At 42.5% G+C, this 60,948-nt stretch overlaps 3 protein-coding genes across 4 annotated transcripts; all 3 read right to left on the bottom strand.

The window, feature by feature from the left end:
* Positions 1 to 288: 288 nt before the first annotated feature.
* LOC142371864 (prostasin-like) lies at positions 289 to 8,035 on the bottom strand (the record flags this gene model as incomplete). The annotated part of the gene is made up of 7 exons (XM_075454607.1): positions 7,984 to 8,035; positions 5,401 to 5,560; positions 4,542 to 4,810; positions 3,161 to 3,306; positions 1,462 to 1,945; positions 1,133 to 1,304; positions 289 to 538 (listed from the first exon to the last, which is right to left on the bottom strand). Coding segments are annotated over exons 1-7 (1,533 nt in total), but the record flags the coding sequence as incomplete, so codon positions are not given.
* Positions 8,036 to 19,143: 11,108 nt separating this feature from the next.
* LOC142372061 (transmembrane protease serine 9-like) lies at positions 19,144 to 29,609 on the bottom strand. Its single transcript, XM_075454838.1, has 10 exons — positions 29,546 to 29,609; positions 27,256 to 27,276; positions 26,993 to 27,152; positions 26,135 to 26,406; positions 24,751 to 24,896; positions 23,485 to 23,968; positions 23,156 to 23,327; positions 22,308 to 22,561; positions 22,124 to 22,221; positions 19,144 to 20,208 (listed from the first exon to the last, which is right to left on the bottom strand). The coding sequence occupies exons 1-10, from the start codon at positions 29,595 to 29,597 to the stop codon at positions 19,879 to 19,881; spliced, it is 1,989 nt and encodes a 662-aa protein (XP_075310953.1). The 5' UTR covers positions 29,598 to 29,609; the 3' UTR covers positions 19,144 to 19,878.
* Positions 29,610 to 40,616: 11,007 nt separating this feature from the next.
* LOC142372056 (polyserase-2-like) lies at positions 40,617 to 49,647 on the bottom strand. 2 transcript variants are annotated; one of them, XM_075454832.1, is made up of 11 exons: positions 49,587 to 49,647; positions 49,086 to 49,106; positions 48,823 to 48,982; positions 47,965 to 48,236; positions 46,569 to 46,714; positions 45,105 to 45,739; positions 44,896 to 44,933; positions 44,567 to 44,738; positions 43,768 to 44,021; positions 43,584 to 43,681; positions 40,617 to 41,668 (listed from the first exon to the last, which is right to left on the bottom strand). In XM_075454832.1, exons 1-11 carry the CDS (start codon positions 49,636 to 49,638, stop codon positions 41,330 to 41,332), a joined length of 2,187 nt encoding a protein of 728 aa, XP_075310947.1. In that variant the 5' UTR covers positions 49,639 to 49,647; the 3' UTR covers positions 40,617 to 41,329. The 2 variants fall into 2 exon arrangements, with proteins under 2 accessions (XP_075310947.1, XP_075310948.1); XM_075454833.1 differs by having other exon boundaries at positions 45,453 to 45,739.
* Positions 49,648 to 60,948: the final 11,301 nt, after the last annotated feature.

The following is a 60,948-nucleotide window of genomic DNA, read 5'->3' as shown; positions in this document are numbered from 1 at the left end:
GGGTTGTCAGATTTGTGCAGGAGTCTGAAGAAACACATTTATGAACAACATATCAAGAAATGGTTGGTGATCACTATCTGTAATAATCCCTTAATGTACCTGCTCCAGTGTAAACTGTCCTGTACAAATGCTGTCGGCTGTTGATGCATTCCCACAGTTTTGTATCGTGGTCTGGAACTCCTGCAGAACTTGCTCTTCTAAAGTTTAAAACAAAAAAAACCCCCATAAGGTTTAATCTGTAACAGTTTAGATTTACTGTGTCTGTATTTGTGCTGTTGACTCACCTCTTCCTCGCCCAGAACTCCAGCCGGCTATCCAGCAAGTCGAGCCCACTGGGAAGCTCCGCCCGGTGTCCAGGCAGATAGGCTGGATGTATACGGTCAGGGTTGGTCGGGCTGACAGCTGCAGCACGGCGACGTTGGACCCCGTCAGGTTGCTCAGAGTGATGTTTGTTACACTTAGTGACACCTCAAAGGGGTTTGATCCGTTCTGCTTCAATCGACCCAACACGACCGTCCACTCAGACGCCACCGGGGAGCTGTGGGTGGGAAGACAAACTAAATTAAGACAAATAATAACCGAAAACGTATCACTGCCTCCTGCCGCCTGCCGACAGCCGCGCCTGTTACAGTGTTTGCTGCTCGGTCTGCACTTCGGTCCGCACAGTCTGCACAGCAGGCAGTGATACGAAGGGAGAGAAAATAGGTCCAAGCGATTATGAGGTCTGACTTTTTCCTGGAGAACGATTTTGTGATGCAAATGTATTACTCTGTTGAACGCATATTGTTTTGAGAAGCAAAACGCTTTATTTTTTAAACCCCAGCCAACTAGCTGGACTACTTTCATCAACGCCAAAACGAGGCTGGAACTCTGCTCACAGGACGCAGCAGGGGGTAAGAAGATGTTCATAAATGATGTTGCTGATATGGGATGTCATACAGCTTCATGTCAAAAGAGGCGAAGTATCCCTTTAAAAAAGAAGTTGGACCTTTTTTTGCTTTTTAGGATGTAGCTTTCCTTAATTTGCATTCATGGTGTGTGGTGATCATGAGGATCAGCTGTAATAACTTTGATGTTCTAACTTGTAATTTCATCATTCAAACTAACTAAATATCTAATGTCATCTACTCACCCTGAGAAGCAGTTTGCATTGCTCATCACCGAGTCCACAGCCACCAGCGTCCCACCGCACACATGTCGTCCGTTCTTCTGCAGGCTCGCCATCCACGGCCACTCGCCGGCCCTCGCCACCGAGCTTCCCCCCAAAATACGGGAATTCAGTGAGGCTTGTCCACAGACCACCGCTGGAGAGAAAACATTTTCGGTTCTATTTTTTGTCTAAGTACTGCACAATTTAAAAAAGCTGTTAAGCTGCGTTTTTAACAGATACAGGTTAATAATAACGGTTTAATAACACTGAAAATGAATTTGTCAGAAAGTCAGAGCATGACAGGTACTTACGCTTGGGTGTGGTGCTTTGAGGGGGACTTGTTGTAGTGGTTGTTGTTGCAGTGGTTGGTGTGGTGGTTGTTGTAGTGGTTGTTGTTGCGGTGGTTGGTGTGGTGGTTGTTGTAGGCATTGTTGTTGCAGTGGTTGGTGTGGTGGTTGTTGTAGGCATTGTTGTTGCAGTGGTTGGTGTGGTGGTTGTTGTAGGCATTGTTGTTGCAGTGGTTGTTGCAGTGGTTGTTGTGGTAGTGGTTGTAGTGGTAATTGCCGGGAGGCCTGTGCACGAGACGCTGAGGTCACTGTCAGTCCCAGTGGATGTGAAGCTGATAAAACCCGGCTGGTTGCTTGTTATCTGGCTGTTGATCCATGTCTCATACCGGGACACTCGAGCATAAACTCCTGGAAAATCAGGCAGAGCACATCCTCTTCCAAAGCTGACAATGCCCGCCTGAATCCACCGACCGCCCTGCTTACTTACCAGCGGACCTCCTGAGTCTCCCTTCAAGACCAGAAACATTTTGGTTAGAGCAAGTGAGGAGAAGGAATCTTTGCAAGAGGTAAAAATTAGGGATGCACTGATCCGCTTTTTTCACCTCTGATACCGATATCTGAGGTTTAGTATCAGCCGATACCGATCCAATACAAAAAAACAGCGCGGAATTATGGTTACAAATGGTAAGATTCATTGTGTGGAAAAGACTGGGATCATTCTTTTGTGCAAGGCAACATCAGACTTGACTTAAAGCGGCACTATGCAACTTTTTCATGGTCATAAAATTGCTTGGCAATCATCAGATTGCTTGGCTGACCCGTTCTGATGAAAACGGTGACATTTCCATCTCCATCTGGTGGCCCTAGCCCGAAACAGCGCTTGCAACTTTGCCTGTGGCGCCGCGTGCTTTGTTTACCTCTGGAAGTCTCGCGACACACGAGAGCCGAGAACTACTGCTTCACGGCAGGTCTAAAGGGCTCTGAGCCGAGCCAGGGAGCCTGATAAGACACACCTCTCTCCATTAGCTGTCGACGGCTAAATTGAATGCGGTTAGCTTCTAGAGAAGTAATATATAATATGGCTAGACTGTCGCCTTATTTTCTACGGAGCTCCCCCTACAGCTTTGGGGTGTGTATTGCATGGTAAACAAACCCCGTATTACTGAAAGTTGCATAGTGCCGCTTTAAACATTTCTTTCCTGTTTTTTTTTTAAAACAAATAGACATATAAATGTACTGAATTACTTATTTATTTAATAATTGTGCACCAGTAAAACAATCTTAATCATAAAAATATAACAAGTGGAACTGGTTCAGTTCAGTTAGGGATTCAAAATCCAATGTAAAACAAAATATTAAATAACAAAGGAGCTGAAATTGAGAAAAAAAAACAATAGCTTCACTAGTTTGGTTGGTAGACTTTCAAAATAAATAGCAATCAGCTCTTTATATAGTTTTGTGTAAATGGAAATTAGACATCCATTACAAAAGCATTTGAACAAAACAATAGCTTCTCTGAGTCCCAATTTAACAACTTTTTTCACCACTAGAGGGGGCAGAAGGCCCTTGCATGAATGCCAATGCTGGACAGGTCAAGGGGAAAAATAAATGGCCGATATGGATCGGCCCATTGTCACTGATACCCGATCTAGAATTTTCTCTGATATCGGCTCCAAATATCAGATCGGTGCATCCCTAATAAAAATCTGATGAAAATGATTACCTGGCAGGAGTCTTTCCCTCCCTCAGATAATCCGGCACACACCATGTTGTCTGTGATTGCGTTCACTCCATAGTTACACTTACACCCTCTGTTTCCCACAATCGGCACCTCCACCTCCATCAGGTTTTGTGGAGAAGGAAGGGGCACTAAGGGGACAGACGCAAATACAGTTAAATAAACAACATGTGACCATGAAGAATCCAAGAAGTTTAGGAAGTTTTGGGTTTTGTACTGACTTGTCAAAGCAATCAGCGCCCCAGAGAGCATTTGGGCACTTGTATATAAGATTTACTTTTATTGTCATTCATTTCATTGATGGAAAAGAAAAGAAAAAGTAAAACTATGCAGATATTACAGGGAATTGTACAAAATATACAGATAGGATAAAATTAAAGATATGAATAGACATTAACAAAAGTAGGTATTCGGTAGCCAGTCATGCCTTTAAGGCCAAATAAACTGCAGTTTTGGGCTCTGTCTGAATAAAATGTGTCTAAGTTTTGGCAGCAACACTCATCTTGAGTCTATGCCATTCGTTAGCTGGGCAGCTGTAGTTCTGGACGAGTCATTATTCAAACTGATGGGTTCTGGTCCAATTGAATTCAATGTGGGCAAGATACCTAAGTCTACATTGTGTTCCTCACTTTAGGTTAAAGCATGTCTGAAATGAATGTGATGTAAATGTCAGTCAAGGCCATTTATGGGCCATAAGAAGACTGAAGATGTGGGACAACTTTCAAACATTCATTGCTTTCTGGGACCTCAGTTTCTTCCATCAATGCCTTCTCTGAGGCCTCTCCAACATTTAGAAACCTTACAATAACAACGCATGTATGTCACTTTTTAAGTCTTCACCCATAAAAACAGACTGAACAAAAAGGTGTTAAAACATCCTATCTTATACATCCCAATACCATGACATGCTCTTTATCAGGCAGCCCCTATTTCTGTATTTATGGGTGCCAGTGCCGAAGCCATTAGACACACCTACTAATCTTGTGCCAAACTCTTATTTTTCTCCCGTTTCCGTCATGAATTTCGGCGCGCTACTAGTACTGCACCAATGGTCCGACCGACATAAAAAGCACACCGCTGTGTACGCAACGATTGGGAATAGTGTGCAATGACTTTTGAGTCTCATTAGTGGAAAGCAATTCCGGCAAAATGGGAAAAAGTGGGAAAATTGTCAATGGGAAAATGCATTGAAAATCAAAAACTGGCCTATTTTGGAGGCCTCATAACTCAGCCATACTGACATGATTCAAAGTTTATATGTGACAGGAAACACTGAACTACAGCCTCTGTCTCTGGGCGGGCAGTAGCTTCGCACCCATCAAAGTTTCTTCAGAAATTTTCTAGTTTATTCCATTCTATGACCCACCTTCACTTCCAATGGTGCCCCATCCGGTGACCCAGGTGTCAATGCCGCTGAAGAATGTGCTATTTGAGGCTGCCAGACACACAGGTGCAATGAAGTTGGTAAAATTCACTGGTGAAGACAGCCTCAAGAGGGCGATGTCGTTGTCGCTAGTGTCTATGACGTAGTCAGGATGACGGATGATCTGTGACACTGTGCGAGACACCTCATTAGGGTTGGATCCCTCCTGACTCTGACGACCCAGAAACACAGTCAGGCCTGATGGGTTGTTACTGAGACCAGAAGAAGTGACATTTTAAAGGTTGATGAAACCGTCCTTTGCACAACATAATCATTTATTTCTTAAATAATTTGACATATTTAAGGTTTTCAAAGTGGGACGGAGGGCTTCTAGTAGTTCTCCAAAGAGTTTCAGGGGAAACTAAAAAATATTAGTTCCTTAATTATTTGTCAGGAGGGCATGACTAGCTTAAATGTTGAGATTTGGTTTAACACAATTCATAGTTCCATAATTTTATGAAGAATGTTCCAGTTTTTCCAAAAGAGACACAAAACAACCAAAAACAGATTCAACAGCCAGTAAAACAAGCAAAATGACAAAGACACTCTCCTGTTTGGGATTTATGAGCTTAAATGATATAATATTATATATAATATGATATAATAATGAGAAACATGGAGGACTTGAGCTTTTTTTCAGAGGGGTGTTTTATTCCTAACTCGCTCCCTGACTTGGATGACTCCTGATTCAGAATAAATCACTTGTGTCTCTGTTGCTACTGGATACCTGAAGAACATCACACCAGATTTATCAGAAACTGATAAACTCTGAAGCTCTATGAGCTCTACCCGTGTTGCTCACCTTGAGAAGCAGTGAGCAGCACTCAGCACCCACTGATTGTTGATGAGGGATCCTCCACAGAAGTGACCGGAGGTATGCAGACTGACCTGCCAGGGCCAGCTGCCTTCAGCAGCAGCCTGTCCTCCAACAATCCTGCTGTTGAGTCGTGGCTGGCCACAATCTGAGGAAACACACACATTAAATCATCCGTCTGCTCTGAGCAGGAAGAATAAAAAGAGTCTAAATCTGTAAATGTTGCTTTATGTACAGAAGCTTTGACTTACCACTCAACTGTGACTGTGACTCTGAAAGATAAAAGCAAACAAGTCAAACAAAAAGGATTGGTTCGCTGTAAAGGTTCAAAGTTGGTGTTAACAGAGTGGGGATTCTCCACTGTTATCCCTCTGTTCAGTGTCAAAGGTTTCCTGATACATGAGGACATCCTCTGCTGCGCTTTCAGAGTGGAGATTAAACTTTCACCAAATGGAGACATTTTTAAATCCAGGTTAAAAACATTTCTTTTCTCATGTGTCTATGCATGAAATCTGCACGATATCTTAGAACTTATCTGGACTGCTGCTCGTTTTTAAATTCATTGAAATTATTTTATTTGTTTCTCTTTATATTCTTTTATGTATTTTTAATGCTTCTTCCACTCCCTGCTGCAATGCTTTTATTTTGTGTAAAGCACTTTGAACTGTTTTGGACATGAAATGTGCTACAAATAAATTTAATTTGATTTAATGAATGCAGTTTCCTTTTATCATCTTCATAAAGAGCTCTACTTAGTGCTAAGAACTTCTTTGTGTTTACTTGCAATGAGAATAAAGGAATCTCTATTTTCTCTGAAAACTACTTTCTGCTGAGGAAGACCTGTGATAATAACACGCTGAGTGAAATAAAGTTTGCTGAATGCGTTGGATAAAAGTTTAAAATATCAAAATGTTCCTGTTATTACACAGAATCTTCTGCAAACTCAATTCAAACGTTAAAAGTTGGCCATAAGATCTAAAAATTAAATTAAATTAATTAATTTTCAGTGTTTTTTTAACGTAATATTCCTTGAAATAATCCATCAGCGCCCCCTGCTGTGCAGACAGATTCCTGCATGTCTTTATTACATATTAACTATAAAATTGTACAAATAGAAGAAATGAGTTTAAAAGTCTTGGTATTGATTTGTGACCAATGGAAATGTCTTCCAATCACATTTTAAGGGGGAAATGAACTAACCCATATGGCATGGGCGGCCGTGGCTCAGTGGCTAGAGTCCAATAACCGGAAGGTTGGCGGTTCGATTCCCACTCTCGCCACTCAAAAAAAAAAGATTGGTGGAACTGATAGCTGGAGGGGTGTCAGTCCACCTCCTTGTCACGGCTGAGGTACCCTTGAGCAAGGCACCGTATCCCCCATGCTCCCAGGGCGCTTCATGGCTGCCCACGGCTCCAGGTTGGCATCTGTCTCTGAGTGTGTGACCCTGTGCATGTGCATGTGCATGTGCATGTGCATGTGCATGTGCATGTGCATGTGCATGTGCATGTGCATGTGCATGTGCATGTGCATGTGCATGTGCATGTGCATGTGCATGTCACCAGGTGCCAACCTGGATGGGTTAAAAGCGGAGGACAAATTTCGTGTGTATGCATGTATACATGACAATAAAGTGGATCTTAATCATTAAAATACTAAAAATATTAATTATTATTCATTTTCTCTGAGAGGTTTTTAAACATTGAACATCTTTATAAAATCAGGAAGAAACGGCTGAGACTGAAACAAGTTAATGTGCCTTTTAAAACAAATAAAAAGGATTTTCAGTCTGATTCATGAAGGAAAGCAGCTAATGTGATCGAGAGAACGCAGGCATACACGGGGAGGACGTGACCTCAGGAGCTCAGCGTACATTATTAATTCAGTAAACAGATCATTATTAATACACCACAGTCATAGATATCCATCTATAGATAGATATCTATATTTATAAATGTGGAAACATCACAAATAAATGCTCAGATGTCATGAACAGGTCCTTCAGATCAGGAATTTATATTTGTGTTAAAAATGAAGTGTTTTTAGAAGTTAAACACTTTATTTCAGGAAGTTTTTAACATATTTAAGGTATGCACAAGTTTCTAGTGTTTACCTTAAATGTGTTCAAACCTGAAATAAAGTGTTTAACTTCTGAGACAGATGAAGTTGTCCTGAACCCCCCCACAGAGGCTGTGATTCCTGACTGAACAGCAGGTTTCTCCTGAAAGGATGACTGAGATCTCTGAGAAGTTTCCCACTTCCCACCTGAGTGTGGGTGTTCTCCTCTGCTCTCAACTCAAACTAACACTCACACCTTTCAGCCCTCAGGATGAGTCTGAGCAGAATCCAACCTCAGAGCAGGAACCAGTCTTTCCTCTTTGTCCCATCACATCAGAGGAAAACAAACTTTTAAACCCACAACATGAACACCGGTCGGACGCTCCAGCAGCAGCTCAGTGTGACGCTTTATTTTACATTCTTTCCTGATCGTTATTCTGTGTTGTGACACCTTTTCCTTCATTAACATGAACTCTGGCTGAAAGCGATCCAGGTGTGCACTGAGCAGATTCTTACCTTGATTCAGGAGAGCCAGCACCGTCACCACGTAGATCAGCTGTAATGCCATAACTGTCAGATAACTTCTTCAGATCAGCTCCAGCTCAAGCATTTATACCTTTTATGTGATGCAGTCACACCTCCGTCAGCTCCGACAGTCACCTGTCCATGACACGCCCAACACCTCCCGGTTCCTCCCTAAAACAAACATCTTTCACCTTTCAAGCTGCTCATTTTCTGCAGCATTTCTGTTCCCTATGAACATTTGTGTCTTTTTAAAACGCATTTTCTCTGCTTTATTCAGCCGGGATCTGTTCTCTCTAACCTAAAGAACTTGGAGCACAGAATAAATCAAACTAGCAACGGTTATAAAAACAGCTGAGGACCCAGATGCAGAAAGACATTATGGACTAAAGCTAAACCGAACAGAGGAAGGACAAATGATGTTGCTAATATGGGATGTCATACAGCTTCATGTCAAAAGAGGCGAACTGTCCCTTTAAATGCACTGTTCTTGTGGCATCTTTTATCTTTTATACACTTTATTATACTCTCTGATATTTATACTCTTACTTCGTTTAGGATTGTTCAAATCAAGTTTGGTTGCACTGTACTCTGCAAATCAAATTTCCCCTGGAGGGGCAATAATTATTATAATTAATATAATTATTAATTATTATATCAGGGACTGAACTGAACTGAACTGAACTAAACTGATTAGCTGAGTCTCTTTGCAGAGTTTAACGCAGATATTCTTCAAGGCCACGAAAACCATCTCAAACCCAGGCTCCAGGTAAAGGTTCAGAGGATTTTTTTATAGGCGTCTCTATTGTTTCATGTTGAGCCAAACTGGCTCTGCAGGTTGAACTTCAACAAGGAAGCGTAATAAGTGAGTGATAATTAAAGATTAGTGATGGAAATGCAGGTAAACAGGAGTGCAAAGGAATTCTGGCTTTGATCCACGACAAGAAGAAAAACACTCTGAACCCGACGAGAGAAGACCAGAGATAAGATGTCAGCTGGTTTTCCACTGAAATGTAGGTTTTAAAAGGTGTGGTTTGTTCATCCACCGTGAAGCTGCCGCGAGATAGAACAACATGACAACAGAAAGCAAGAAAATAACAACCGAATGCAGAGAGATGAATAAAACTAACTCAGTGTGCTGCTCTGCTCTGCTCTGCTCTGCTCTGCTCTGCTCTGCTCTGCTCTGCTCTGCTGTGCCCGGTTCTGCTCTGCTCTGCTCTGCTGTGCTCTTCTCTGCTCTGCTCTGCTCTGCTCTGCTCTGCTCTGCTCTGCTCTGCTCTGCTCTTCTCTGCTCTGCTCTGCTGTGTCCGGTTCTGCTCTGCTCTGCTCTGCTCTGCCCTGCTCTGCTGTGCCCTGCCCTGCTCTGCTCTGCTGTGTCCGGTTCTGCTCTGCGTGCCGTGCTCTGCTCTGCTCTGCCCTAATCTGCTTTAGACAGGGCTTTAATCTTTATTGCTGGTAGCTGCTCGAATGTTGTGACTCTTCTGCCTTTTGCACAAGGCCACACTGATCTGCGGGCAATTTGCAGAGTATTGTGCCGTATGATAGATTTTGTTATTAGTTGTTTTTACACCGACACCACCGTATTCTCAATCAGCCGCTCCCAAGGCAGTGTGACAGCAGTCATCTCTCATTGTGTCTGGGCGCACCTCACACAGCTACTTTTGTCCCGGATCAATGAAATATTGTTGCTTTTAAAAGATTGTTAGCCACTCTGAGCTGCTTAATATTTGAATAAGTAAATGGGTGCTTCTGTGTAGCAGCTGATCTGCTGGCTCTACTTTTGTCTTTCAGCTACTCGTGTTTTGCATTCATGTCAGTGGTTGCAGGGTTACTAACCTTTGCTTTGAATTTTTCCCCTTTTGTAAAGGACGGAAGAAAAAAAAAAAAAAAGGACCTGTTAATAATATACGTACATTTAATAGTTTTATTTAGGCTCTCCTGCATAGCTTTGACCAGCGCCGTTTCAAGCTCCCTTATATTCGATCCCTCCTAGCTGGCATTAACTTCCATGCAAACCTCTATCATCTGGGCCCATGCCCGAGTCTGTTCTCTAACCATGCCATTCTAAGGGCAAAGGCCCTGCCGTCATCTCCTAGCCGTCTTGGCGGCCCGTTTTGTCCCTTCCTAGCCATGATTAAATTCGCTTACAAACGCCATAAGCTCCGCCCCTCCAAGCTAAACCGAACAGAGGAAGGACAAATGATGTTGCTAATATGGGATGTCATACAGCTTCATGTCAAAAGAGGCAAACTATCCCTTTAAATGCACTGTTCTTGTGGCATCTTTTATCTTTTATACACTTTATTATACCCTCTGATATTTATACTCTTACTTCGTTTAGGATTGTTCAAATCAAGTTTGGTTGCACTGTACTCTGCAAATCAAATTTCCCCTGGAGGGGCAATAAAGCTCTGAAATTAACTAAACTAAACTGGACTGGACTGATTAGCTGAGTCTCTTTGCAGAGTTTAACGCAGATATTCTTCAAGGCCACGAAAACCATCTCAAACCCAGACTGCAGGTAAAGGTCCAGGGTATTTTTTTAGAGGCGTCTTTATTGTTTCATGTGGAGCCAAACTGGATCTGCAGGTTGAACTTCAACAAGGATGCGTAATAAGTGAGTGATAATTAAAGATTAGTGATGGAAATGCAGGTAAACAGGAGTGCAAAGGAATTCTGGCTTTGATCCATGACAAGAAGAAAAACACTCTCAACCCGACGAGAAAAGACCAGTAACTGTGTTTCACCAATCAGACGTAGCCGTGCAGTCTGGTCACGTGACCATACTCAATCTCGCGGGACGGGTTAGCTTTAGCATTAGCAGTCGTAGCAAACAAACAAAGAAACAGATGAAAAATGTCAGAACCAACGGTGGGAAATGAAGACGCAGACGAGGCCTCATACTGAAAGCATGTTTACCTTACAAAGAGTGAGAAACAGCAGCTACATTATGTGTCTTCTGTGTCAACCAAAACAAACGCACATTTCAGCAGAAACTCAACATCTAACTTGAGGAAACATGTAGCGGTAAGTTTCCTAAACTCGTTTTTCCCCCATGGATAGGTGAATGTTTGTTTTTTAGGTTACATATGGGTTACATATGTTTTAAACATTTCCTAAGTCTCTTTAATTTTTTATTGAAGTACCTGAATTTACCTGGATTATTTTAATTTAAGCTATTTTGTAATTGATTATTTCATTTTAATTTATTTTATCAGTTGGATGAACTCTAATTTGCCTAAAGATGATTATTTAGTCTTTTTGTCTGTCTGATTGAATGCTTGTGTTAACAAATAAATCAGACGTTACTCAACAGTTACTCAGTACTTGAGTAGTTTTTTCACCGAGCACTTTTTTACTCTTACTCAAGTAATTATTTGGATGAATACTTTTTACTTTTACTTGAGTACAGTTTTTGGCTGCTGTACCCACCTCTGCCATGGTAACGATGAGGCTGCAACATGCTCTGAAACAGGTTAGGTTTGTGAGTATTTACTCAGTGGCTCCCCTCCCACGCAACTTATTAGCTGCCATGGAGTTTGGGATAGAAGCCAAGGCGGGTGCACGCTACAACTCGTGATCTGGCTGGTAATTGCTGCGTGTACTGGCATAGTTTTCAAACTTTGTGCCATTTGAGATGTGTTGAATGTGGGTGTGATAGACATATATATATAACCCTAAGTCCACCCTAACCCTAAGGTGGACTTAGGGTTAGGGCTCTGGTTCTGTGATCTTAGGCTTTGGGTAAGTGGAAGGGGAAGGTGTAAAATTGAAAAGTATGGTGGTCTAATTTAGGGTAAACAAGTTTCCATCCATCCATCCACCATTATCTTCCGCTGGTCCGGGAATCGGGTCGTGGGGGCAGCAGCTTGAGCAGAGAAACCCAGACGTCCCTGTCCCCGGCCACTTCCTCCAGCTCTTCTGGGGGGACCCCGAGGCGTTCCCAGGCCAGCCGAGAAACATAGTCTCTCCAACGTGTCCTGGGTCTTCCTCGGGGCCTCCTCCCAGTGGGACGGGCCCGGAAAACCTCACCGGGGAGGCGTCCAGGAGGCATCCTAACCAGATGCCCGAGCCACCTCATCTGACTCCTCTCGATGCGGAGGAGCAGCGGTTCTACTCTGAGCCCCTCCCGGATGACCGAGCTTCTCACCCTATCTCTAAGGGAGAGCCCAGACACCCTGCGGAGGAAACTCATTTCGGCCGCTTGTATTCGCGATCTCGTTCTTTCGGTCACTACCCACAGCTCGTGACCATAGGTGAGGGTAGGAACATAGATTGACCGGTAAATCGAGAGCTTCGCCTTCTGGCTCAGCTCCTTCTTCACCACGACGGGCCGGTGCAGAGCCCGCATCACTGCAGACGCCGCACCGATCCGTCTGTCAATCTCCTGCTCCATTCGTCCCTCACTCGTGAACAAGACCCCGAGATACTTGAACTCCTCCTCTTAGGGAAGGATCTCATTCCCGACCCGAAGAGAGCATTCCACCCTTTTCCGGCCGAAGACCATGGTCTCAGATTTGGAGGTGCTGATTCTCATCCCAGCCGCTTCACACTCGGCTGCGAACCGCTCCAGTGAGAGCTGAAGGTCACGGCCCGACGACGCTAACAGAACCACATCATCCGCAAAAAGCAGAGACCCGATTCTGAGGTCGCCAAAACGGACCCCTCAACGCCCTGGCTGCGCCTAGAAATTCTGTCCATAAAAATTATGAACAGAATCAGTGACAAAGGGCAGCCCTGAGTCCAACCCTCACAGGAAACATGTCCGACTTACTGCCGGCAATGCGGACCAAACTCTGACACCGGTCATACAGAGACCGAACAGCCCACATCAAGGAGTCCGGCACTCCATACTCCCGGAGCACCCCCCACAGGAGTCCCATAGGGAGACAGTCGAACGCCTTCTCCAAGTCCACAAAACACATGTAGACCGGTTGGGCGAACTCCCATGCTCCCTCCAGGATCCTGCCGAGGGTATAGAGCTGGTCCACTGTTCCACGGCCAGGACGAAAACCACACTGCACCTCCTGAATCCGAGATTCGATTATCCGGCGGATCCTCCTCTCCAGTACCCCCGAATAGACCTTACCAGGGAGGCTGAGGAGTGTGATCCCCCTATAGTTGGAACACACCCTCCGGTCCCGGTTTTTGGGAGAAAATTATTCAAATTAATTTTTCAAATTGTGGCATAGAAGGGGGGGGGCTTAGGGTTAGGGCTATGGTCCTGTGACCTTAGGTTGAGAGTAAATGGGATGTGAAGGTATATATAAAAAGGAAATGATGTTCCTGTTTGGGATTAAATTACAAAATTTTACGAAAATGATTGAAAATATTTTTTCATCATTAAGGCTTATCCAATTGTTAAATTAGAGCCTCTTATCTAAATGAGTTGGGTCCTGAGTCCGTGTAAAGATCTGTATAGCTTCTTAATAATCTCTGGTGTAATGACTCAGTTGATCCACCAGTGTAAAAAGTAATAATAACTTTGTAAAAGTTAATTATCTAAACTAAAATTACACTGAACGGTAATCAAGTAGTGCAAGAGATAAACACATGAACCAATCGAGTCTAAACACAGCATCCTCAGTGGAAATTTGCATGTGCACCCAGTTGTTTCTGTCAATATCAGGTCAAGATGGAGGAGATAAAAAAGCACGACCATCTTAATAGACTAAATAGTGAAAGTCCTGCCGTATTTTCAGTGTTTGGTTCTGTTGCGGTACTGTGGTGCCACATAATGGAGGACAATCGAGTCGTTTATTTAAAAAACACATTTAAAACGGCTGCAACTGATCAACTTTCTGTAGGATGAAAAGTAAATAAGGTAGCTCAAATTGCTAAATGAAATGCAAGAGCTTTAATGTAATAAAAGCAATAAAATAAACAGAAACCAACAAAAAAAAAAGAAATTCAAAGCAAAGTAATAAAATTGAGTTTTAAGACTAAATTTAAAGGTTCTATGTTCTGCTTTTGCATGTTTTCTTTTTCATTTGCAGATAAAATGATGTATAATAAACACAGCACAAGGAACTCGTTTCATCCTGTTAAACTCTCACTTTAAATACATTTTTCTACAACTTTTCACTCACTGGGTGAAATTCTCCAGGCAGAGTCCCAATGTTACTGACCAGGTTTTCAGAACTTTGTTTTTGTTTTTGATCGACAAATTACAAACTATTTGGAGTTATGAAGGTTTTTTACTAGGGCTGGGCAACGATTAAAATGTTTAATCTAATTAATCACATGATTTCCCTGATTAATCACGATTAATCGCATTTGTACGCAGAATCCAAAAATGAATCCAAAAGTAGCGTATAGCTTTTAGCATTTAGTTTTATTTTAAATGTGCTGCCATATGAATGAAAGTGCCATAACATTTGTTGTGCAAACACACTTTTAACATCAGCATCTTTCTGTAGTTTTTATGTAGAAGCCTCGCTCCACTGTCTGTTTCCTTGAATGACTTGCTGCTATCAGTTGTGTGTTTTGCCTTTAAGTGATATTTTAGACTGGAACTACTACGCTGAGAAGACAATTCAACTTGGCAGTGTTTACAGATGACTTTGGTTCTGTCGACTCCGCCGTCTGGAAGAACTTTAAAATGAAAATGGCCGAGTAAAAGTTCCGTACCCTTCTCAATGTTTGGTGGATCCGCCGATTACTTTCTTTTCCACAGCAACAGACTTTTACAATAATAAAATAAATAATAAAACAGGGGTGGTCCGTGGCGTAGTGGGCTGAGCAGGCGCCCCATGTACAGAGGCTACAGTCCTCGCTGCAACTGGTTCGAGTCCCGCATCGGACGGCCCTGTGCTGCATGTCGTTCCCCCTCTCTTTGCCCCCTGCTTCCTGTCTCTCTGAACTTTCCTATCCATTAAAGGCACAAAAAAAACTGTGTTAATGCGTGATAAAATATTAATCGGCGTTAAATAATTGACTAGTTAACGTGATAATAACTCGCCCAGCCCTATTTTTTAATTTATTCAGAATCACAGTTTGTTCTTGTTTGTGATTGGTTCTCTGGTATCAAGTCTGCCCATTTTACTGAACATCCAAACCTAGATTGATATCAGTGTTGAGAGACTGGTGACGATGAGCTCATGTAGACATTCTTCAAGATCTAGAGAGCAACAATGAAGGTTTTTCAGACTTTAACACATGTCCAGACTATAATGTCATGCATGACATAATGGTTAAGGGCATTTTTAGAGGCATCTCTATTGTTCTAAGTTAAACATTGTTCCATGCGAAGGTAAAATGGATCTGCAGGTTGAAGAGTGATAATTAAAGATTAGTGATGGAAATGCAGGTAGTGCAAAGGAATTTTGGCCGTGCTCCAAAAACAAGAAGGAAAACATTAAAGTCTGGTGAAACCAGATGACACAAACATAATTGATGAATTAACATTAATGGATAATCCATGACGAGCACAGAAGTCCAAAAACAAAACACCCCTTTGGTTCTCATCAGGTCACATTGTTTGCTAGCATCTGCTGCTAGCTTACAGCTACATGCTAACCTGTTTCCCTCTGGGAACAACAGAGGAACTATCTGTATCTATATATAAAGCTGGAGGGTTGTTGGTCTGACTGCAGGAACAGCTTCATTATGTCTGTGTTACTGCATTAAATCACACAGCAGATGTCCAGCTGTTGACGACAGCTAAGGTCCGTAAACACACCGTAACTCGTCCTCGCCAACGAACAAACAGACATAAGTAACCCTGGTGAGGAGCTGCTGATTTTGGTGGAATGTTTTTCCATACTTGAGCATTTAATCATCAGCAGTACTTACATCATTTTATCCATCATGTTGCTGATTTATATCAAATTCTGCAACAGTTTAGTGGTTAATCTCTTGTGATGTTGCCAGTTGAAGTCGAGTCTTTTGGTTGATGATTCCAGTGATAACTTATGCTGATGTGCCCACCTGGTTTTATTACTATGTAGAGAAACTGTTTTAGCATTGTTAGCTGTGAGGTTGTTCGATGCATTTGGAGGTTCACGTTCCTGTAACCAGCGCCAGTTTTACCTCCGGGGAGATAAAAGGAGGAGGAAGTTTACTCCAGCTGTGTGTGTGTGTGATACATGTGATCAGGATGATGGTTAATTACACTCCCCCCCCCCCCCTCAGATTATCTGTATCTTGCTTTCAGACTCCACTTTGCATCTTTTTTAGCTTCTTTTCTATCTGAAACATGGTAACCGCAACAGAAACTGGTGCTGCCTCGTACGTAAGAGCCAGGGCCGTATTAAGTCAATGTGTAAACCTCAAGTGTACCCCCCCCACACCTTGCGCGCGCCTTCAGTAACCTACTGCACTCACAAACTTTGACCTTTGCTGAAATAGTAGCATGTACATAAGCAAGAGTACACATAAAAAGTGTCTTTCTTCCTCATTGAAATTTTACTAAGTAGGCTACACCAGCCCATCAAATGCACTGAAAACAACCAAGGATAGGCATATTGAAATGAATTGAAAATTCGAAATATAAATTCAAATAACATCCAGTACAGCATATTCAGATGTACAATTATTTACATATGTGCATAAATTCAAAAGGTATCTGTCCTGTATGAACATAGACATATCAATTATCACCAGTAGATGGCAGACCGCCACTGGGGCATACTTTGTAACCACGAGTTCTACAGCAGAATAAAAGGACTGAACCAGCAACATGTCCTCCCTGTTGTGTCTCGGGCAAAATAGTTTACTTACACTATAAGGAAGCAACATAACAGTAATCATCTAGGCTACATTTTCAAACGTATTCATTCAAAATCAGTAACAATTAAAGCAGCATCCATCTATATACAGTATGTAGGATTATTCAAATATCTCCATTTAAAACCAATCAATTCAATTTACTATCAATCCAAACAGCATCCATATATTAAAATGTAAAGATTCAAAATGTGTATCAATTTGAAGAGCATTTGTCTATATTGAAATATATTATCAATTCAAAGAGCATCCACCTATGCAGCACTAACAACACTCCTATTATCCAGGGGACGTCATTGCCACAGCCGTCCCAGAGCACCATAAGTTATGGCCTAGGCCCTGTTGCTGTTATGGAGTCTTTCATTTTTTTTTATTTTTCTCTTCGCACAACCACTCAATTGATGTCTATCCATTTTTTTTTATTTTTACCGCGTTTTTTAAAAAATAGATACATTTCACCATAGGTGGACTGGCTCAACTGACAGGTTGAGGGAGGGGGGTTAATGTTCACATTAGGCCACTATTGCTCAGAATTATGATATATATCGTTGCTGTTCTTATCACATTAGTTTTAATAATGAATTTTGTATGAATATTTATGTCAAGTGTAACCATTTTAAGTGTACAAACATTCATGAAAAAAATATTTTTAAAGTTTGTCGTGTGGTGCCCCCCACTGGCTGTAAATGGTTGGTGCCCCTGGGCATTGTGCCGCAGGCCCATAGAGTTAATCCAGCCTTGGTAAGAGCAGTATAAATGTTGCTTTCATCACTTCCCTTTGTTGGTTTAATTCTCCCATATGTGGACGAGCTCGAATGAATACACAAAAAAAACAAGCTCTGGATGCCGGCTGCTTTCAGTTACAATGTGAAAGCGTAATACTTATCATCAGGTAGAATCTGGGCTATGTTCCAACAGGAGCGGCAGCCAATTAAACAAGTCAGTGAGAGGGTAAACGCTCTAAACTACTGTTAAGAGAGTCTCTGGACTTGTGTCATGATCAACATGACTCCTTTAAATTCATGTCAACATAAATATCTTAAATACATCTGCAGATATGAGGCGTCCTTTCCTTTACACTTCATCCCAATCAGATGGCTTTGTTCATCACAGGTGGTGTGGCAACTCACACTAAAAACAACTAATTTAAAGGGGTTTTATTCCTTATTAAATGACTCAGTGGGGTCACATGGCACTGAAAGGATCGGATTATTGGCTAAATTCCAATCAGACTGAGTTATTAAGTGCATGTAGACACCTTAATCGGACTAAGAATTGGATCGGATCGGATTCAGACCCCGAGATAACCGGGTTGAAAGTCACTCTAAACCTGCTTGTAGACGCTGAAGCTCGTGGTGAATCAGACTTTGCGTTCTGCGCATGCTCCAGATGTTTTCCCGGGGTCGTGACCCGGAAGTCAAAGGAGACGATATTCCTGTTGTTGTCGCCGTCAGAAAGAAACAAACAACGCGATGGAGAATGCTCCGTTGGGCATCGAGTTTGTGCAACAAGCAGCTCATCACAGACCAAATGTAGAGGGACGTAGCTTCATCTGGCTCTGCGTTCTCCATCTTTCTCCAATGACTGAGTTTGTTGTTGTTGTTGGTGGTGAAGAGGTCAACAGGAAGTGGCTCTATTAGCAACAGCTGGAATGGGTACAGCGCCACCTATCATACCGGGGTATGACACGCTTTGTGCCTCTGATCCCATTCATTCACCGCCATATATCCAAGGAGAATTACCCTTATAACTCAGTCTTATTGTCATTTAGCCAATAATCTGATCCTTTCAATGCCATGTGACCCCACAAGCTTCGTTCAATCCTTTTCCTATCACCATGAATAGAATGTTTACCCTCGGTGCTCTGTGGGCTAAAACAAAGACAGACTACATTTGTTACATTTACCATTATCGCTATAGGAGGCAGTGCAGTAACTAAACAGCTGACACACGAAACAGTGAAAACAGGATATGGATAGAGAGAGAGAGAGAGAGAGCTGGTGGCCATGTGAAGCTAGTGAACTCTGGACAAAAAGTGAAAACCTGTCGAACACCAGAGATCTCTAGAAATGTGTCCGAGAACAGAACAAGAAGTCTGTGATGGAGTTTACAATGTGAAATGTGTCATTATAAGAATGAAAATAGTGAGATTTAGGAATCCAAGAAGAGTCCAACAGAAAACAAATGTGGTAACAGGAAGTGATGTCAGAATACGTCTTACTGCGGAAACGTCAGCACGTCAGGAAGAAGAAGTGACTCTCAAAGCCCTGCGCAACAGCACAAGTGGAAGTTATTCATTTAACATTGGACACAGTTATATTTCATAGGTATTAATGTAAACAACATCTAATCATCGCTGCACCATTACAGCACAACAGAAAATGTTGGTCAGGAAGGTCAATACAGCAAGAAGACAACTACACAATATCAATGTTCCCCTTGGAAGACTCTTTGGTTTAATAAAAGATTAGATACTTTTATTACTGCTGATTATGGTGCAGATTGATCATTATCATTTTCAGTGCAAATACCGACGATGAACATTAAGTGCTATGAATTTCAGATAGAAAATATACTTCAAAATATACTTCAAACATTCACACCACATTCCTGAAACATCTAAAATACGATGCTCCAAATCCACTGACTGTAAAGTAACGCTTTGTTTATCAAATCGTTCTTCTTAAAATGGATGTTAAATAGTCTTCATTTGACAAAAATGACATATTTTAAACATATTTCAGCCCAGTACAGATTTGGTAAACATACTATAAAATGTTGGAATGCCAAAGTGATGCGTTCAAGTGCAGCTTTAAGAATTCTTCATTTTCACACCCCTAAAATAAAGTGCTGACCACATTACAGATACAGTGATGAAGCTGGCTGGAGGATACGGTCAGAATAGAAAAATAAAACACTAAAATAAGCAGAGAAATCAAAGGATCTTGTGGATGACCCCATCATCATTTATATGCATCGATAACCAGGCTTCAATAGAGGCCCAGAAGATTATTGGCACATATACAGCTGGAGCCCTGAGTGGCTGATTCCTCGTGCTCTGTGAGTCAGTTGGGTTTATGCCGATAAAGTGGCAAATTTAAGTATATTTTTACATTCATTTGTGCCTGACACATCATGTAAATTAGATTAAACTGGACTCCTCTATGAGAAGAGTTGGAGACACAAGGATAAGACGAGGAGATGGAGGCTGAGGAGGATGGAGGAGTGAACAGGGCTGCTCCCGCTGGTCGTCGTCACGGTGGTCAAGGTGGTGGAGGCCGTGGTGGCCGTGGTAACGGTGGTGCTGGTGTTGGAGGTCGGAGACAGGAATGTTCCCAGTGACCGAGTCAGGAAGGTCTGGAAGCGGGTCAGTTTTTCGAAGACCATCACTGTGTCTCGTTTCCTCCTGTTAGACGAGCCTGCAAACGATAACACGGCCGGCTGGAACCAAGAACCATCGCTCGTACACATGAGCGGACCTCCAGAGTCACCCTGAAAAAACAGAAGGGAAATCAGTTTGTCGAATCGCTTGCAACATATGATGCATAAAGACTATTTTCTTGTGTAGTTTCATGTGAAGTTTTATGCCAAGCTCTGAGATTTTTCCCTTGACCACAGGTAAGGGTTGGAATGAAGACGGATCAGTATTTTGAAAACTTTGCCTTCCAGCTCAGCTCCGTCTTCATAACAACAGATCAGAGTAGCGCCAATTGAGGCAGGGACCCATCACTGATCCGGAGGGCACACTTCACCTTTTCCTGGCTGTGCGCTGAAGGTCATGGCTTGAAGAAGCCAACAGAAATGCATCATCTGCAAAAAGGCAGAGATGTAACTCTGAGGTTCCCAAACCAGACGTCCTCCCCTCCCAGAGTACGCCTCGAAATCCTTTCCGTGAAAGTCACAAACAGGATTGGAGACAAGAGGTAACCCTGTTGGTGTCCCAACATACAATGTAAACAAACTCGATTTGTACCAGAATGTGACCAAAGCACCTTTAGGATGGCAGCTGGGCTCAGTTTTAGAGATAGGGCGAGGAGTTTGAAGGAGCTCAGAGTATAGCCACTGCTCATCCACATCAAAAGTAGTCAGCTGAAGTGATTCATCTGCCGTTTTCGGACATGTTCAACTGAAAGGAGATCCCGGGGCAGAACCAGAACACCTCAGGATCTCTCAGGAAGAGCTGGAGAGTATCACTGGGGAGAGGGATGTCTGGGTTTCCCAAAGGACTCCATGACCCGACCCCGGATAAGCAGAAGATAACGGATTGATGGATGGATGGGTTTAGTTTCTTGGTCTATGTCTTGATCTTGGGTCTCTGACCTCGAGTCCATAATAAAGCTTAATTGATTGACTGAATAAATCCACCTTTGCTGGGCTGAAACTATTGCCTCACACTTTGAGTTCTTCATTTTCATCTCAGCCTCTTCACACTTTGCAATAAACCACCCCAATGGGTGTTGAAGGTCACGGCTGAATGAACCCAAATAATAGATATACCAACCTGAGCCCACTGACCTGGACAGTTTCTGCTCTTTGGCTCCCACCATTAAACCTAAGCATTTCTCTCTGGTGCATATGAACAAAATGGCCAACATGGCCAGCATGCCATATTCCCAAATTCCCAAATTAGCTCCAAAAGGATACCCCAAATACCATATTCATATTCTTTTTCCAACCCCAAAAGGAACATGGGCGACTCTTGTGCACCTTCCAGAATCCTTGAGAAGGTATGGAGATGGTCCAGAACCCCATACCCTGTATCAAAACCACAATGGTCACAGCGGTGAACTATCAGCCAAACTGCTCTCCAGTGCATAGGCACTGACTTTACCAACCAAGCTGAGTAGAGTGATCTCATTGTAGTTAAAAAGCACCTTCTGGTCCCCCTTTCTTAAGAAAGGGAACAACCCTCTATATCTTGTCAGTGTTTTTCAGTCTTTCGCACAAACTCCGGCTCTTTCCCGAAGTGATATTTTATGTCCCTCAAGGCAGTATAGAGTCACAGGGATCAGACCTGCCTTAAGAATTAAATCTGATCCACAATCGGGTGGTTAGGTGGTCGCTCAATCCTCTTCTAGGTTAAGCCCAGATGGGCTTGATTGATAAAGGTCCAACCTTTTGTTGTCTTGTTGTCCAACCTATGTCTGGCTCCAGGGTAGGCAGCGGTATCCCTTTCTCAAGCTATTTGTATTTCTTCCTTGTTTGTTATTGGGTTTGCACATCTGGTCTCTCATCCAGGATTGATTTGCCATGTGAGACCCTACTGAAAGCAAATCGCCCCCAACAACATAAATCATGGGATTTTTCTGGGTTGTCAGATTTGTGCAGGAGTCTGAAGAAACACATTTATGAACAACATATCAAGAAATGGTTGGTGATCACTATCTGTAATAATCCCTTAATGTACCTGCTCCAGTGTAAACTGTCCTGTACAAATGCTGTCGGCTGTTGATGCATTCCCACAGTTTTGTATCGTGGTCTGGAACTCCTGCAGAACTTGCTCTTCTAAAGTTTAAAACAAAAAAAACCCCATAAGATTTAATCTGTAACAGTTTAGATTTACTGTGTCTGTATTTGTGCTGTTGACTCACCTCTTCCTCGCCCAGAACTCCAGCCGGCTATCCAGCAAGTCGAGCCCACAGGGAAGCTCCGCCCGGTGTCCAGGCAGATAGGCTGGATGTATACGGTCAGGGTTGGTCGGGCTGACAGCTGCAGCACGGCGACGTTGGACCCCGTCAGGTTGCTCAGAGTGATGTTTGTTACACTTAGTGACACCTCGAAGGGGTTTGATCCGTTCTGCTTCAATCGACCCAACACGACCGTCCACTCAGACGCCACCGGGGAGCTGTGGGTGGGAAGACAAACTAAATTAAGACAAATAATAACCGAAAACGTATCACTGCCTCCTGCCGCCTGCCGACAGCCGCGCCTGTTACGGTGTTTGCTGCTCGGTCTGCACTTCGGTCCGCACAGTCTGCACAGCAGGCAGTGATACGAAGGGAGAGAAAATAGGTCCAAGCGATTATGAGGTCTGACTTTTTCCTGGAGAACGATTTTGTGATGCAAATGTATTACTCTGTTGAACGCATATTGTTTTGAGAAGCAAAACGCTTTATTTTTTAAACCCCAGCCAACTAGCTGGACTACTTTCATCAACGCCAAAACGAGGCTGGAACTCTGCTCACAGGACGCAGCAGGGGGTAAGAAGATGTTCATAAATGATGTTGCTGATATGGGATGTCATACAGCTTCATGTCAAAAGAGGCGAAGTATCCCTTTAAAAAAGAAGTTGGACCTTTTTTTGCTTTTTAGGATGTAGCTTTCCTTAATTTGCATTCATGGTGTGTGGTGATCATGAGGATCAGCTGTAATAACTTTGATGTTCTAACTTGTAATTTCATCATTCAAACTAACTAAATATCTAATGTCATCTACTCACCCTGAGAAGCAGTTTGCATTGCTCATCACCGAGTCCACAGCCACCAGCGTCCCACCGCACACATGTCGTCCGTTCTTCTGCAGGCTCGCCATCCACGGCCACTCGCCGGCCCTCGCCACCGAGCTTCCCCCCAAAATACGGGAATTCAGTGGAGCTTGTCCACAGACCACCGCTGGAGAGAAAACATTTTCGGTTCTATTTTTTGTCTAAGTACTGCACAATTTAAAAAAGCTGTTAAGCTGCGTTTTTAACAGATACAGGTTAATAATAACGGTTTAATAACACTGAAAATGAATTTGTCAGAAAGTCAGAGCATGACAGCTACTTACGCTTGGGTGTGGTGCTTTGAGGGGGACTTGTTGTAGTGGTTGTTGTTGCAGTGGTTGGTGTGGTGGTTGTTGTAGTGGTTGTTGTTGCAGTGGTTGGTGTGGTGGTTGTTGTAGGCATTGTTGTTGCAGTGGTTGGTGTGGTGGTTGTTGTAGGCATTGTTGTTGCAGTGGTTGGTGTGGTGGTTGTTGTAGGCATTGTTGTTGCAGTGGTTGTTGTAGTGGTTGTTGTGGTAGTGGTTGTAGTGGTAATTGCCGGGAGGCCTGTGCACGAGACGCTGAGGTCACTGTCAGTCCCAGTGGATGTGAAGCTGATAAAACCCGGCTGGTTGCTTGTTATCTGGCTGTTGATCCATGTCTCATACCGGGACACTCGAGCATAAACTCCTGGAAAATCAGGCAGAGCACATCCTCTTCCAAAGCTGACAATGCCCGCCTGAATCCACCGACCGCCCTGCTTACTTACCAGCGGACCTCCTGAGTCTCCCTTCAAGACCAGAAACATTTTGGTTAGAGCAAGTGAGGAGAAGGAATCTATAAGGTAAAACTTAGGGATGCACTGATCCGCTTTTTTCACCTCTGATACCGATATCTGAGGTTTAGTATCAGCCGATACCGATCCAATACAAAAAAACAGCGCGGAATTATGGTAACAAACCACAAATGGTAAGATTCGTTGCGTGGAAAAGACTGGGATCATTCTTTTGTGCAAGGCAACATCAGACTTGACTTAAACATTTCTTTCCTGTTTTTTTTAAAAAACAAATAGACATATAAATGTACTGAATTACTTATTTATTTAATAATTGTGCACCAGTAAAACAATCTTAATCATAAAAATATAACAAGTGGAACTGGTTCAGTTCAGTTAGGGATTCAAAATCCAATGTAAAACAAAATATTAAATAACAAAGGAGCTGAAATTGAGAAAAAAAAACAATAGCTTCACTAGTTTGGTTGGTAGACTTTCAAAATAAATAGCAATCAGCTCTTTATATAGTTTTGTGTAAATGGAAATTAGACATCCATTACAAAAGCATTTGAACAAAACAATAGCTTCTCTGAGTCCCAATTTAACAACTTTTTTCACCACTAGAGGGGGCAAAAGGCCCTTGCATGAATGCCAATGCTGGACAGGTCAAGGGGAAAAATAAATGGCCGATATGGATCGGCCCATTGTCACTGATACCCGATCTAGAATTTTCTCTGATATCGGCTCCAAATATCAGATCGGTGCATCCCTAATAAAAATCTGATGAAAATGATTACCTGGCAGGAGTCTTTCCCTCCCTCAGATAATCCGGCACACACCATGTTGTCTGTGATTGCGTTCACTCCATAGTTACACTTACACCCTCTGTTTCCCACAATCGGCACCTCCACCTCCATCAGATTTTGTGGAGAAGGAAGGGGCACTAAGGGGACAGACGCAAATACAGTTAAATAAACAACATGTGACCATGAAGAATCCAAGAAGTTTAGGAAGTTTTGGGTTTTGTACTGACTTGTCAAAGCAATCAGCGCCCCAGAGAGCATTTGGGCACTTGTATATAAGATTTACTTTTATTGTCATTCATTTCATTGATGGAAAAGAAAAGAAAAAGTAAAACTATGCAGATATTACAGGGAATTGTACAAAATATACAGATAGGATCAAATTAAAGATATGAATAGACATTAACAAAAGTAGGTATTCGGTAGCCATTCATGTCTGAAGGCCAAATATAAAAGGCAGTTTTGGGCTCTGTCTGAATAAAATGTGTCTAAGTTTTGGCAGCAACACTCATCTTGAGTCTATGCCATTCGTTAGCTGGGCAGCTGTAGTTCTGGACGAGTCATTATTCAAACTGATGGGTTCTGGTCCATTTGAATTCAATGTGGGCAAGATACCTAAGTCTACATTGTGTTCCTCACTTTAGGTTAAAGCATGTCTGAAATGAATGTGATGTAAATGTCAGTCAAGGCCATTTATGGGCCATAAGAAGACTGAAGATGTGGGACAACTTTCAAACATTCATTGCTTTCTGGGACCTCAGTTTCTTCCATCAATGCCTTCTCTGAGGCCTCTCCAACATTTAGAAACCTTACAATAACAACGCATGTATGTCACTTTTTAAGTCTTCACCCATAAAAACAGACTGTGTGCAAAAAGGTGTTAAAACATCCTATCTTATACATCCCAATACCATGACATGCTCTTTATCAGGCAGCCCCTATATCTGTATTTATGGGTGCCAGTGCCGAAGCCATTAGACACACATACTAATCTTGTGCCAAACTCTTATTTTTCTCCCGTTTCCGTCATGAATTTCGGCGCGCTACTAGTACTGCACCAATGGTCCGAGCGACATAAAAAGCACACCAGTGCGTGCGCAACGATGGGGAATAGTGTGCAATGACTTTTGAGTCTCATTAGTGGAAAGCAATTCCGGCAAAATGGGAAAAAGTGGGAAAATTGTCAATGGGAAAATGCATTGAAAATCAAAAACTGGCCTATTTTGGAGGCCTCATAACTCAGCCATACTGACATGATTCAAAGTTTATATGTGACAGGAAACACTGAACTACAGCCTCTGTCTCTGGGCGGGCAGTAGCTTCGCACCCATCAGAATTTCTTCAGAAATTTTCTAGTTTATTCCATTCTATGACCCACCTTCACTTCCATTGGTGCCCCAGCCGGTGACCCAGGTGTCAACGCCGCTGAAGAAGGTGCTATTTGAGGCTGCCAGGCACACAGGTGCAATGAAGTTGGTAAAAGTCACTGGTGAAGACAGCCTCAAGAGGGCAATGTCGTTGTTGAAGTTAGTTCCTGAGTTGTAGTCAGGATGACGGATGATCTGTGACACTGTGCGAGACACCTCATTAGGGTTGGATCCCTCCTGACTCTGACGACCCAGAAACACAGTCAGGCCTGATGGGTTGTTACTGAGACCAGAAGAAGTGACATTTTAAAGGTTGATGAAACCGTCCTTTGCACAACATAATCATTTATTTCTTAAATAATTTGAAATATTTAAGGTTTTCAAAGTGGGACGGGGGGCTTCTAGTAGTTCTCCAAAGAGTTTCAGGGGAAACTAAAAGATATTAGTTCCTTAATTATTTGTCAGGAGGGCATGACTAGCTTAAATGTTGAGATTTGGTTTAACACAATTCATAGTTCCATAATTTTATGAGGAATGTTCCAGTTTTTCCAAAAGAGACACAAAACAACCAAAAACAGATTCAACAGCCAGTAAAACAAGCAAAATGACAACAAAGACACTCTCCTGTTTGGGGTTTATGAGCTTAAATGATATAATATTATATATAATATGATATAATAATGAGAAACATGGAGGACTTGAGCTTTTTTTCAGAGGGGTGTTTTATTCCTAACTCGCTCCCTGACTTGGATGATTCAGAATAAATCACTTGTGTCTCTGTTGCTACTGGATACCTGAAGAACATCACACCAGATTTATCAGAAACTGATAAACTCTGAAACTCTATGAGCTCTACCCGTGTCGCTCACCTTTCGAAGCAGTGAGCAGCACTCAGCACCCACTGATTGTTGATGAGGGATCCTCCACAGAAGTGACGGGAGGTATGCAGACTGACCTGCCAGGGCCAGCTGCCTTCAGCAGCAGCCTGTCCTCCAACAATCCTGCTGTTGAGTCGTGGCTGACCACAATCTGAGGAAACACACACATTAAATCATCCGTCTGCTCTGAGCAAGAAGAATAAAAAGAGTCTAAATCTGTAAATGTTGCTTTATGTACAGAAGCTTTGACTTACCACTCAACTGTGACTGTGACTCTGAAAGATAAAAGCAAACAAGTCAAACAAAAAGGATTGGTTCGCTGTAAAGGTTCAAAACTGGTGTTAACAGAGGGGGGCTTCTCCACTGTTATCCCTCTGTTCAGTGTCAAAGGTTTCCTGATACATGAGGACATCCTCTTCTGCGCTTTCAGAGTGGAGATGAAACTTTCACCAAATGGAGACATTTTTAAATCCAGGTTAAAAACATTTCTTTTCTCATGTGTCCATGCATGAAATCTGCACGATATCTTAGAACTTATCTGGACTGTTGCTCGTTTTTAAATTCATTGAAATTATTTTATTTGTTTCTCTTTATATTCTTTTATGTATTTTTAATGCTTCTTCCACTCCCTGCTGCAATGCTTTTATTTTGTGTAAAGCACTTTGAACTGTTTTGGACATGAAATGTGCTACAAATAAATTTAATTTGATTTAATGAATGCAGTTTCCTTTTATCATCTTCATAAAGAGCTCTACTTAGTGCTAAGTACTTCTTTGTGTTTACTTGCAATGAGAATAAAGGAATCTCTATTTTCTCTGAAAACTACTTTCTGCTGAGGAAAACCTGTGATAATAACACGCTGAGTGAAATAAAGTTTGCTGAATGCGTTGGATAAAAGTTTAAAATATCAAAATGTTCCTGTTATTACACAGAATCTTCTGCAACCTCAATTCAAACGTTAAAAGTTGGCCATAAGATCTAAAAATTAAATTAAATTAATTAATTTTCAGTGTTTTTTTAACGTAATATTCCTTGAAATAATCCATCAGCGCCCCCTGCTGTGCAGACAGATTCCTGCATGTCTTTATTACATATTAACTATAAAATTGTACAAATAGAAGAAATGAGTTTAAAAGTCTTGGTATTGATTTGTGACCAATGGAAATGTCTTCCAATCACATTTTAAGGGGGAAATGAACTAACCCATATGGCATGGGCGGCCGTGGCTCAGTGGCTAGAGTCCAATAACCGGAAGGTTGGCGGTTCGATTCCCACTCTCGCCACTCAAAAAAAAAAGATTGGTGGAACTGATAGCTGGAGGGGTGTCAGTCCACCTCCTTGTCACGGCTGAGGTACCCTTGAGCAAGGCACCGTATCCCCCATGCTCCCAGGGCGCTTCATGGCTGCCCACCGCTCCAGGTTGGCATCTGTCTCTGAGTGTGTGACCCTGTGCATGTGCATGTGCATGTGCATGTGCATGTGCATGTGCATGTGCATGTGCATGTGCATGTGCATGTGCATGTGCATGTCACCAGGTGCCAACCTGGATGGGTTAAAAGCGGAGGACAAATTTCGTGTGTATGCATGTATACATGACAATAAAGTGGATCTTAATCATTAAAATACTAAAAATATTAATTATTATTCATTTTCTCTGAGAGGTTTTTAAACATTGAACATCTTTATAAAATCAGGAAGAAACGGCTGAGACTGAAACAAGTTAATGAGCCTTTTAAAACAAATAAAAAGGATTTTCAGTCTGATTCATGAAGGAAAGCAGCTAATGTGATCGAGAGAACGCAGGCATACACGGGGAGGACGTGACCTCAGGAGCTCAGCGTACATTATTAATTCAGTAAACAGATCATTATTAATACACCACAGTCATAGATATCCATCTATAGATAGATATCTATATTTATAAATGTGGAAACATCACAAATAAATGCTCAGATGTCATGAACAGGTCCTTCAGATCAGGAATTTATATTTGTGTTAAAAATGAAGTGTTTTTAGAAGTTAAACACTTTATTTCAGGAAGTTTTTAACATATTTAAGGTATGCACAAGTTTCTAGTGTTTACCTTAAATGTGTTCAAACCTGAAATAAAGTGTTTAACTTCTGAGACAGATGAAGTTGTCCTGAACCCCCCCACAGAGGCTGTGATTCCTGACTGAACAGCAGGTTTCTCCTGAAAGGATGACTGAGATCTCTGAGAAGTTTCCCACTTCCCACCTGAGTGTGGGTGTTCTCCTCTGCTCTCAACTCAAACTAACACTCACACCTTTCAGCCCTCAGGATGAGTCTGAGCAGAATCCAACCTCAGAGCAGGAACCAGTCTTTCCTCTTTGTCCCATCACATCAGAGGAAAACAAACTTTTAAACCCACAACATGAACACCGGTCGGACGCTCCAGCAGCAGCTCAGTGTGACGCTTTATTTTACATTCTTTCCTGATCGTTATTCTGTGTTGTGACACCTTTTCCTTCATTAACATGAACTCTGGCTGAAAGCGATCCAGGTGTGCACTGAGCAGATTCTTACCTTGATTCAGGAGAGCCAGCACCGTCACCACGTAGATCAGCTGTAATGCCATAACTGTCAGATAACTTCTTCAGATCAGCTCCAGCTCAAGCATTTATACCTTTTATGTGATGCAGTCACACCTCCATCAGCTCCGACAGTCACCTGTCCATGACACGCCCAACACCTCCCGGTTCCTCCCTAAAACAAACATCTTTCACCTTTCAAGCTGCTCATTTTCTGCAGCATTTCTGTTCCCTATGAACATTTGTGTCTTTTTAAAACGCATTTTCTCTGCTTTATTCAGCCGGGATCTGTTCTCTCTAACCTAAAGAACTTGGAGCACAGAATAAATCAAACTAGCAACGGTTATAAAAACAGCTGAGGACCCAGATGCAGAAAGACATTATGGACTAAAGCTAAACCGAACAGAGGAAGGACAAATGATGTTGCTAATATGGGATGTCATACAGCTTCATGTCAAAAGAGGCGAACTGTCCCTTTAAATGCACTGTTCTTGTGGCATCTTTTATCTTTTATACACTTTATTATACTCTCTGATATTTATACTCTTACTTCGTTTAGGATTGTTCAAATCAAGTTTGGTTGCACTGTACTCTGCAAATCAAATTTCCCCTGGAGGGGCAATAATTATTATAATTAATATAATTATTAATTATTATATCAGGGACTGAACTGAACTGAACTGAACTAAACTGATTAGCTGAGTCTCTTTGCAGAGTTTAACGCAGATATTCTTCAAGGCCACGAAAACCATCTCAAACCCAGGCTCCAGGTAAAGGTTCAGAGGATTTTTTTATAGGCGTCTCTATTGTTTCATGTTGAGCCAAACTGGCTCTGCAGGTTGAACTTCAACAAGGAAGCGTAATAAGTGAGTGATAATTAAAGATTAGTGATGGAAATGCAGGTAAACAGGAGTGCAAAGGAATTCTGGCTTTGATCCACGACAAGAAGAAAAACACTCTGAACCCGACGAGAGAAGACCAGAGATAAGATGTCAGCTGGTTTTCCACTGAAATGTAGGTTTTAAAAGGTGTGGTTTGTTCATCCACCGTGAAGCTGCCGCGAGATAGAACAACATGACAACAGAAAGCAAGAAAATAACAACCGAATGCAGAGAGATGAATAAAACTAACTCAGTGTGCTGCTCTGCTCTGCTCTGCTCTGCTCTGCTCTGCTCTGCTCTGCTCTGCTCTGCTCTGCTCTGCTGTGCCCGGTTCTGCTCTGCATGCCCGGCTCTGCTCTGCTCTGCTCTGCTGTGCTCTTCTCTGCTCTGCTCTGCTCTGCTCTGCTCTGCTCTGCTCTGCTCTGCCCTGCTCTGCTCTGCTGTGCTCTTCTCTGCTCTGCTCTGCTCTGCCCTGCCCTGCTCTGCTGTGCCCTGCCCTGCTCTGCTCTGCTGTGTCCGGTTCTGCTCTGCTCTGCTCTGCCCTAATCTGCTTTAGACAGGGCTTTAATCTTTATTGCTGGTAGCTGCTCGAATGTTGTGACTCTTCTGCCTTTTGCACAAGGCCACACTGATCTGCGGGCAATTTGCAGAGTATTGTGCCGCATGATAGATTTTGTTATTAGTTGTTTTTACACCGACACCACCGTATTCTCAATCAGCCGCTCCCAAGGCAGTGTGACAGCAGTCATCTCTCATTGTGTCTGGGCGCACCTCACACAGCTACTTTTGTCCCGGATCAATGAAATATTGTTGCTTTTAAAAGATTGTTAGCCACTCTGAGCTGCTTAATATTTGAATAAGTAAATGGGTGCTTCCGTGTAGCAGCTGATCTGCTGGCTCTACTTTTGTCTTTCAGCTACTCGTGTTTTGCATTCATGTCAGTGGTTGCAGGGTTACTAACCTTTGCTTTGAATTTTTCCCCTTTTGTAAAGGACGGAAGAAAAAAAAAAAAAAAGGACCTGTTAATAATATACGTACATTTAATAGTTTTATTTAGGCTCTCCTGCATAGCTTTGACCAGCGCCATTTCAAGCTCCCTTATATTCGATCCCTCCTAGCTGGCATTAACTTCCATGCAAACCTCTATCATCTGGGCCCATGCCCGAGTCTGTTCTCTAACCATGCCATTCTAAGGGCAAAGGCCCTGCCGTCATCTCCTAGCCGTCTTGGCGGCCCGTTTTGTCCCTTCCTAGCCATGATTAAATTCGCTTACAAACGCCATAAGCTCCGCCCCTCCAAGCTAAACCGAACAGAGGAAGGACAAATGATGTTGCTAATATGGGATGTCATACAGCTTCATGTCAAAAGAGGCAAACTATCCCTTTAAATGCACTGTTCTTGTGGCATCTTTTATCTTTTATACACTTTATTATACCCTCTGATATTTATACTCTTACTTCGTTTAGGATTGTTCAAATCAAGTTTGGTTGCACTGTACTCTGCAAATCAAATTTCCCCTGGAGGGGCAATAAAGCTCTGAAATTAACTAAACTAAACTGGACTGGACTGATTAGCTGAGTCTCTTTGCAGAGTTTAACGCAGATATTCTTCAAGGCCACGAAAACCATCTCAAACCCAGACTGCAGGTAAAGGTCCAGGGTATTTTTTTAGAGGCGTCTTTATTGTTTCATGTGGAGCCAAACTGGATCTGCAGGTTGAACTTCAACAAGGATGCGTAATAAGTGAGTGATAATTAAAGATTAGTGATGGAAATGCAGGTAAACAGGAGTGCAAAGGAATTCTGGCTTTGATCCATGACAAGAAGAAAAACACTCTCAACCCGACGAGAAAAGACCAGTAACTGTGTTTCACCAATCAGACGTAGCCGTGCAGTCTGGTCACGTGACCATACTCAATCTCGCGGGACGGGTTAGCTTTAGCATTAGCAGTCGTAGCAAACAAACAAAGAAACAGATGAAAAATGTCAGAACCAACGGTGGGAAATGAAGACGCAGACGAGGCCTCATACTGAAAGCATGTTTACCTTACAAAGAGTGAGAAACAGCAGCTACATTATGTGTCTTCTGTGTCAACCAAAACAAACGCACATTTCAGCAGAAACTCAACATCTAACTTGAGGAAACATGTAGCGCTAAGTTTCCTAAACTCGTTTTTTCCCCCATGGATAGGTGAATGTTATGGGTTACATATGTTTTAAACATTTCCTAAGTCTCTTTAATTTTTTATTGAAGTACCTGAATTTACCTGGATTATTTTAATTTAAGCTATTTTGTAATTGATTATTTCATTTTAATTTATTTTATCAGTTGGATGAACTCTAATTTGCCTAAAGATGATTATTTAGTCTTTTTGTCTGTCTGATTGAATGCTTGTGTTAACAAATAAATCAGACGTTACTCAACAGTTACTCAGTACTTGAGTAGTTTTTTCACCGAGCACTTTTTTTTACTCTTACTCAAGTAATTATTTGGATGACTACTTTTTACTTTTACTTGAGTACAGTTTTTGGCTGCCACCTCTGCCATGGTAACGATGAGGCTGCAACATGCTCTGAAACAGGTTAGGTTTGTGAGTATTTACTCAGTGGCTCCCCTCCCATGCAACTTATTAGCTGCCATGGAGTTTGGGATAGAAGCCAAGGCGGGTGCACGCTACAACTCGTGATCTGGCTGGTAATTGCTGCGTGTACTGGCATAGTTTTCAAACTTTGTGCCATTTGAGATGTGTTGAATGTGGGTGTGATAGACATATATATATAACCCTAAGTCCACCCTAACCCTAAGGTGGACTTAGGGTTAGGGCTCTGGTTCTGTGATCTTAGGCTTTGGGTAAGTGGAAGGGGAAGGTGTAAAATTGAAAAGTATGGTGGTCTAATTTAGGGTAAACAAGTTTCCATCCATCCATCCACCATTATCTTCCGCTGGTCCGGGAATCGGGTCGCGGGGGCAGCAGCTTGAGCAGAGAGACCCAGACGTCCCTGTCCCCGGCCACTTCCTCCAGCTCTTCTGGGGGGACCCCGAGGCGTTCCCAGGCCAGCCGAGAAACATAGTCTCTCCAACGTGTCCTGGGTCTTCCTCGGGGCCTCCTCCCAGTGGGACGGGCCCGGAAAACCTCACCGGGGAGGCGTCCAGGAGGCATCCTAACCAGATGCCCGAGCCACCTCATCTGACTCCTCTCGATGCGGAGGAGCAGCGGTTCTACTCTGAGCCCCTCCCGGATGACCGAGCTTCTCACCCTATCTCTAAGGGAGAGCCCAGACACCCTGCGGAGGAAACTCATTTTGGCCACTTGTATTCGCGATCTCGTTCTTTCGGTCACTACCCACAGCTCGTGACCATAGGTGAGGGTAGGAACATAGATTGACCGGTAAATCGAGAGCTTCGCCTTCTGGCTCAGCTCCTTCTTCACCACGACGGGCCGGTGCAGAGCCCGCATCACTGCAGACGCCGCACCGATCCGTCTGTCAATCTCCTGCTCCATTCGTCCCTCACTCGTGAACAAGACCCCGAGATACTTGAACTCCTCCTCTTAGGGAAGGATCTCATTCCCCACCCGGAGAGGGCATTCCACCCTTTTCCGGCCGAAGACCATGGTCTCAGATTTGGAGGTGCTGATTCTCATCCCAGCCGCTTCACACTCGGCTGCGAACCGCTCCAGTGAGAGCTGAAGGTCACGGCCCGACGACGCTAACAGAACCACATCATCCGCAAAAAGCAGAGACCCGATTCTGAGGTCGCCAAAACGGACCCCTCAACGCCCTGGCTGCGCCTAGAAATTCTGTCCATAAAAATTATGAACAGAATCAGTGACAAAGGGCAGCCCTGAGTCCAACCCTCACAGGAAACATGTCCGACTTACTGCCGGCAATGCGGACCAAACTCTGACACCGGTCATACAGAGACCGAACAGCCCATATCAAGGAGTCCGGCACTCCATACTCCCGGAGCACCCCCCACAAGAGTCCCCGAGGGACACGGTCGAACGCCTTCTCCAAGTCCACAAAACACATGTAGACCGGTTGGGCGAACTCCCATGCTCCCTCCAGGATCCTGCCGAGGGTGAAGAGCTGGTCCACTGTTCCACGGCCAGGACGAAAACCACACTGCACCTCCTGAATCCGAGATTCGATTATCCGGCGGATCCTCCTCTCCAGTACCCCCGAATAGACCTTACCAGGGAGGCTGAGGAGTGTGATCCCCCTATAGTTGGAACACACCCTCCGGTCCCGGTTTTTGGGAGAAAATTATTCAAATTAATTTTTCAAATTGTGGCATAGAAGGGGGGGGGCTTAGGGTTAGGGCTATGGTCCTGTGACCTTAGGTTGAGAGTAAATGGGATGTGAAGGTATATATAAAAAGGAAATGATGTTCCTGTTTGGGATTAAATTACAAAATTTTACGAAAATGATTGAAAATATTTTTTCATCATTAAGGCTTATCCAATTGTTAAATTAGAGCCTCTTATCTAAATGAGTTGGGTCCTGAGTCCGTGTAAAGATCTGTATAGCTTCTTAATAATCTCTGGTGTAATGACTCAGTTGATCCACCAGTGTAAAAAGTAATAATAACTTTGTAAAAGTTAATTATCTAAACTAAAATTACACTGAACGGTAATCAAGTAGTGCAAGAGATAAACACATGAACCAATCGAGTCTAAACACAGCATCCTCAGTGGAAATTTGCATGTGCACCCAGTTGTTTCTGTCAATATCAGGTCAAGATGGAGGAGATAAAAAAGCACGACCATCTTAATAGACTAAATAGTGAAAGTCCTGCCGTATTTTCAGTGTTTGGTTCTGCTGCGGTACTGTGGTGCCACATAATGGAGGACAATCGAGTCGTTTATTTAAAAAACACATTTAAAACGGCTGCAACTGATCAACTTTCTGTAGGATCAAAAGTAAATAAGGTAGCTCAAATTGCTAAATGAAATGCAAGAGCTTTAATGTAATAAAAGCAATAAAATAAACAGAAACCAACAAAAAAAAAAGAAATTCAAAGCAAAGTAATAAAATTGAGTTTTAAGACTAAATTTAAAGGTTCTATGTTCTGCTTTTGCATGTTTTCTTTTTCATCTGCAGATAAAATGATGTATAATAAACACAGCACAAGGAACTCGTTTCATCCTGTTAAACTCTCACTTTAAATACATTTTTCTACAACTTTTCACTCACTGGGTGAAATTCTCCAGGCAGAGTCCCAATGTTACTGACCAGGTTTTCAGAACTTTGTTTTTGTTTTTGATCGACAAATTACAAACTATTTGGAGTTATGAAGGTTTTTTACTAGGGCTGGGCAACGATTAAAATGTTTAATCTAATTAATCACATGATTTCCCTGATTAATCACGATTAATCGCATTTGTACGCAGAATCCAAAAATGAATCCAAAAGTAGCGTATAGCTTTTAGCATTTAGTTTTATTTTAAATGTGCTGCCATATGAATGAAAGTGCCATAACATTTGTTGTGCAAACACACTTTTAACATCAGCATCTTTCTGTAGTTTTTATGTAGAAGCCTCGCTCCACTGTCTGTTTCCTTGAATGACTTGCTGCTATCAGTTGTGTGTTTTGCCTTTAAGTGATATTTTAGACTGGAACTACTACGCTGAGAAGACAATTCAACTTGGCAGTGTTTACAGATGACTTTGGTTCTGTTGACTCCGCCGTCTGGAAGAACTTTAAAATGAAAATGGCAGAGTAAAAGTTCCGTACCCTTCTCCATGTTTGGTGGATCCGCCGATTACTTTCTTTTCCACAGCAACAGACTTTTACAAAATAAAATGAATAATAAAACAGGGGTGGTCCGTGGCGTAGTGGGCTGAGCAGGCGCCCCATGTACAGAGGCTACAGTCCTCGCTGCAACTGGTTCGAGTCCCGCATCGGACGGCCCTGTGCTGCATGTCGTTCCCCCTCTCTTTGCCCCCTGCTTCCTGTCTCTCTGAACTTTCCTATCCATTAAAGGCACAAAAAAAACTGTGTTAATGCGTGATAAAATATTAATCGGCGTTAAATAATTGACTAGTTAACGTGATAATAACTCGCCCAGCCCTATTTTTTAATTTATTCAGAATCACAGTTTGTTCTTGTTTGTGATTGGTTCTCTGGTATCAAGTCTGCCCATTTTACTGAACATCCAAACCTAGATTGATATCAGTGTTGAGAGACTGGTGACGATGAGCTCATGTAGACATTCTTCAAGATCTAGAGAGCAACAATGAAGGTTTTTCAGACTTTAACACATGTCCAGACTATAATGTCATGCATGACATAATGGTTAAGGGCATTTTTAGAGGCATCTCTATTGTTCCAAGTTAAACATTGTTCCATGCGAAGGTAAACTGGATCTGCAGGTTGAAGAGTGATGATTAAAGATTAGTGATGGAAATGCAGGTAAACAGGAGTGCAAAGGAATTTTGGCCGTGCTCCAAAAACAAGAAGGAAAACATTAAAGTCTGGTGAAACCAGATGACACAAACATAATTGATGAATTAACATTAATGGATAATCTATGACGAGCACAGAAGTCCAAAAACAAAACACCCCTTTGGTTCACATCAGCTCACATTGTTTGCTAGCATCTGCTGCTAGCTTACAGCTACATGCTAACCTGTTTCCCTCTGGGAACAACAGAGGAACTATCTGTATCTATATATAAAGCTGGAGGGTTGTTGGTCTGACTGCAGGAACAGCTTCATTATGTCTGTGTTACTGCATTAAATCACACAGCAGATGTCCAGCTGTTGACGACAGCTAACGTCCGTAAACACACCGTAACTCGTCCTCGCCAACGAACAAACAGACATAAATAACCCTGGTGAGGAGCTGCTGATTTTGGTGGAATGTTTTTCCATACTTGAGCATTTAATCATCAGCAGTACTTACATCATTTTATCCATCATGTTGCTGATTTATATCAAATTCTGCAACAGTTTAGTGGTTAATCTCTTGTGATGTTGCCAGTTGAAGTCGAGTCTTTTGGTTGATGATTCCAGTGATAACTTATGCTGATGTGCCCACCTGGTTTTATTACTATATAGAGAAACTGTTTTAGCATTGTTAGCTGTGAGGTTGTTCGATGCATTTGGAGGTTCACGTTCCTGTAACCAGCGCCAGTTTTACCTCCGGGGAGATAAAAGGAGGAGGAAGTTTACTCCAGCTGTGTGTGTGACTGTGTGTGTGATACATGTGATCAGGATGATGGTTAATTACACCCCCCCCCCCCCCCAGATTATCTGTATCTTGCTTTCAGACTCCACTTTGCATCTTTTTTAGCTTCTTTTCTATCTGAAACATGGTAACCGCAACAGAAACTGGTGCTGCCTCGTACGTAAGAGCCAGGGCCGTATTAAGTCAATGTGTAAACCTCAAGTGTACCCCCCCCACACCTTGCGCGCGCCTTCAGTAACCTACTGCACTCACAAACTTGCTGAAATAGTAGCATGTACATAAGCAAGAGTACACATAAAAAGTGTCTTTCTTCCTCATTGAAATTTTTCTAAGTAGGCTACACCAGCCCATCAAATGCACTGAAAACAACCAAAGATAGGCATATTGAAATGAATTGAAAATTTGAAATATAAATTCAAATAACATCCAGTACAGCATATTCAGATGTACAATTATTTACATATGTGCATAAATTCAAAAAGTATCTGTCCTGTATGAACCTAGACATATCAATTATCACCAGTAGATGGCAGACCGCCACTGGGGCATACTTTGTAACCACGAGTTCTACAGCAGAATAAAAGGACTGAACCAGCAACATGTCCTCCCTGTTGTGTCTCGGGCAAAATAGTTTACTTACACTATAAGGAAGCAACATAACAGTAATCATCTAGGCTACATTTTCAAACGTATTCATTCAAAATCAGTAACAATTAAAGCAGCATCCATCTATATACAGTATGTAGGATTATTCAAATATCTCCATTTAAAACCAATCAATTCAATTCACTATCAATCCAAACAGCATCCATATATTAAAATGTACAGATTCAAAATGTGTATCAATTTGAAGAGCATTTGTCTATATTGAAATATATTATCAATTCAAAGAGCATCCACCTATGCAGCACTAACAACACTCCTATTATCCAGGGGGACGTCATTGCCACAGCCGTCCCAGAGCACCATAAGTTATGGCCTAGGCCCTGTTGCTGTTATGGAGTCTTTCACTTTTTTTATTTTTCTCTTCGCACAACCACTCAATTGATGTCTATCCATTTTTTTTTTTTTTTACCGCGTTTTTTAAAAAATAGATACATTTCACCATAGGTGGACTGGCTCAACTGACAGGTTGAGGGAGGGGGGTTAATGTTCACTTTAGGCCACTATTGCTCAGAATTATGATATATCGTTGCTGTTCTTATCACAGTAGTTTTAATAATGAATTTTATATGAATATTTATGTCAAGTGTAACCATTTTAAGTGTACAAACATTCATGAAAAAAATATTTTTAAAGTTTGTCGTGTGGTGCCCCCCACTGGCTGTAAATGGTTGGTGCCCCTGGGCATTGTGCCGCAGGCCCATAGAGTTAATCCGGCCTTGGTAAGAGCAGTATAAATGTTGCTTTCATCACTTCCCTTTGTTGGTTTAATTCTCCCATATGTGGACGAGCTCGAATGAATGCACAAAAAAAACAAGCTCTGGATGCCAGCTGCTTTCAGTTACAATGTGAAAGCGTAATACTTATCATCAGGTAGAATCTGGGCTATGTTCCAACAGGAGCGGCAGTCAATTAAACAAGTCAGTGAGAGGGTAAACGCTCTAAACTACTGTTAAGAGAGTCTCTGGACTTGTGTCATGATCAACATGACTCCTTTAAATTCATGTCAACATAAATATCTTAAATACATCTGCAGATATGAGGCGTCCTTTCCTTTACACTTCATCCCAATCAGATGGCTTTGTTCATCACAGGTGGTGTGGCAACTCACACTAAAAACAACTCATTTAAAGGGGTTTTATTCCTTATTAAATGACTCAGTGGGGTCACATGGCCCTGAAAGGATCGGATTATTGGCTAAATTCCAATCAGACTGAGTTATTAAGTGCATGTAGACACCTTAATCTGACTAAGAATTGGATCGGATCGGATTCAGACCCCGAGATAACTGGGTTGAAAGTCACTCTAAACCTGCTTGTAGACGCTGAAGCACATGGTGAATCAGACTTTACGTTCTGCGCATGCTCCAGATGTTTTCCCGGGGTCGTGACCCGGAAGTCAAAGGAGACGATATTCCTGTTGTTGTCGCCGTCAGAAAGAAACAAACAACGCGATGGAGAACGCTCCGTTGGGCATCGAGTTTGTGCAACAAGCAGCTCATCACAGACCAAATGTAGAGGGACGTAGCTTCATCTGGCTCTGCGTTCTCCATCTTTCTCCAATGCCTGAGTTTGTTGTTGTTGTTGGTGGTGAAAAGGTCAGAATTACCCTTATAACTCAGTCTTATTGACATTTAGCCAATAATCTGATCCTTTCAGAGCCATGTGACCCCACAAGCTTCGTTCAATCCTTTTCCTATACCAATGAATAGAATGTTTACCCGCGGTGCTCTGTGGGCTAAAACAAAGACAGACTACATTTGTTACATTTACCATTATCGCTATAGGAGGCAGTGCAGTAACTAAACAGCTGACCCACGAAACAGTGAAAACAGGATATGGAGAGAGAGAGAGAGAGAGAGAGAGAGAGAGAGAGAGCTGGTGGCCATGTGAAGCTAGTGAACTCTAGACAAAAAGTGAAAACCTGTCGAACACCAGAGATCTCTAGAAATGTGTCCGAGAACAGAACAAGAAGTCTGTGATGGAGTTTACAATGTGAAATGTGTCATTATAAGAATGAAAATAGTGAGATTTAGGAATCCAAGAAGAGTCCAACAGAAAACAAATGTGGTAACAGGAAGTGATGTCAGAATACGTCTTACTGCGGAAACGTCAGCGCGCCAGGAAGAAGAAGTGACTCTCAAAGCCCTGCGCAACAGCACAAGTGGAAGTTATTCATTTAACATTGGACACAGTTATATTTCATAGGTATTAATGTAAACAACATCTAATCATCGCTGCACCATTACAGCACAACAGAAAATGTTGGTCAGGAAGGATTTCCTTCATTCATAAAGCAGGTCAATACAGCAAGAAGACAACTACACAATATCAATGTTCCCCTTGGAAGACTCTTTGGTTTAATAAAAGATTAGATACTGCTGATCATGGTGCAGATTGATCATTATCATTTTCAGTGCAAATACCGACGATGAACATTAAGTGCTATGAATTTCAGATAGAAAATATACTTCAAAATATACTTCAAACATTCACACCACATTCCTGAAACATCTAAAATACGATGCTCCAAATCCACTGACTGCAAAGTAACGCTTTGTTTATCAAATCGTTCTTCTTAAAATGGATGTTAAATAGTCTTCATTTGACAAAAATGACATATTTTAAACATATTTCAGCCCAGTACAGATTTAGTAAACATATTATAAAATGTTGGAATGCGTTCAAGTGCAGCTTTAAGAATTCTTCATTTTCACACCCCTAAAATAAAGTGCTGACCACATTACAGATACAGTGATGAAGCTGGCTGGAGGATACGGTCAGAATAGAAAAATAAAACACTAAAATAAGCAGAGAAATCAAAGGATCTTGTGGATGACCCCATCATCATTTATATACATCGATAACCAGGCTTCAACAGAGGCCCAGAAGATTATTGGCACATATACAGCTGGAGCCCTGAGTGGCTGATTCCTCGTGCTCTGTGAGTCAGTTGGGTTTATGCCGATAAAGTGGCAAATTTAAGTATATTTTTACATTCATTTGTGCCTGACACATCATGTAAATTAGATTAAACTGGACTCCTCTATGAGAAGAGTTGGAGACACAATGATAAGACGAGGAGATGGAGGCTGAGGAGGATGGAGGAGTGAACAGGGCTGCTCCCACTGGTCGTCGTCACGGTGGTCAAGGTGGTGGAGGCCGTGGTGGCCGTGGTGGCCGTGGTAACGGTGGTGCTGGTGTTGGAGGTCGGAGACAGGAATGTTCCCAATGACCGAGTCAGGAAGGTCTGGAAGCGGGTCAGTTTTTCGAAGACCATCACTGTGTCTCGTTTCCTCCTGTTAGACGAGCCTGCAAACGATAACACGGCCGGCTGGAACCAAGAACCATCGCTCTTACACATGAGCGGACCTCCAGAGTCACCCTGAACAAACAGAAGGGAAATCAGTTTGTCGAATCGCTTGCAACATATGATGCATAAAGACTATTTTCTTGTGTAGTTTCATGTGAAGTTTTATGCCAAGCTCTGAGATTTTTCCCTTGACCACAGGTAAGGGTTGGAATGAAGACGGATCAGTATTTTGAAAACTTTGCCTTCCAGCTCAGCTCCGTCTTCATAACAACAGATCAGAGTAGCGCCAATTGAGGCAGGGACCCATCACTGATCCGGAGGGCACACTTCACCTTTTCCTGGCTGTGCGCTGAAGGTCATGGCTTGAAGAAGCCAACAGAAATGCATCATCTGCAAAAAGGCAGAGATGTAACTCTGAGGTTCCCAAACCAGACGTCCTCCCCTCCCAGAGTACGCCTCGAAATCCTTTCCGTGAAAGTCACAAACAGGATTGGAGACAAGAGGTAACCCTGTTGGTGTCCCAACATACAATGTAAACAAACTCGATTTGTACCAGAATGTGACCAAAGCACCTTTAGGATGGCAGCTGGGCTCAGTTTTAGAGATAGGGCGAGGAGTTTGAAGGAGCTCAGAGTATAGCCACTGCTCATCCACATCAAAAGTAGTCAGCTGAAGTGATTCATCTGCCGTTTTCGGACATGTTCAACTGAAAGGAGATCCCGGGGCAGAACCAGAACACCTCAGGATCTCTCAGGAAGAGCTGGAGAGTATCACTGGGGAGAGGGATGTCTGGGTTTCCCAAAGGACTCCATGACCCGACCCCGGATAAGCAGAAGATAACGGATTGATGGATGGATGGGTTTAGTTTCTTGGTCTATGTCTTGATCTTGGGTCTCTGACCTCGAGTCCATAATAAAGCTTAATTGATTGACTGAATAAATCCACCTTTGCTGGGCTGAAACTATTGCCTCACACTTTGAGTTCTTCATTTTCATCTCAGCCTCTTCACACTTTGCAATAAACCACCCCAATGGGTGTTGAAGGTCACGGCTGAATGAACCCAAATAATAGATATACCAACCTGAGCCCACTGACCTGGACAGTTTCTGCTCTTTGGCTCCCACCATTAAACCTAAGCATTTCTCTCTGGTGCATATGAACAAAATGGCCAACATGGCCAGCATGCCATATTCCCAAATTCCCAAATTAGCTCCAAAAGGATACCCCAAATACCATATTCATATTCTTTTTCCAACCCCAAAAGGAACATGGGTGACTCTTGTGCACCTTCCAGAATCCTTGAGAAGGTATGGAGATGGTCCAGAACCCCATACCCTGTATCAAAACCACAATGGTCACAGCGGTGAACTATCAGCCAAACTGCTCTCCAGTGCATAGGCACTGACTTTACCAACCAAGCTGAGTAGAGTGATCTCATTGTAGTTAAAAAGCACCTTCTGGTCCCCCTTTCTTAAGAAAGGGAACAACCCTCTATATCTTGTCAGTGTTTTTCAGTCTTTCGCACAAACTCCGGCTCTTTCCCGAAGTGATATTTTATGTCCCTCAAGGCAGTATAGAGTCACAGGGATCAGACCTGCCTTAAGAATTAAATCTGATCCACAATCGGGTGGTTAGGTGGTCGCTCAATCCTCTTCTAGGTTAAGCCCAGATGAGCTTGATTGATAAAGGTCCAACCTTTTGTTGTCTTGTTGTCCAACCTATGTCTGGCTCCAGGGTAGGCAGCGGTATCCCTTTCTCAAGCTATTTGTATTTCTTCCTTGTTTGTTATTGGGTTTGCACATCTGGTCTCTCATCCAGGATTGATTTGCCATGTGAGACCCTACTGAAAGCAAATCGCCCCCAACAACATAAATCATGGGATTTTTCTGGGTTGTCAGATTTGTGCAGGAGTCTGAAGAAACACATTTATGAACAACATATCAAGAAATGGTTGGTGATCACTATCTGTAATAATCCCATAATTTACCTGCTCCAGTGTAAACTGTCCTGTACAAATGCTGTCGGCTGTTGATGCATTCCCACAGTTTTGTATCGTGGTCTGGAACTCCTGCAGAACTTGCTCTTCTAAAGTTTAAAACAAAAAAAACCCCATAAGGTTTAATCTGTAACAGTTTAGATTTACTGTGTCAGTATTTGTGCTGTTGACTCACCTCTTCCTCGCCCAGAACTCCAGCCGGCTATCCAGCAAGTCGAGCCCACTGGGAAGCTCCGCCCGGTGTCCAGGCAGATAGGCTGGATGTATACGGTCAGGGTTGGTCGGGCTGACAGCTGCAGCACGGCGACATTGGACCCCGTCAGGTTGCTCAGAGTGATGTTTGTTACACTTAGTGACACCTCAAAGGGGTTTGATCCGTTCTGCTTCAATCGACCCAACACGACCGTCCACTCAGATGCCACCGGGGAGCTGTGGGTGGGAAGACAAACTAAATTAAGACAAATAATAACCGAAAACGTATCACTGCCTCCTGCCGCCTGCCGACAGCCGCGCCTGTTACGGTGTTTGCTGCTCGGTCTGCACTTAGGTCCAAGCGATTATGAGGTCTGACTTTTTCCTGGAGAACGATTTTGTGATGCAAATGTATTACTCTGTTGAACGCATATTGTTTTGAGAAGCAAAACGCTTTATTTTTTAAACCCCAGCCAACTAGCTGGACTACCTTCATCAACGCCAAAACGAGGCTGGAACTCTGCTCACAGGACGCAGCAGGGGGTAAGAAGATGTTCATAAATGATGTTGCTGATATGGGATGTCATACAGCTTCATGTCAGAAGAGGCAAACTGTCCCTTTAAAAAAGAAGTTGGACCTTTTTTTGCTTTTTAGGATGTAGCTTTCTTTCATTTGCGTTCATGGTGTGTGGTGATCATGAGGATCAGCTGTAATAACTTTGATGTTCTAACTTTTAATTTCATCATTCAAATTAGCCAAATATCTAATGTCATCTACTCACCCTGAGAAGCAGTTTGCATTGCTCATCACCGAGTCCACAGCCACCAGCGTCCCACCGCACACATGTCGTCCGTTCTTCTGCAGGCTCGCCATCCACGGCCACTCGCCGGCCCTCGCCACCGAGCTTCCCCCCAAAATACGGGAATTCAGTGAGGCTTGTCCACAGACCACCGCTGGAGAGAAAACATTTTCGGTTCTATTTTTTGTCTAAGTACTGCACAATTTAAAAAAGCTGTTAAGCTGCGTTTTTAACAGATACAGGTTAATAATAACGGTTTAATAACACTGAAAATGAATTTGTCGGAAAGTCAAAACATGACAGGTACTTACGCTTGGGTGTGGTGCTTTGAGGGGGACTTGTTGTAGTGGTTGTTGTTGCAGTGGTTGGTGTGGTGGTTGTTGTAGTGGTTGTTGTTGCGGTGGTTGGTGTGGTGGTTGTTGTAGGCATTGTTGTTGCAGTGGTTGGTGTGGTGGTTGTTGTAGTGGTTGTTGTTGCAGTGGTTGGTGTGGTGGTTGTTGTAGGCATTGTTGTTGCAGTGTTTGGTGTGGTGGTTGTTGTAGTGGTTGTTGTTGCAGTGGTTGGTGTGGTGGTTGTTGTAGGCATTGTTGTTGCAGTGTTTGGTGTGGTGGTTGTTGTAGGCATTGTTGTTGCAGTGTTTGGTGTGGTGGTTGTTGTAGGCATTGTTGTTGCAGTCTTTGGTGTGGTGGTTGTTGTAGGCACTGTAGTGGTAGTGGTTGTTGGTGGCGAAGAGGTGATTTCCTCAACAATGCCTATAACCACCACACCAGTGTTTGGTGTGGTGGTTGTTGTAGGCACTGTAGTGGTAGTGGTTGTTGGTGGCGAAGAGGTGATTTCCTCAACAATGCCTATAACCACCACACCAGTGTTTGGTGTGGTGGTTGTTGTAGTGGTAGTGGCTGTAGTGGTAGTGTTTGTAATTGCTGGGACTCCTGAGCACGAGACGCTGAGGTCACTGTCAGTCCCAGTGGATGTGAAGCTGATAAAACCCGGCTGGTTGCTTGTTATCTGGCTGTTGATCCATGTCTCATACCGGGACACTCGAGCATAAACTCCTGGTAGATTAGGCTCAGCACATCCTTCTCCAAAGCTGACAATGCCCGCCTGAATCCACCGACCGCCCTGCTTACTTACTAGCGGACCTCCTGAGTCTCCCTTCAAGACCAGAAACATTTTGGTTAGAGCAAGTGAGGAGAAGGAATCTATAAGGTAAAACTTAGGGATGCACTGATCCGCTTTTTTCACCTCTGATACCGATATCTGAGGTTTAGTATCAGCCGATACCGATCCAATACAAAAAAACAGCGCGGAATTATGGTAACAAACGGTAAGATTCATTGTGTGGAAAAGACTGGGATCATTCTTTTGTGCAAGGCAACATCAGACTTGACTTAAACATTTCTTTCCTGTTTTTTTAAAAACAAATAAACATATATAAATGTACTGAATTACTTATTTATTTAATAATTGTGCACCAGTAAAACAGTCTTAACCATAAAAATATAACAAGTGGAACTGGTTCAGTTCAGTTAGGGATTCAAAATCCAATGTAAAACAAAATATTAAATAACAAAGGAGCTGAAATTGAGAAAAAAAAACAATAGCTTCACTAGTTTGGTTGGTAGACTTTCAAAATAAATAGCAATCAGCTCTTTATATAGTTTAGTGTAAATGGAAATTAGACATCCATTACAAAAGCATTTGAACAAAACAATAGCTTCTCTAGCTTGGTAAAAACAACAACAACAAAAAAAAAAAATCAGAGGTTGTACCAACTTAACAACTTTTTTCACCACTAGAGGGGGCAGAAGGCCCTTGCATGAATGCCAATGCTGGACGGGACAAGGGGAAAAATAAATGGCCGATATGGATCGGCCCATTGTCACCGCTACCCGATCTAGAATTTTCTCCGATATCGGTACCAATATCGAATCCAAATATCAGATCGGTGCATCCCTAGTAAAAATCTGATGAAAATGATTACCTGGCAGGAGTCTTTCCCTCCCTCAGATAATCCGGCACACACCATGTTGTCTGTGATTGCGTTCACTCCATAATTACACTTACACCCTCTGTTTCCGACAATCGGCACCTCCACCTCCATCAGGTTTTGTGGAGAAGGAAGGGGCACTAAGGGGACAGACGCAAATACAGTTAAATAAACAGCTGTTTGAAGTTTTTTAAGAAGTTTTCGATTTTGTACTGAGTTGTCAAAGCAATCAGCTCCCCAGAGAGCATTTGGGTTTATTCTAGGATGATTTTAGCACTTGTATATAAGATTTTCTTTTATTGTCATTCATTTCATTGATGGAAAAGACGCCTCAATGCAAAATATATAACTAACAAAAAACAATGAATTGTACAAAATACAGATAGGATCAAATTAAAGATATGAATAGACATTAACAAAAGTAGGTATTCGGTAGCCAGTCATGCCTTTAAGGCCAAATAAACTGCAGTTTTGGGCTCTGTCTGAATGAAATGTGCCTAAGTTTTGGCAGCAACACTCATCTTGAGTCTATGCCATTCGTTAGCTGGGCAGCTGTAGTTCTGGAGGAAGACGAGTCATTATTCAAACTGATGGGTTCTGGTCCAATTGAATTCAATGTGGGCAAGATACCTAAGTCTACATTGTGTTCCTCACTTTAGGTCAAAGCATGTCTGAAATGAATGTGATGTAAATGTCAGTCAAGGCCATTTATGGGCCATAAGAAGACTGAAGATGTGGGACAACTTTCAAACATTCATTGCTTTCTGGGACCTCAGTTTCTTCCATCAATGCCTTCTCTGAGGCCTCTCCAACATTTAGAAACCTTACAATAACAACGCATGTATGTCACTTTTTAAGTCTTCACCCATAAAAACAGACTGAACAAAAAGGTGTTAAAACATCCTATCTTATACATCCCAATACCATGACATGCTCTTTATCAGGCAGCCCCTATATCTGTATTTATGGGTGCCAGTGCCGAAGCCATTAGACACACATACTAATCTTGTGCCAAACTCTTATTTTTCTCCCGTTTCCGTCATGAATTTCGGCGCGCTACTAGTATTGCACCGATGGTCCGACCGACATAAAAAGCACACCGCTGTGTACGCAACGATCGGGAATAGTGTGCTATGACTTTTGAGTCTCATTAGTGGAAAGGAATTCTGGCAAAATGGGAAAAAGTGGGAAAATTGTCAATGGGAAAATGCATTGAAAATCAAAAACTGCCCTTTTTTGAGGCCTCATAACTCAGCCATACTGACATGATTCAAAGTTTATATGTGACAGGAAACACTGAACTACAGCCTCTGTCTCTGGGCGGGCAGTAGCTTCGCACCCATCAGAATTTCTTCAGAAATTTTCTAATTTATTCCATTCTTTGACCCACCTCCACTTCCAATGGTGCCCCATCCGGTGACCCAGGTGTCAACGCCGCTGAAGAAGGTGCTATTTGAGGCTGCCAGACACACAGGTGCAATGAAGTTGGTAAAATTCACTGATGAAGACAGCCTCAAGAGGGCAATGTCGTTGTTGAAGTTAGTTCCTGAGTTGTAGTCAGGATGAAGGATGATCTGTGACACTGTGCGAGACACCTCATTAGGGTTGGATCCCTCCTGACTCTGACGACCCAGAAACACAGTCAGGCCTGATGGGTTGTTACTGAGACCAGAAGAAGTGACATTTTAAAGGTTGATGAAACCGTCCTTTGCACAACATAATCATTTATTTCTTAAATAATTTGACATATTTAAGGTTTTCAAAGTGGGACGGAGGGCTTCTAGTAGTTCTCCAAAGAGTTTCAGGGGAAACTAAAAAATATTAGTTACTTAATTATTTGTCAGGAGGGCATGACTAGCTTAAATGTTGAGATTTGGTTTAACACAACTCATAGCTCCATAATTTTATGAAGAATGTTCCAGATTTTCCAAAAGAGACACAAAACAACCAAAAACAGATTTAACAGCCAGTAAAACAAGCAAAATGACAACAAAGATCCTCTCCTGTTTGGGGTTTATGAGATAAAGTGATATAATATTATATATAATATGATATAATAATGAGAAACATGGAGGACTTGAGCTTTTTTTCAGAGGGGTGTTTTATTCCTAACTCGCTCCCTGACTTGGATGATTCAGAATAAATCACTTGTGTCTCTGTTGCTACTGGATACCTGAAGAACATCACACCAGATTTATCAGAAACTGATAAACTCTGAAGCTCTATGAGCTCTACCCGTGTTGCTCACCTTGAGAAGCAGTGAGCAGCACTCAGCACCCACTGATTGTTGATGAGGGATCCTCCACAGAAGTGACCGGAGGTATGCAGACTGACCTGCCAGGGCCAGCTGCCTTCAGGAGCAGCCTGTCCTCCAACAATCCTGCTGTTGAGTCGTGGCTGGCCACAATCTGAGGAAACACACACATTAAATCATCCGTCTGCTCTGAGCAAGAAGAATAAAAAGAGTCTAAATCTGTAAATGTTGCTTTATGTACAGAAGCTTTGACTTACCACTCAACTGTGACTGTGACTCTGAAAGATAAAAGCAAACAAGTCAAACAAAAAGGATTGGTTCGCTGTAAAGGTTCAAAGCTGGTGTTAACAGAGTGGGGCTTCTCCACTGTTATCCCTCTGTTCAGTGTCAAAGGTTTCCTGATACATGAGGACATCCTCTGCTGCGCTTTCAGAGTGGAGATGAAACTTTCACCAAATGGAGACATTTTTAAATCCAGGTTAAAAACAACACTCACACCTTTCAGCCCTCAGGATGAGTCTGAGCAGAATCCAACCTCAGAGCAGGAACCAGTCTTTCCTCTTTGTCCCATCACATCAGAGGAAAACAAACTTTTAAACCCACGACATGAACACCGGTCGGACGCTCCAGCAGCAGCTCAGTGTGACGCTTTATTTTACATTCTTTCCTGATCGTTATTCTGTGTTGTGACACCTTTTCCTTCATTAACATGAACTCTGGCTGAAAGCGATCCAGGTGTGCACTGAGCAGATTCTTACCTTGATTCAGGAGAGCCAGCACCGTCACCACGTAGATCAGCTGTAATGCCATAACTGTCAGATAACTTCTTCAAATCAGCTCCAGCTCAAGCATTTATACCTTTTCTGTGATGCAGTCACACCTCCGTCAGCTCCGACAGTCACCTGTCCACGACACGCCCAACACCTCCCGGTTCCTCCCTAAAACAAACATCTTTCACCTTTCAAGCTGCTCACGTCATTTCCTGCAGTGTTTCTGTTCCCTGTGAACATTTGTGTCTTTTTAAAATGCATTTTCTCTGCTTTATTCAGCCGGGATCTGTTCTCTCTAACCTAAAGAACTTGGAGCACAGAATAAATCAAACTAGCAACGGTTATAAAAACAGCTGAGGACCCAGATGCAGAAAGACATTATGGACTAAAGCTAAACCGAACAGAGGAAGGACAAAGTGAATGGTGATAAAACAACAGGAAAATCCCCAGAGGGATGAGTGAGAGCATGCAGGGATCTGGTAAAGCACCAAGGCATGCTGGGAAGATGCATCCTGAGGGAATAATTAACAAATGAAAACAGAACAACTGTCACGCCATGGGACTCTTGTTTTTAGTTTTATGTTTAGGTTATGTTTTTTGTGTTCAGTTCATGTCCAGGTTTTGAGTTTTAGGTTTTGCCATTAGTTCATTCCCCACCAGCTACACCCACTCACTTAATCATTCACTCCCTATTTAGTTTCCAGTCTCCCCTCTCAGTTGGTTCTTTGTTTGTTACTCATGCCCTGGTTGTTTAATTGCCATCGATCTCACCTGTTTTTCCCATGTTCCTCGTTCCTCACCAAGTTAAGTATTTATTTATTTATTTATTTATTTATTTATTTCAGGGCGGTCGGTGGCGTAGTGGGTTAAGCAGCCGCCCCATGTACAGAGGCTATAGTCCTTGATGCAGCTGGCCCCGGTTCGACTCCCGCACCGGGTGGCCCTTTGCTGCATGTCTTCCCCCTCTCTCTGCTTCCTGTCTCTCTCACACTGTCCTATCATTAAAGGCATAAAAATACTTTAAAAAAAACTGTTTATTTATTTTTAAACCATGCCAAGTTCTTTGTTTATTTTGTTATTTGTTGTTTTTTGGATCCGGCTCAGCCGCGCGCCTTCTGTTTGATTTTTTTGTTTTGTTTAATAAACCCAGTTCTCCTTTATAAGTCCGCATCCGTGTCCTACCTTCACCTTCCCTACACCATCCTGACAACAACACAGTAACACAGGGAGCATATATCACAAAATACTCCAAATAAAACAGGAAGGAAGAAAAAAACAACAAGAAAAGCAAACACAGAACCTCAGAGCCAGGCAGGAACATCTGGCTCCTGTCCACAAGGTCTTCAACTCGCACCTCTGGGAGAGTTTTTCTGCGTCCCGGAGAAGTTTGGGGACATGGAATCTGAACCTGCTTCCAGGAGCTGTGCCTGAAGGTGTGATGGTTACGGCTGCAACCGGAGGACTCCAGCAGTGAGGGAAGCTGCCAAGCTAAAACATGAAGCTGTATGACATCCCATATCAGCAACATCATTTCTGAACATCTTCTTACCCCCTGCTGCGTCCTGTGAGCAGAGTTCCAGCCTCGTTTTGGTGCTGATGAAGGTAGTCCGGCTAGTTGGCTGGGGCTTAAAAAATAAAGCGTTTTGCTTCTCAAAACAACATGCGTTCAATAGAGTAATACATTTGCATCACAGAATCATTCATCCAGGAAAAAGTCAGACCTCACAATCTCTTGGCCCTATTTTCTGTCCCTTCGTATCACTGCCTGCTGTGCAGACCGAGCAGCAAACACCGTAACAGGCGCGGCTGTCAGCAGCAGGCAGTGATACGAAGGGAGAGAAAATAGGGCCAAGAGATTGTGAGGTCTGACTTTTCCTATAATGTAATTATCTTATTATTATCTTATTATGTAATTATCTTATACCCTATTGGAAATATAGGGTATCCATATACCTTATATTTCTTATTGGTTCAGTCTGCTCAGTTAAACTTTTTTTTTTTACCTTTATTGTTAAATGTACAAATCTGTTTTCATTTTATTTATTTTATTTTATTTAGTTTACTGATGTTCATAATTATTATTAGTATTATTATTATTATTATTATTTACCCTACTACTCTTCATACTGTAGATTTGTATATAGCTAATGTTTATTCTCTATTTTATTCTATTTCTATTCTAATTCTATTCTATTTATTCTATTTGCTTGTTAAATGTACGCTGCTGCTGCAACACAATAATTTCCCATATTGGGATGAATAAAGTACTTATCTATCTGTCTATCTAAAGGGCCGCAGCGTGGGTGCATGGGAGCTCAGCTCAGAAAGGGAAAGCAGGGGCTGGGTGCAGGTCTGCGGACCCAAACTGAGACATCGCTTAGAAGGAACTCTGTGAGGATCTTAATGTGACCAGATGTCCTCCGCAGAGGACGGAGTCTGAGGCAGGTAAAAGGCCTCCTGCCGGTCAGGAGGTTTGCACATCTGTCCTGTTTACTCTCTGTGCTGTTTTACATCGTGGCATCACTATTATAAACTGTGACTGTAAAGAATAAAGGTTATCTGTGACAGATTGCTAATCATTTGAACTATTTTAATCTTTATTTAACCAGGAAATCGTCCCACTGAGATCAAAGATCTCTCGGCCAAAACCTTCATGTCTGTACATCGAGTTCTACGTCTGAGTTTTCTGAGAATGAGCAGGAGGAAGCGGCTGCCGGTAAGTGGTACATAAGGTTACATAATACCTAACGTTCTGTATGTGAGCTCCGTGTTCATGGCTGACAGAATGTAAAGCCTTCTGACAGCAGGTTTAACAGCAGTCAGCCTGCCAGACTGAAGCCTTCACTTTAAAGCCTGTTGGAATGTGGCTCTGGAAGCTTTTTACTGGCCTTTCTTTTAAAGCCGGTGATCTGCGGTAATAATGTGTGAGCTGAGCTCCTTTATGCACGTGTGGCTGGAAGAGAACTTCAAGCTCAATTGGCTTGAAGTCTCTCCTAAAAAACAATAACAATGACAATTTGCACAACTGCAATGAACAGCAACCAGCGGCTGACTGGAAGGAAAGAAACAACTCAGTGATCTCACAGCAACACGGAACAAGAACACGAGTTTACATTTCTTTCTATTTTAAGCTCTGATGAGACTCAGAAGAAAGAAGAAAATCCACTTTTCAGGCTGAATCACAGCGAAGAGTCAACAGATGCTGGGCACAAAGCAGATTTAATCTGATCAACAGGTGGAAAAATAGCTGAATTACACTGTTCTTTGCTTATTAAAATAAGTTTTTATTCATCCAAACAGACGTCTCAGTGTTTCTAAATCAAGTTTCTTCTTCATCAAAGACATAAAAGTAGGTTTATATTATATTACATTATATTATATTATATCATATTATATTATATTATATGAGCAGTAATTTAATTAATGTCAGTTCTTGGAAACAGCTTCACAGCTTCACATGGTGAATATTTAACTTTAGAAAGTTCCTAATACTGTCAAAGCTGGTATGAACTGACTCAGGGTCAGACTTTGGGAGCGTTTTCATATTTTTAAACCTGCTGGAAATCAATTTTAAAGAGATGGAGGCATCTTTGGACGTCTTTGTCCTCTGACAATTATTTAGAAATGTGTGAAACCCCCTGAGCTGCAGCTTCAGAATGTTTCCTGTAAAACTCTGGACCTGTTTGTCATGATTACGCCTGGCTGCTTGCTGTCTGAGCGGAACAGGTGGGTGTTTCCATGCTTTTCTTCTCACATCACGTGAGTAAACTTTGTTTTGTTCAGGAATCCAACGCGGGCTCGCAGACATGCGGAAATAACAACCAAAGAACAATGCAGAGGGATGAATAAAACTAGCTGGAAACAATGAGGATGTGGGAGAGAGCAAAGAACTATGGAGTATTGTTCGAATATAAATATATGGATATTTACTGAACAGAGTTAACACCAAATGAATCAGAGAAGACTCGGGCTGGGCGAGTTAACTCGTTATTATCACGTTAAATATAAATATAAATATTTTATTGCAGGTTCTTTTTTTTTTTTTTTTTTTTTAGATTTTTTGGGGGGGGTTTGTGCCTTTAATGGATAGGAAAGATCAGAGAGACAGGAAGCAGGGGGCAGAGAGAGGGGGAACAACACGCAGCACAGAGCCGTCTATAGGACTATAGCCTCTGTACATGGGGCGCCTGCTCAAACCACTACGCCACGGACCTGTTTTATTATTTATTTATTATTGTTAAAGTCTGTTGCTCACAGGCTTTTATTTTGTAAAAGTCTGTTGCTCACAGGCTTTTATTTTGTAAAAGTCTGTTGCTGTCTGCTGTGGAACAGGAAAAGAAAGTAATCGGCGGATCCACCAAACATGGAGAAGGGTACGGAACTTTTACTCGGCCATTTTCATGTTAAAGTTCTTCCAGACGGCGGAGTCGACAGAACCAAAGTCATCTGTAAACACTGCCAAGTTGAATTGTCTTCTCAGCGTAGTAGTTCCAGTCTAAAATATCACTTAAAGGCAAAACACACAACTGATAGCAGCAAGTCATTCAAGGAAACAGACAGTGGAGCGAGGCTTCTACATAAAAACTACAGAAAGATGCTGATGTTAAAAGTGTGTTTGCACAACAAATGTTATGGCACTTTCATTCATATGGCAGCACATTTAAAATAAAGCTAAATGCTAAAAGCTATACACTACTTTTGGATTCATTTTTGGGATCTTACCTCATAAATGATGTTGCTGATATGGGATGTCATACAGCTTCATGTCAAAAGAGGCAAACTATCCCTTTAAATGCACTGTTCTTGTGGCATCTTTTATCTTTTATACACTTTATTATACTCTCTGATATTTATACTCTTACTTCGTTTAGGATTGTTCAAATCAAGTTTGGTTGCACTGTACTCTGCAAATCAAATTTCCCCTGGAGGGGCAATAATTATTATAATTAATATAATTATTAATTATTATATCAGGGACTGAACTGAACTGAACTGAACTGAACTGAACTGATTAGCTGAGTCTCTTTGCAGAGTTTAACGCAGATATTCTTCAAGGCCACGAAAACCAACACAAACCCAGGCTGCAGGTAAAGGTTCAGGGGATTTTTTGATAGGTGTCTCTATTGTTTCATGTTGAGCCAAACTGGCTCTGCAGGTTGAACTTGCAAGGAAAAGTAATAAGTGAGTGATCGGTGAGATTGGTGATGGAAATGCAGGTAAACAGGAGTGCAAAGTCATTCTGGCTTTGATCCATGACACTCTGAACCCGACGAGAGAAGACCAGAGATAAGATGTCAGCTGGTTTTCCAGTGAAATGTAGGTTTTAAAAGGTGTGGGTCGTTCTAATTCAGGGGGGGCACATGAGCGCCACATCAAGCCCGGAGACACGACGCTAAAGTTGGCATCCGATTCACGAATTAAATGGATGGGCATAAAGGGCCATTTCACTACATTTTTTTGCATTTTGATCACCCTAAACTAGGTCCTGTATGGAAACTACAATAGTTACACTGCTCAAATCTGGATGGAATTATTCTAAAGAGGCTATAGAGTCTTCAAAACACATTTTATGATTTGTTAAAACTTTATTTGGTCATTGAAAATTCAAAAAAGGTGAAATGATCTTGCTGTAAAAGTGTAAAAGCATCCCCCACGGGTGCGACGCCCAACAACATGACAACAGAAAGCAGGAAGGAAAAACTAAAGAAAATAACAACCAAATGCAGAGGGATGAATAAAACTAACTCGGTGTGAGGAAACTCTGGAGGTTTTTACATTCCTGTACATTGAATCATTTTTCCACATCATTTGGCTCACATCAGTGGTTCTTACATCATTTATATTACATTCAGCAGCAGTTTGGTGGTTAATCTCTTGTGATGTTGCTGGTTGAACCTTTTTGGAGTCTTTTGGTTGATGATTCCAGTGATAACTGGTGTACTGACCTGGTTTCATCATGCTGATGAACTGTTCAGCACTGTTAGCGCACAGGTTGTACTGATGGAGGAAGCTCATGAGTATTGCTTTCATCACTCTTCTTTGTTGGTGTTTAACACATGAGAACTAATAAATGCACAGAAAAACGAGCCCTGCTAAAAGCTGATCTTCCCATGCCGTGCGGCTGCTTTCGGTTGGTGTGTGAAAGCGTCACCTGATCCCCGTCAGCAGTTAGAATCTGAGCCATGTGCCCATTAAAACTGTAATTACAGGGTAAACACTCAGTTTCTGGACCTGTGCCATCATCAACTTCCTGCTGACATCTTGACAGCATTTAGCTGTTCTGCTGCAAACAAGTGGAACAAACTGCCAGCGGAGATTAAACTTTCACCAAATGGAGACATTTTTAAATCCAGCTTAAAAACATTTCTTTTCTCATGAGTCTATGCATGAAATATGAAATCTGCACGATATCTTTGAACTTATCTGGACTGTTGCTTGTTTTTAAATTCATTTAAATTATTTTGTTGTTTCTCTTTATTATTCTTTTATGTATTTTTAATGCTTCTTACACTCCCTGCTGCAATGATTTTATTTCATGTGAAGCACTTTGATTTGTTTTGTACAGGAAATGTGCTACAAATAAATTAGATTTGATTTAATTTGATATATCTGCATCTTTTCACTCTAAAAACAGGAGAACCCAGCACTGTATGCAGATTAAACTCTTTTTATTCATCATTCAGATGTATTCATCGAAGGCTGTAATCTGTAAGGACTCTGTTTAATGGGGGCTTGAATTTGTTGTGACGTTTATGTTCATGTGTCACTGGGGGTCCGACTATCATGAGAAAATACTTCACACAGGCTCACCAGAACTGGACAGTAGAAGGTTGGAAAAATGACATTTCCGCAAGTTCCGCTGACGGGTTAAATTCATTTTTGGGTATTTTGCAGCTACCGGGTTAATTTGTTTCATTGTGAGAGCCCCACAGGGGTCTCACAATGAAACAAATTAACTGAAATTGACATCCTTTTAACCCTTTTTACATAAAATGAGCTTTGCAAGCGCATATAGCGCGAATTGTTGAGACTACTCCCATCGAGTCTAAACTGCGCACTTGAATCATAAAATGTGTTTTAAAGACTCTATACCCTCTTTAGAATAATTCCATCCAGATTTGAGCAGTGTAACTATTGTAGTTTCCATACAGGACCTAGTTTAGGGCCATCAAAATGCGGTGAAATGGCCCTTTATGCCCATCCATTTAATTTGTGAATCGGATGCCAACTTCAGCGTCGTGTCTCTGGGCTTGATGTTGCGCTCATGTGCCCCCCCTGAAACACCCCCACATTTAAAATCACTGCTCCACCCCTGGGTGCATTTAGGATGAGATCTTTACCTCATTGTTTAAGTGTTGGGAAGTCACTGAAGCTGCGTTCTTACTGCCCTCCACATTTCTCAGGATGCGTTTTATCCTGGTCTTTCTTGACGTGATTCGATCCATGTATTCAAAGGCTGAAATAAGCTCATTTTCCAGTAAAGCTGCTTCTCTCGCCAGCAGATGTTTTAGGTATTCTTCCAACACATCTGTGCTGGGATTTTCTTTTCCAACCTCTCGATCGATCTTGTCCAAGAGTCGTGTTGTAGTTTATTTTCTTCACAAATTCCTATGTAAAACCAGGGGAAAGGGTATGTGGTAAAGGTTCTGTGTGGCTGCTCGCAGGTGTCGCCATCAGCCCTTAATGAACCCTCAGCTGCTGAAGGGAACAAATTATTAACACTCAAACAGTCTGAGGGCTCAATGCTGGGACCACTGGGGTTTTCAAACTTGAAACCCTTTTAACGTGCGCACCTTCTATAAATATGTCAAATTGAACGCGTTCATTTTGACAGCCTGTGTATATATAGATAGTTATAAAGAGAGAGAGAGGATATGTCCATCCTGCTAGTACCTGGTTGATTTAAGCCAGTGCTTCTCAAAGTGTGGGGCGCGCCCCACTGGTGGGGAACGGAGACATGGCAAGTGGGGCGTCACAAATGGGAGGAAATTTTAAATTTTATGCCTATCTTAAATGCTTTTCTTTATTGACAATAAAGATAATTCACTAAACAAAACACCCACACACAAACAAAGTAATAATGAATAGCTAAAATTATGAGGGGGCATTGGGAGACCTGGAACTAAAGTGCAAAAACAATGATTGACGTCGGGTTGTTAATTGCGGCTAGAGAGCAAGGTAGCAGGTAGCGTAACTGTGAGCAACGTGGATACATTTGTGGCTCGGGAGTTATGAGTTATTGTCTCCATTAACTCGTTCACTGACTCACCGCTGCTACTGTTAGCTAACTGTAAAGAGGAGACATGCCACACAACTGTTATTCTAACTGCAATTGCGTAAATGTATAAAGCTAATTACTGTATTAGCTCCGTGCCTGAAGCGGAGCTAACACAGCAATTAGCTCGTAGAGCCCCTCCCCATACCCGAGAAACTCGCCAGCTCTCTGCTCCGCATGATTCAGGACTCATGATTCAGGACTCATGATTCAGGACTCATGATTCAGGACTCACGATTCAGGACTCATGATTCAGGACTCACGATTCAGGACTCACGATTCAGGACTCATGATTCAGGACTCATGATTCAGGACTCATGGTTAAGGACTCATGATTCAGGACTCATGGTTAAGGACTCATGATTCAGGACTCATGATTCAGGACTCACGGTTCAGGACTCACGATTCAGGACTCATGATTCAGGACTCACGGTTCAGGACTCACGGTTCAGGACTCACGATTCAGGACTCATGATTCAGGACTCACGGTTCAGGACTCATGATTCAGGACTCACGGTTCAGGACTCACGGTTCAGGACTCACGGTTCAGGACTCACGATTCAGGACTCATGATTCAGGACTCACGGTTCAGGACTCATGATTCAGGACTCACGGTTCAGGACTCACGGTTCAGGACTCACGATTCAGGACTCATGATTCAGGACTCATGATTCAGGACTCATGATTCAGGACTCACGGTTCAGGACTCACGATTCAGGACTCATGATTCAGGACTCACAGTTAAGGACTCATGATTCAGGACTCATGATTCAGGACTCACGGTTCAGGACTCACGATTCAGGACTCATGATTCAGGACTCACGGTTCAGGACTCACGATTCAGGACTCACGGTTCAGGACTCACGATTCAGGACTCATGATTCAGGACTCACGGTTCAGGACTCACGATTCAGGACTCACGGTTCAGGACTCACGGTTCAGGACTCACGATTCAGGACTCATGATTCAGGACTCATGATTCAGGACTCACGGTTCAGGACTCACGATTTAGGACTCACGGTTCAGGACTCACAATTCAGGACTCAGGATTCAGGACTCATGGTTCAGGACTCACGGTTCAGGACTCACGGTTCAGGACTCACGATTCAAGACTCATGATTCAGGACTCACGGTTCAGGACTCATGGTTCAGGACTCACGGTTCAGGACTCACGGTTCAGGACTCACGGTTCAGGACTCATGATTCAGGACTCACGGTTCAGGACTCACGATTCAGGACTCACGATTCAGGACTCACGGTTCAGGACTCATGATTCAGGACTCACGATTCAGGACTCATGATTCAGGACTCACGGTTCAGGACTCATGGTTCAGGACTCACGGTTCAGGACTCACGGTTCAGGACTCACGGTTCAGGACTCATGATTCAGGACTCATGGTTCAGGACTCATGATTCAGGACTCATGGTTCAGGACTCATGATTCAGGACTCATGGTTCAGGACTCATGATTCAGGACTCATGATTCAGGACTCATGGTTCAGGACTCATGATTCAGGACTCACGGTTCAGGACTCATGATTCAGGACTCATGAATCAGGACTCATGGTTCAGGACTCATGATTAAGGACTCATGATCCAGGACTCATGGTTAGGAACTCATGATTCAGGACTCACGGTTCAGGACTCATGATTCATTACTCATGATTCAGGACTCACGATTCAGGACTCATGATTCAGGACTCATGATTAAGAACTCATGATTAAGGACTCAGGATTCAGGACCCATGATTCAGGACTCATGGTTCAGGACTCATGATTCAGGACTCACGGTTCAGGACTCATGGTTCAGGACTCACGATTCAGGACTCATGATTCTTGACTCACGGTTCAGGACTCATGGTTCTTGACTCACGATTCAGGACTCATGATTCTTGACTCACGATTCAGGACTCATGGTTCAGGACTCATGAATCAGGACTCATGGTTCAGGACTCATGATTAAGGACTCATGATCCAGGACTCATGGTTAGGAACTCATGATTCAGGACTCACGGTTCAGGACTCATGATTCATTACTCATGATTCAGGACTCATGATTCAGGACTCATGATTCAGGACTCATGATTAAGGACTCAGGATTCAGGATCCATGATTCAGGACTCATGGTTCAGGACTCATGATTCAGGACTCACGGTTCAGGACTCATGGTTCAGGACTCACGATTCAGGACTCATGATTCTTGACTCACGGTTCAGGACTCATGATTCAGGACTCATGGTTCAGGACTCATGGTTCAGGACTCATGGTTCAGGACTCATGATTAAGGACTCATGATTCAGGACTCATGGTTCAGGACTCACGATTCAGGACTCATGATTCTTGACTCACGGTTCAGGACTCATGATTCAGGACTCATGGTTCAGGACTCATGATTCAGGACTCATGGTTCAGGACTCATGATTCTTGACTCATGGTTCAGGACTCACGGTTCAGGACTCATGATTCAGGACTCATGGTTCAGGACTCATGGTTCAGGACTCACGGTTCAGGACTCATGATTCAGGACTCATGGTTCAGGACTCATGATTCAGGACTCATGATTCAGGACTCATGATTCAGGACTCACGATTCAGGACTCATGATTCAGGACTCAAGATTCAGGACTCATGATTCAGGACTCACGATTCAGGACTCATGATTCAGGACTCATGATTCAGGACTCATGATTCAGGACTCACGGTTCAGGACTCACGGTTCAGGACTCATGATTCAGGACGCATGGTTCAGGACTCATGATTCAGGACTCATGATTCAGGACTCATGGTTCAGGACTCACGGTTCAGGACTCACGATTCAGGACTCACGGTTCAGGACTCATGATTCAGGACTCACGATTCAGGACTCATGATTCAGGACTCATGGTTCAGGACTCATGATTCATTACTCATGATTCAGGACACGATTCAGGACTCACGGTTCAGGACTCATGATTAAGGACTCATGATTCAGGACTCATGATTCAGGACTCATGATTCAGGACTCATGATTCAGGACTCATGATTCAGGACTCACGGTTCAGGACTCATGATTCAGGACTCATGATTCAGGACCCAT

The sequence above is a fragment of the Odontesthes bonariensis genome, chromosome 21 (genome assembly GCF_027942865.1).
Source record: "Odontesthes bonariensis isolate fOdoBon6 chromosome 21, fOdoBon6.hap1, whole genome shotgun sequence".
Classification (NCBI taxonomy): domain Eukaryota; kingdom Metazoa; phylum Chordata; class Actinopteri; order Atheriniformes; family Atherinopsidae; genus Odontesthes; species Odontesthes bonariensis.
This window is presented reverse-complemented; position numbering and strand designations above follow the sequence as displayed.

Excerpts from the sequence above, each read along its gene's own strand:
- LOC142372056 (XM_075454832.1), bottom strand. The coding sequence starts at position 49,638 with ATGGCATTACAGCTGATCTACGTGGTGACGGTGCTGGCTCTCCTGAAT. Across the intron at positions 45,740-46,568 it reads GAGGGAAAGACTCCTGCCAG|GGAGACTCAGGAGGTCCGCT; the intron begins GTAATCATTTTC and ends CTGGTCTTGAAG. Across the intron at positions 43,682-43,767 it reads GAGTTCTGGGCGAGGAAGAG|AAGAGCAAGTTCTGCAGGAG; the intron begins GTGAGTCAACAG and ends TTTAAACTTTAG.
- LOC142372061 (XM_075454838.1), bottom strand. The coding sequence starts at position 29,597 with ATGGCATTACAGCTGATCTACGTGGTGACGGTGCTGGCTCTCCTGAAT. Across the intron at positions 26,407-26,992 it reads GCTGCTCACTGCTTCGAAAG|TAACAACCCATCAGGCCTGA; the intron begins GTGAGCGACACG and ends TTCTGGTCTCAG. Across the intron at positions 22,222-22,307 it reads GAGTTCTGGGCGAGGAAGAG|AAGAGCAAGTTCTGCAGGAG; the intron begins GTGAGTCAACAG and ends TTTAAACTTTAG.